Source organism: Gouania willdenowi, chromosome 19 (genome assembly GCF_900634775.1).
Source record: "Gouania willdenowi chromosome 19, fGouWil2.1, whole genome shotgun sequence".
In the NCBI taxonomy this organism is placed as follows: domain Eukaryota; kingdom Metazoa; phylum Chordata; class Actinopteri; order Blenniiformes; family Gobiesocidae; genus Gouania; species Gouania willdenowi.
In genome coordinates, this window is record NC_041062.1 from 2,141,374 (window position 1) to 2,213,462 (window position 72,089).

At 37.9% G+C, this 72,089-nt stretch overlaps 4 protein-coding genes across 4 annotated transcripts in view; 3 read left to right on the forward strand and 1 right to left on the reverse strand.

Moving 5' to 3' along the window:
- med1 (mediator complex subunit 1) overlaps positions 1 to 6,263 on the forward strand; it is an 11,755-nt gene extending 5,492 nt beyond the window's left edge. Inside the window, exons 13-16 of the mRNA XM_028476559.1 lie at positions 521 to 722; positions 794 to 889; positions 1,746 to 1,851; positions 1,932 to 6,263. Of these exons, the coding sequence (XP_028332360.1) occupies positions 521 to 722; positions 794 to 889; positions 1,746 to 1,851; positions 1,932 to 5,721 (4,194 nt within the window). The 3' untranslated portion in view covers positions 5,722 to 6,263. The remainder of the gene's footprint in view (positions 1 to 520; positions 723 to 793; positions 890 to 1,745; positions 1,852 to 1,931) is intronic.
- Positions 6,264 to 20,156: 13,893 nt separating this feature from the next.
- Positions 20,157 to 46,162, forward strand: LOC114481033 (SH3 and cysteine-rich domain-containing protein 2-like). The gene is made up of 11 exons (XM_028475338.1): positions 20,157 to 20,541; positions 34,619 to 34,997; positions 36,333 to 36,427; positions 40,638 to 40,722; positions 40,890 to 41,002; positions 41,138 to 41,186; positions 41,608 to 41,663; positions 41,816 to 41,904; positions 42,779 to 42,830; positions 43,947 to 44,084; positions 44,265 to 46,162. Exons 1-11 carry the CDS (start codon positions 20,449 to 20,451, stop codon positions 44,361 to 44,363), a joined length of 1,248 nt encoding a protein of 415 aa, XP_028331139.1. The 5' UTR covers positions 20,157 to 20,448; the 3' UTR covers positions 44,364 to 46,162.
- A 13,127-nt stretch (positions 46,163 to 59,289) lies between these two features.
- Positions 59,290 to 61,357, reverse strand: LOC114481307 (60S ribosomal protein L19). Its single transcript, XM_028476018.1, has 6 exons — positions 61,226 to 61,357; positions 60,245 to 60,351; positions 60,021 to 60,143; positions 59,770 to 59,890; positions 59,569 to 59,679; positions 59,290 to 59,467 (listed from the first exon to the last, which is right to left on the reverse strand). The coding sequence occupies exons 1-6, from the start codon at positions 61,228 to 61,230 to the stop codon at positions 59,341 to 59,343; spliced, it is 594 nt and encodes a 197-aa protein (XP_028331819.1). The 5' UTR covers positions 61,231 to 61,357; the 3' UTR covers positions 59,290 to 59,340.
- A 1,018-nt stretch (positions 61,358 to 62,375) lies between these two features.
- Positions 62,376 to 72,089, forward strand: part of gpam (glycerol-3-phosphate acyltransferase, mitochondrial) — a 17,782-nt gene continuing 8,068 nt past the window's right edge. The window contains exons 1-11 of the mRNA XM_028476825.1: positions 62,376 to 62,586; positions 65,251 to 65,387; positions 66,041 to 66,160; positions 66,603 to 66,676; positions 67,553 to 67,666; positions 67,869 to 68,018; positions 68,124 to 68,223; positions 68,634 to 68,770; positions 68,885 to 68,984; positions 71,005 to 71,217; positions 72,008 to 72,089. The exon at positions 72,008 to 72,089 is cut by the window's right edge and continues 32 nt beyond it. Coding sequence (XP_028332626.1) covers positions 65,304 to 65,387; positions 66,041 to 66,160; positions 66,603 to 66,676; positions 67,553 to 67,666; positions 67,869 to 68,018; positions 68,124 to 68,223; positions 68,634 to 68,770; positions 68,885 to 68,984; positions 71,005 to 71,217; positions 72,008 to 72,089 — 1,174 coding nt within the window. The 5' untranslated portion in view covers positions 62,376 to 62,586; positions 65,251 to 65,303. The remainder of the gene's footprint in view (positions 62,587 to 65,250; positions 65,388 to 66,040; positions 66,161 to 66,602; positions 66,677 to 67,552; positions 67,667 to 67,868; positions 68,019 to 68,123; positions 68,224 to 68,633; positions 68,771 to 68,884; positions 68,985 to 71,004; positions 71,218 to 72,007) is intronic.

A 72,089-nucleotide genomic window follows, 5' to 3' on the forward strand; every position in this document is an offset into this window, starting at 1 on the left:
GGCCTTAATTGTCATTAAAATGTCTTAAATCAATGTTTCAAAAGTCTTAAATTTTAACACATTGAGTTGGATTTTATGATTGTAATTAGTCTTTTCAAAATAAATGGTAACGTTCGTTTTTTTTTTTTTTAAATGTATAAACAACATGGGAAAATGTAAATTTAATGAAAATTGCCTTTCTAGCAAAGATTCTTCTTAATGTTTTTATTTTACTCTATTTTATTGTCATTTTGTGTATTTTTGTGTGTTTACTTTGGGGGCCACCAGTTGCACGTCTGCACTAGAAAAAATGTATCCTAACCCTGTAATTGATAAACAAGGTAGCACTTTGTTTGTTGCACTAATAGAGCATTTAGTAAAATCTTTCCACAAATTTCTGCTATTGTTTTAAAGTTTTTTACAAATTTAAATTTGGCACCATTTTTTTCTTCATCCTTTTTTCTACGATTTTCAAAGTTCTGACAAAAACATGTTTTATCCCACAGTGAGTGATAAAAGATTACATTTCCTGTCTTCACAGGTGTTGCCAGATCAACAGCATTGTTATTACCTTAATGGCGACGCCCCAGTTCAAGATGGCCGTTCCCTTCAAGGAGTGCTGGTTAACAAGATCCCATTTCGACACCCGGCACAAGTGCCTCTCCTGTTGGACATTATACGGCACCAGGCAGCCTACAACACTCTGATTGGCAGCTGCGTGAAACGGACGTCAGTCAAAGAAGGTAAACGGTCAATTTCTTTTTTGATGTGGTGAATTATGTTCGACAGACAGTTGTGCTTTCCCTTCGTTCAGACAGCGCTGGTCTTCTGCAGTTTGAAGTGTGTCCTCTCACCGACTCCAGTTTCAGCGTCTCGTTTCAGCATCCAGTCAATGAATCTCTAGTCTGTGGTGAGTGCTTAAACATTTATATAAACGGAGAGATTTTTTCCTCTTTTCTAAGGTGTCATATGTTGTTGGCATGAATTCCTGTAGTGAATATATGACATTATAACAAGTGTATTAAAGCAGCTACAAACAGACAGATGATAAAGTAACTATTAGAACATTAAACTGTTGCAGTGGCAATATATGTTAGGGGTAAACTAAACTAAAGTTTGACCATTTTAACTGGGATTTGTATTAAATTGTTGGACCATTCCGATTGTTGCTGAGGATTTTATCCTATTCTTATCCATGTTAAATATCAGTGTACACAATCCCAAGAAGGAATATCTGTACACGTTGCACAATGTAGAAGTCACTTAAATAAGATTTAGCCACAAAACAACCAATTCAAGCGAGTTAATCAAATAAGTTCTGGGATTTTACATACGTAGTCGTTTTGATATAAAGAATGGTAAATGGACTTGATTTTATATAGCGCTTTATCACCACACTGAAGCAGTCTCAAAGCGCTTTACATATCAGCTCATTCACCCATTCACTCTCACATTCAGCCCTTGACGGGTGGCCAGGTGGCATTGACGGGAAGAAACGTATATTGTTGACCACTAGGGGGCACTCAAACACCATTGATTGTTAGGAAGAGGTAAATGTCACTAATTTACTTCATTTTAAGCATTATTGCTTCATTTTGGATAGAATTAAGATTTACAATATATATTTATTTTCTTTAAAGAGATTTGTTAAAAGTGTTAAGGGTGTTATGTAATATGCATATTTGTTTTTATTGATTTTTTTTTTTTAGAAGCTAGTTGAAATATTATTATCCTTAAAACAGTTCCATGTATTTTTCTTCCTGCAGTGGTGATGGAAGTGATCGACTCCCGACAAGTGTCCTGCAAGCTTTATAAAGGACTGTCAGACGCGCTCATCTGTACCGATGACTTCATTACCAAAGTGGTTCAGAGGTGTGATAACTGCATGAATGCGCTATGAAACAGTTTGTGTCTTTTAGGTTTGTTTGTAACACCATTGTTCTCCTTTTTAGATGCATGTCCATCCCTGTAACCATGCGGGCCATCCGTAGGAAGGCAGAAACCATCCAGGCGGACACACCAGCGCTCTCCCTCATAGCCCAGACGGTGGAGATCATGGTGAAGAACAACCTTCCACCTTCTGGTAGTCCTACGTTTACCATGGGGACAGGAGATGGTACAAACCCAATGGGACTTCCTGGTCTTGCTGGGGGCAACACGCCCACTATAGTAGGGCCTCCAGGGGGACCGAATTTTGCAGGACCAATTGCCTCAATGTATGGAATGCCCCGATCTGAGAGGCAAGCCCAGGGAGGAGAATGCTTAACTCCAGGAGGGTTGGCTGCCCAGCAACAGCAGCAAGGGCAAGGCCACTCAGATGACTACAGCAAAGTGACCCAGAACCCCATACTGACAAGTTTGTTACAGATAACTGGAAACGCAGGTTCAAGTCCCAGCCCCCAGAATGCACCACAACCCCACCAAACTCCACCTCAAACATCCTCTCCCGCCAGCAATACCAAGAATCATCCCATGTTGATGAATTTGTTGAAAGACAACCCCACACAGGATTTTGCGGCCCTGTATAGCGCCAGTCCATTAGAGAGGCAGAATTCCTCCTCCGGGTCTCCACGGACAGAGGGAATGGGCGGGACCTGCCCCGGAGGGACCACAAAGGTGAAGAAGAAGCGTCCGCGTGGGAATGAAAAGGGTGGTGTGTTGCCAGGAGCGGCTCCATGTGGTGGAGCTGGGGGAATGCCCATGAAATCACAGCAAGTGTCTTCCATGGCTCCTCACCACCAGCACCACCCGGTCTCCCATGAGGATGATTTTCACCGTGAGCTGCTCTCCATGGATGTGGATGCCTCTCAAAATTCCATCTTTGATGTAAACCTGACCGGTGATGGCTTGGACACACCCCACAGCATCACTCCCGCACCGAGCCAGTGTGGAACACCCCCCTCTGGTCCCAGCATGGCATATTCACAGTCTCATGTCCAGTCCCAGCAGCAGCCTCCCAGTGCTGGGCAACATCGCATGGTTCGACTCTCGAGCTCTGACAGCATCGGGCCTGATATCACTGAAATTCTGTCTGATTTGCCAGAGCAAACTGGTAAAGGCAGCAGTGGGGGTCATGGGCAGCACTTGGGTGGTGGTGGTGGAGAGGATGGAGGTCCCCTGGGTACCCCCATCAGAGACTCCTCCAGCTCAGGCCAGGGCAGTGCCGTGTTTGACTCAGCAGACATCTTCAACGCCAACAGCAATGAGAATCCTTTTCCTGACGCTGCTGATCTGATCGCTGAGGCTGCTGCTACTGCTACTCCAAACAGTGACTCCTCCTCCACAAACTTCTTTTCTGACGCAGCGGATTTTAACCCAGACCTCCTGGCCTCAGGACACGGTTTTTCTCAAAGCTACTTTGATGACAGTTCTCCGAGTGCTGACGGAGATCTGGACCTGGTCAAGGGATTTGGAGGAAGCAGCCAGCAGAACACCCCATCAGGAACACCTCAGAATCCCACTCCTCATGGACAGAGCACCCCAGAGCCCTCGCTCAAGGACCCCTTTGATATGGGGATTGTTTTTGGAGGTAACAGTGGAGGTGGTAAGCCACTTCTGGGCCAAGCTCCTGATTTAGGTGATGCACATGGGGGAGGGTCGCAGAGCCCCATAATGATAGGACTTGGGACTACATGTGGTGATTTTAAAAACATAGAACCCAAAGTTAAACAGCAGGGCCTCATGCGGCCAAAAGATGAGAATGGTGGAAGTGGTGGGACCAGTTCTGGGATGGGGGCCAGTTCCACTGACGCTAAGCAGGTCAAACGAAGCAGAACTCCATCCAGTGAGGGAAAGGCTAAAGAAAAGCCTCCCAAAAGGAAAAAAATGGAGACTGAAGCTAAATCTCCTTCTCACAGCTCCGGTGGTCGACCGTACACGCCCCCTAGTGGCGGTTCAGGCTCTGGGGGAAGCATAGGTGGCTCCAAATCTCCTGGCAGTTCCGGACGCTCACAAACCCCACCCGGAGGTGCAACTCCTCCTATTCCCAAAATCACTATTCAGATCCCAAAAGGAACCATAACAGGCGGGAAAACGTCCTCTCATGGTGGATACACCTCCAGCAGCTCAGCTACAGGAAGTTCAGGAGGATCGGGAGTAACGAGTAGCAGCAAAAGCCACCACTCACACTCGTCGTCTTCTGGAAAGATCAAGTCCAAAGACGGGTCCATGACACAAAGTAGCAGCTCCAAACCAGGAAGTACCGCAGTAGGTGGAGGAACATCCCAGTCCAAAGGGTCTTCTCAAGGGATGGGTGTTGGAAAACCAGGATCATCTCCTATTACCAAGCACGGACTGTCGGGACCTGGAGGAACTGGAGGTGTAGGAAGTGGTAATAAAATCAAGATGCAGGGTGGAAAGCCCCCGGGGTCTCTAATGAACCCTAACATGAAGCCCAATATCTCCCCCTCCCATTCTCGCTCTAGTGGCTCAGGGGACAAACTGTCCTCCCCCATGAAAATACAACAGTCCCAGGTCCCAGGAACCCCTCCCTCATCCAAGGCCAAATCGCCAATGGGCTCAGGAAGTGGAAGCTCTGCTGGATCCAAGTCTTCCTCCGGTGGAGGAATGGGCTCCCAAAAACCTGGAGGTGGGGGCTCGTCTTCTGGTTCTACATCATCCTCCAGCTCCTCATCGTCTGGTTCTATGGGTTTCTCTGGAGGCTCCCAGTCCCAGTATGGCAGTGGTGGAGGAACAGGTGGAAGTAGTGGTGGAAGTGGCAGCGGAGGAGGAAGTGGAGGCGGGGCTGGTCAGAACAATGCTAATAACCCCAACGCCAAAGGGAAGTCCCCCAGTCGGAACAAGAAGCCGTCGCTAACTGCAGTCATAGATAAACTAAAGAGTGTCGGTGGGGGAGGAGTGGGGGAGGATGGCTGTGAAGTGGATCCACCAGGAACTGGAACTGGTTTAGGGGCTCCAGGGACTGGTCCTGGAAATGTTTCAGGTGGATCTTCAAACATGGGTCCTTCCAAACATCCTTCGTCCTCCCAGAGTGGAGAGTATAAGCGAGAGAAATCCGACAAAGACTCAAAGGTCAAAGTGTCCGTGTCGGAGGGCACCAGTGGAGATAAAAAGCTCATGGATCCCAAATCTGGAGGTGGGAACACTCTGGCCAAAATCATCATCAGCAAACCAGACGGAGGCTCCCCCAGCATCAAAGCCAAAGTAACGCTTCAGAAAGCAGGAGACGGATCTGGGGACTCCATGCGCTCTCAGATCTCCAGCCACAAAGCGTCCCCTCTTTTCAGCGGCTCGACACCCAAACACGACCGCTCGTCGCCCAGTCACAGCCGCTCGCCAGGTTACACCCCGCTCAACCACGATAGTGAGAGCGAATCAGGCAGCAGCTCCGTGGCCGAGAAATCCCACCAGAACAGCCCGAGCTCGGACGACGACCAGACAGTGCGCGCCCTCCCTCCTCCGGACTACATGAGCTCCATCCCGCTGAGCTCGGGAGAAAAACACAAGAAACACAAAAAGGAGAAGAAGAAGCAGAAAGAGAGAGAGCGTGAGAGGGACAGAGACAGAGAACGAGAGCGAGACAAAGAGAAGAAGAAGTCCTCCATGTCCATGGGGTCTTTGATGCATCCCATAAAAACAGACAGTTGGTCCAGGTCGCCTATCGCAGCTTCGGACTCATCACTTTCTATGATGAGCGCCGATCGACCCTCGCGGCCCAGTACGATGTACATGGGAAACGAAGACGATGACCTCATGGACTCCGCCCTCACTGGCAACCTTTAGCTTCTCATTTTAACAAAAAGGTTTAGCATTTATTTATTTAACACCAGCCGCAATTTCAAACTGGATACAAGAATATTATCTCCTGAATATGAGAAGTGTATTTTAGCGCAACATTTTATTATAAAAAACATTACGGAGTGGCATGAAAGTTAAAAATGAAGTTCAAAATTCATTGAACATCCACTTTATTTTACTTCACAATGGACACATGCTTTGAACAGAATCATTAGAAAAAAGATTTTTGTTTTAAAATCAAAGGGTTTCTATACAAAGTTTTACCATTTATTACTTCTTCAATCTGTCTTTTAAAAACAAAACCAGACTGTTGTTATACTGTGTTTGGAGAAGTATTTTAAAGCGAGCGCGTTCAGTCAGTGTTCATTTTCCTCGTTTGTCCAGATTCAACAACGTTTCTACATTTTGATACAGAATCAGATACTGTGAGGCTTAGTTTAGCAGAGAAATAGATGGGATTCAAAGAGTTATGATGTATTTTCTTTTCTACTTCTTATGAAGGTTGAAATAAATACTGCATTTCTAAAGGGTTGTTATAATTCTGACATTTCAGAGATACTATTTTCAGTACAACGCCCACAATCCAATAACAAAAGTCCTATGGTGACACTAGATGGCGTCTGTGTTTAACATAACAACACATTCAGAGCTTTAATAGATGCAGGGTTTGCATTGCTGTAGTCATGTTTGGTCCTGGAGTGCTGCTGTCCTGCATGATTTTTGTCACTTAACTCCAAAACCTTAATGCCGACATAGGCAACTGACGGCCCTCGGTCTAATTTTATGCGGCCCCCAAAGTAAATGTACAAAATGATAGAAAAATACACAAAACAAGAGCAAGAGTACATAAAAAAAAATACAAAGAATTACAACATTGGAGGAAAATATAGTGAAAGACAAGATAAAAAACACAGAAACTACTACAAAAATAAACCAAACGACAACAGTTATACACAAATTTACTCCGAAAAATTTACAAAATTACAAAAGTACACAAAGAGACACGAAAAATGACTCCACAAACCCACAGTACTAGCAAACAAGTGAAACGACAACACACAAATACACAATATGACTAAAAAAAACATGTATTTTACAGGAAAAACACACTTAAAAATGCCTCACAACGAGCAAGACAACAACAAACATACACAGAATGACAGAAACACGTTGTTGCCTACTCCTGTTTTATAGCAAGCCTGGTTGAAGAACATCCATGTGATAGCAGTGATATATATATCATTTTGCCTGTAATATCTGCTCCTTTATTGCAGAAAGCTCAGATATGTGGATAATGAACTCTTTAAAATCGAAGGCTTCTCATTTTCTAAGAAAGTCTTAAATAGTGTCATAAATTATTGAAGAAATAAAACACTGGCGTATAATCTTCCATTGGAAAGGATCTGTATAGGAGCATCTAACCCTTTGTGCTGCTTCTCAGTTACATATGGATGCTGAACGTGTCATTTTCACTTAAATCTGAAAGCAGACGCTGAAGGAGGTTGTCTGAATGTTATTGTTGCCTTTACAGTTTCATATTTCCTTCCAAAAATAAGAATTCAATGTCCTCAAAGTACAGCACGGTCTGTTCCTCACATTTCACCTTTTTATTTTACCGACAAGGTTTTTTTTTTCCTTCATGGAGATGTTAATTCTCCACTTATAATCATTTGCAGCTACAGAAGAGGAAAATGTCAACAGGTCTACATTTACATCACATTAGCAGCAGGTGACCTCTAAATCTAAATACCACTTTTAATATTTTACGTCCTAATTAACTGTATTCATTTTAGATTATCAAAGTATTTAAACTGGATGTTTTTTGGCCACCTTTACGTTGACTAAGTGCTGCTGCTGATCATATCTGGGAATATCAAGTTGTTTTTTAGTAGCATGAGTCGTTTTTTTTGTTGTTGATTAAACAATAAATTCATGCTCCCCTTCATATATGTTTTGCGAAATAGCCCTAATTCATGATGCAAGAACATGTTTCACTATTTAGTGCACACTTTTGGCAGGAATTTCCACCTTAGTGTTACCAAGTCATAAACATATTTCTTGATTTTTTGACAGTTTGATTGTCTTATGCCTCAAGGGCTCAGATTTATGGCCTTTGAGGATTTTATTCTGAAAGTCATTCATTTATAAAAGCATAAAAGTGTCCTTTAGAGATGAAAGCTGCTCTACGTTGGAGATCAATCTTGATTAGTCTGAAAATCTGCACATAAAGCATAATAAACTCAATTTAAAATCATGACTAAAGACTCGCTTCAAAACACTGCGTGTATTTACTGTAAAAAGCTGTTAAAACTAGAAAAAGTCCTAATTACAATATTTGGCTTGGATGTATACAGCACACCTATTTTCCATAAATCCAAACTATATTTACACACTACAGCAATTATGAAAAACCTCAGACATGTATATAAAATGACAATATGAATACACAAAAAAAAAAATGCACAAAACTAACCAAAAAACAAACAAGAAGAATAAAAATAAAGTAATTTACAGCACACCAACTAAAATACACAATATTAAAGAAAAGGCAAAATTACATAAAATGACAACAGAAAATTAACAATAAGTTGCACAACACGTAAATAAAACGACAAGGGTACACAAATACATGAAAATCTACAAAATACATAAAATGACAACAGAAACACACAAAATTAACAGTTTTTTTACAGGATGACTAAAAATACACAAAATGACTCCAAACATACAAAATTACAGAAAGTGCATGGAAAAAAACCTGCTAAACTACATAAAAATAACAGAAACACACAAAAAAAACATGACTAAAAATACCAGAAGAATTTAGTTAAAAATGTCAATGTAAAAGGTATTTTCCACAGCAATTATGACTTAATCATTTTCACCTGCTGTAGTGCAACAAACAACAGGTTAGAGAACGGTTCCTTATGAAGGTGGTGACTACAGATCATTTCTGTATTACTTTTTATTTTGCTTTTCATCTTTGAGGAGTGACAAAAATATTGAGTTCATCTTGATGACTTTGCTGGTAAGTGCTGTATATATAGCATTCAAATTACCACCCAGTTAATCCTAGATACAGTAAGTGTTTAAGCTTTTTAGCTGTACTGTCAGACAGATATTGGAGGCAAAAAGGAGTCTGAGAAGAAGAAAAATGGAGTGTGGAAATGATGAAGTATAGGAATAAAGCCACAGGAAATAGGAAGGAGATAAGAGTACGAAGGTTCTGCATCCAGAACTAAAGCTATATGAACATATACTGCAGCACAGGATCCATAGACTAATCTGAGACAGGTTATAATTATTATTATTATTACTATTGGCTTGTTCTTCACTACTTAAAAAACACAATAAGTAACGTGGTATTACCTTAGAAGTTTCAAACAATTCTTTAGAATAAGAAACACATTAAGGGATCAAGTGAGGGAAAAATCTGCATTGTTCATTAAGGGTGTAAGAAAAAATAACTTTGGCGATATATTGCAATATTTTACCACGCAATTATCGTATCGGTCCAAAAAAATGTCTAAATTGTTTTTTTAAAGAAAAAAAAAACAATGTAATTGTGCTGATGTATCAACAACATGTAAACACCCGGTCGCTAGATGTCAGAGGACCGACCACATAAAAGACCTTGTTAGATTACCGCACTCCTCAATAAATAGATATACATATATGTAGTTTATTGTCATTCATACGTGTACACCATAGGCGCATGCAGAATTACATTTTCCACACAAGGCTTGACTATTAGGCTTTAAAAATAAAAGTAAAAAAACACGCATTTAAAACAGTGATAAAGTGCTGCCACAGGATTAGTATTAAATAAACAAGACCTGTATTTGGCAAAAATGACAAACTATCAGGATTTGTTGACAAGTTTGTTCTTTTTACTAATGAAACTGAAAATAATAATGCAGGAAAAACCTTAGATATGACCTTGAGCAAAGGTCATGGTCACACATTGAAAGGAAATGTTGTTCAATGGTACCAGTGGCCAAGTTTTAGGGAGAAAATGATATATATATATATATTTGTGATGTTACCCCTACCGATCTTTTTACTGGTAGGTCGTACAGCTTCGGTCCAATTAAATAAAATACTCCACTTGAGATGAGCTTTTCATAAATGTAAGCACTGACCTTGTGCAATAAATATTGGTAGAGATATGTAAATTTTTTGGTTTTAGACGCAACCTTGACATTTTGGCTCCAAAAAAGGTCGACTGCACATAATTGACATTGTCCCTGAGATGACATACAGTATGTGTCATTAGTGCTGCATTAATAGTTCCACGACAAAGGAGTTACGGAAGAAAAATAATAATAAGAACTCCTACGAGAACCGTATATACAATTATTGCACTGGGTTTGTAATAAGTTATAGATTATTTGTTTTATTGCAGTTTATTTTCATTAAACATACTGGGCACTTTTATAGATGTATGTGATTACTTTTGTTTTTTTTTTTTGTTTTTTTTTAACTATATAACGGAATCTGTTGTTGAAGCAAAATTAAACTATTTTGAAAAATCTAATTTGACTGTTTGATAAACACATCACTTGTATTGGATATTTCTATACTTTAATTACAGTTAGTTACAATTTACTTGTTCTCGCAAGTTTCAAATAAATGGAATAAAGTATATTTAATACCATTTTGTACTTGTTAAGGTGATATTTGTAATTATTTATATTACGATGTATATTGTATTGTTTAGTATCGGGATATATCGTACCAAAACATGTATCGTCTGATTCATGGTACAACCCTATTATGCATGGACCTCTGACCTTTAAATGTGGAGTTTGCATGTTCTCCTCATACATTTAGCATTTGAAATGGTTGTTTAAACATGGCATTGATTCATTCCAGTTTATATTCATTCATTATATTCATTAGGAATCATTCAGCTGTGAGGAGGATGTGATTGTCTTTACTTTGTGAACTATCAGTAAATCACATGACTTTGTGTTTCCTTCCCTCCAGGACCATCTGAAGAATTATTATCTCATACATAATCCCAGTGAGGCGGTGAGTCAGCAAATGGCAGAGCTAAACCCCCGTGTCGAACAAAACCGTGTCGCTCTTGCCAGCAGAGCAGCCCCCCACCCCCCCACCCACCCCCACCCTCTAGTGGTTTTATTTTTTATTCTATCTGTTCCACTGGCTGCTTGGACAAACTGTAGTTTACAACATAAAGACACTTCATCATAGGATTTTAGAAATTCTCTTGAAAATGTTATAGCATACAGTATATCAGACATAGGCAACTGGCGGCACGGGGCCCACATGCGGCCCTCGGTCTAATTTTATGCGGCTCCCAAAGTAAATGTACAGAATGACACAAAACAAAAGCAAGAATACATTAAAAATACTAAGAATTACAACAATGCAGGAAAATATAGTGAAAGAAAAGAGAAAAACACAGAAAACACTCCAAAAACACACAAAATAGAAGAAACACACTCCTCTATGTCAAATGGTTTTCTTTAATGACAGAGATGAATGAGACCTGCAAATACAAACGTGCAGCTAAGCAGGAGCTTATAACTCTTATATAAAGCTAAAGCATGTACAAGAACATAGAGAACAAATATACATGAGCAAACTCACATGAAATAAGTGGAACATGACAACAGTAATGCACAAAGTTACTCAGAGAAATATATAAAATGACAGAAAATGACAGGAGACTTCAGACAGACACTGTGTGTTGCACTGTGGATACAATATGATCTAACATGACTCAGCTGTTCAAAAGTGCAAAGAGTAATGCAGGCATTGTGTATTAAAACATGACAAATTGTACACATGAACACACATTTGATGATATGATGATGAATATAATAATTGCCATAACAGACACAACATGACGCCAAAAAAAAAAACATATTTTACAGGAAAAAAATACACAAAAGGATGCTACAGAAATGCACAAAATGCTTCACAACAAACATACACAGAATGAAAGAAAAACACACAAAATTACTATAAAATCTCTTTGTTCTTTCCTGTATTAATGATCCGATCGCTCATTATTCTAAATGCTGAGTCATGAATATTGATCATGTGACCCTCTGATCAAACAAACACATTTTTTGGCCCTGCTGTGACATATATATATATAGTTCCTTTCCCCCACATACTGTATTTGTCTATTATTAACTTGTTATTGACTCCTCCCCTCACCCTCAAATACAGAAGTAGACAACTATTATCACAGCAGGGCCACAAAAATGTGTTTGTTTGATCAGAGGGTCACATGATCAACATTCATGACTCAGCATTTAGAATAATGAGCGATCTGAGCGTTAATACAGGAAAGAACAAAGAGTTTTTATTGTCATTTTGTGTCTTTTTCTGTCATTCTGTGTATATTTGTTGTTGTCTTGCTCACTGTGAAGCATATTGTGCATTTCTGTAGTACTTTTGTGTATTTTTACTGTAAAATGTTTCTTTTTTTTGGCGTCATATTGTGTCATTTTGCGTTTTTCGAGCAATTTTTGTGTATTTCTGTTGTTGTTTTGGATGTTTGTTAGTACTGTGGGTTTGCAGAGTCATTTTTCTTGTCTTTTTGTATACTTTTGTTGTCAATTTCTGTAATTTTGTATATTTGTCTGAGTAATTTTGTGTATTACTGTTGTCCTTTTGTTAATTTTTGTAGTAGTTTTGTGTGTTTTTGGAGTATTTTCTGTGTTTTTTCTCGTCTTACTGTATTTTCCTGCAATGTTGTATTTCTTTGTATTCTTTAATGTATTCTTGCTTTTGTTTTGTGTATTTATCTGTCATTTTGTACATTTAATTTGGGGGCCACCAGTTGTCTGCTCTATTGAGTCCGTTACACAATAGTTACAAAAGCATAATGTACAAAATGAGCCTAATATTCAGGCCCATAGGCATTAATAATTAAACTGAAGATTCAAATAAATGCCTTCGTCACCTAAAGTGGTTGTAAATACTTAAACACTTAATTAAAGTGCTTAAATATTTATATCATGATTCACCACAAACCTGATGAAAGGCTGCAAAATGTAGAAAAAAAACTTGACACATTAAGGATTCATATTTCACATTGTCATCACACTGGCTGTGTGTAATCTGGCTTCTTCTCAGTGTGAAACTAGAGCAGACATCCACAGACCCACACAGAGGGAAAAGTGGGGCACGTATTCCTCACGGATGGGGCTCACGGTGGAAAAACTCTTCAAAGTGATGAATAAAAAAACAAGGCCGTTTCACACACGAGCAAACGTTTGCTTTGCTACATCATGAAAGAGATTTGTCTCCCGACGAGAATCAGTGGGGTAACGTTTGACCCAGAAACAGCAGCGATCTGAGGATGTTCATCATCACATCAGCCAATGTTAAGTTCTGTCAAAACTCAAACACTCCATTGATGAAGCTTAACCTAAACATTTCTCATTATTACCTGTTTTATTTTCTCCGGATAAATATATTTGATTCTGTTTTAGCAAAGCCTAAAGATACTTTACGTGTATCGATCATAAAAAATAAGCACAACATAATGTAGTCATATTTTACGACCAAAATCGTCTGATATGTTTGACACAACGTGCATCATAAAAGTACACTGTAAAAGCCGGTAAGTAAATTGAACTTAAAAAAAAATAGTTGAAACTGATCGCATCACTTTTTTTAAGTTAAGTTAAGAGAAACCTCTTCTTTTAAGTAATTGTTACATAGCTACAGGTATTTTAAATGACACTAAGTTTGAGTAAAAATGATATGTTAAATACTTATTTTAATAGGCATTCATAATAAAGATAATTAAAGTTTTCTATTTAGCTTTAACACAATTATTTAAAGTGTGGAAACAGTTTTTTTTTTATGTGATGTTAACTTAACTCTTCTTAGTTTAATTAAGTTACACAAACTTTCCCATAATTAGCCTTTTAATAATCCCAAAATTCAGGACACGCACACACGACGAGGCGTCGTTCCAGTTTTACGGCCTCCGTCTGTGGAACAGTCCACGGAGAACCTCAGGGCTGCAGAGAACGTTCATGTTTTTAAGACCCACCTTTTTAAATTATTTATTCATTTTAGAATTATCTTTCATGTTTTTATTGTTATCTTTTATATTGTTTTAAGGGCCTATGTTACGAATCTAGATAATTATATCCCGGATTAATCTCCTTTAGCGGGATTCAACTAACCAAACATTGTCTGTCAGACAGAAGCTGTCCTACAAATCTGGATAACAACAGGCTGAGTTAAGAGTGTTGATTTCAGTCTGGTTAAGCGGCGCGCTCTAGTGACGGAGGAGGATATTACAGCGTCAGACCAATCACACGGAGGAACTGTAGAACGTCACAAATGAGGAATTATTCTTTAAAAATATGAATAATTAAAATATATAATTCAGACCAAGAACAACACTGGTGCTGCAGAAAGTAATTAATGCAGGAATTGACAAGTGTTAATAATATTTTAAATTAGTGAGATTATAAATGGAGAATCTGTGGCTCTGATGCTGCGTTCATACAAATCAGCCTACATCACAAGGTGGAATATATTTATATTTTATATTATCTACAGGACTGAGGCTCTTTGCATCACCACAGAATACATTAATTAATTATCAATTAATTTATTGTTCTGGAAGTGTCCTTTATCAGCCGACATATTTTATTGATTTTACTTTATCAGTCCATCAGATAAAAATCTCTATATTTCCTAACTGATGTCATCGTCAGCTGTCACAACAGATCCACAGAGTGACGTGTTCACACGTCAGCTTTTATTGGACAGCTCACTTTCTAAGAGATTTGATTGGTTAGGAGGCGGGACTTTAGCACTCGCTAAGATCCTAGTCAGAAAAAAACCTACTCACGAGCAGGTTAGTCGTTCAGCCTAAGTTACCATGGTGATAAGTGTATTGTTTTTTATGAAATATGCAACCAAAGATCTAACAAGTTCATTTTGATGCCATCTATAGAGTAGCGAGAGGAAGTAAACACAAAAACCAAGAGAACACATACTGTACATAAAGCTTGACAAAAGAAGCTTTTTGTGCAATTCGTGACTTCATTTTGCTGCACAGACGATGCTGTAACATGCAACTAATTCCCTGTTGGTGCCAAAGAGGAAGAATTCTGCTGAACTGCATCACATGGGAAACTGTAATACTCCACAGCACAACCTGGTTTGTGACTAAAGCCTTTCAGAGCTGGAACAAAACTCTGTAGCCATCCTGCAGTGGGAAAAACTGCTGACATCAGCCTCCTCAAAGACCGCCTGCTGCGAGACGACTTCTTTTTTCTCCTTAATACCAACAGTGAGAGAAGGTTAACGGTGGACTAATTAGAAAATGGGCTGTCTAATGTAGAGGACGCATCAAAACCTTACATAGAGGAAACGCTGATGCTCATTTTAAGAGAGAGGGAAATTAAACAAGTTATGCAACATTTAATTTAATAAAAGGGAGAATAGTGTAATTCAGTTATTTCTAAACCTTGAAACAAATCTTTAACATTGTGACAACCTTTATACAATATAGTGCTTTATAAGCAGTTGACCAATATCTATCTTAGCATTTATACAGGAAAAAACAGAGCCTTTATAGTAATTTTGTATTTTTTTTTTTTCTGTCATTCTATGTATTTTTGTTGTTGTCTTAGTCATTGTGAGGCATTTTGTGCATTTCTGTGGGCGTTTTGTGTATTTTTCCTGTAAATTCTATATTTTTTTTGAGTCATATTGTGTATTTGTGAGTGTCATTTTGCATTGTTTTAGGAATATTTTTTGTGTATTTCTGTTGTGGTTTTGCTTGTTTGTTAGTACTGTGAGTTTGCTGAGTCATTGTTGGTTTTTCTTGACCTTCTGTGATCTTCTGTTCTCATTTCCTGTAATTTTGTGCATTTTTCAGAGTAATTTTTTGTATTACTGTTGTCATTTTGTTAGTTTTCGAAGGAGTATTTTCTGTTTATATTAAAGTTGTGTCAATCTTCAAACGTCTGCCTATGATGAAGTGTTACATGCAATGTTAAGTGTAAGCACACGTGTGCATGCTTGTTGTAGTGGCTCTGTACATTGATTTTATGTGAAAAGTGGCACCATTTTTGCAAATAATGAGTCAAGCATAAAGGTTCCCTATAGAGCTGTCAAGAAAAGGTGATGGTGCCAAACAGCACCTCAGAGCGTTCACCTTGAAGGGCCGTTTTCAATAGAAACTAGTCCTGAAACAGACCAGTTCACTCTAGAACAGGGTTTCTCAAATGGGGGTACGTGTACCCCTAGGGGTACGCAAGGGCACTACTTGAGAGAGAGAGAGTGTAGAAAATTACCAATGAATGCATTAAAAATTTGGGGTTTCATAATGTTTATTTTAGATTAAAATGATAATCATACCAAATATTACCAGCAACTCACAAAACGACAACAAAAACACACAAAATAAAAGAAAAATATACTGAATAAAACAAAAACAAAGAAACAACTCCATACACAAAATTACACCAAAAATGCACGCACTAAGAGAGAAAAATACTTTTACCAGTAACGCACAAAACGACAACAAAAACACACTAAATGAAAGAAAAATACACAAGATTGCTACAAAATACACACCAAAAAAAAAAAAAACATACAAAATGACATAAGAAACGACCACAAAACACCAAAAACACACACACTGAGATAGAATGAATAAAATATTAACAACACATAAAAACACACAAAATAAGAGAAAAATGTACTGAATAATAAAAAGAACATACAAACAATAAAATACACAAAATGATGATAGAAATGATAGAAAAAGGGGGGCTTGAGCGAAAACAGTTTGAGAAACACTGCTCTAGAACATCGTGTTGTGTTTTTTTTTTTTTTTTAATTATTATCTAATAGCATTTTATGGACAATGTCTTTTAACTTGAAGTATTCCTACAGGGATATTTTCCTCCAGTTACTCAGGATTACTTATTTCATCCAGAATCCTTGTTTACATTCGATGTAGGATCAAGTTATTAAAACTAACATGTAAAATGTTTTTATTCTGTAGTAGAAAACGTGTAACTTTATATTTTCACCTCCTCTATCTTAATGTCACATATGACATGTGGATTTGAAAATGATGGATGGATGGTTGGATGAAGCTGTTTGGGTCATTTCCATGCCACATTTGTCCTTGTAACCTCACAAATCATCCAGGGTGGGAATCAAAAATCATTAATATTCATTGTCTTTTGCTTTGTTCTATATTTAGCTTTGTGTGTGTGTGTGTGTGCGTGTGTGTGTGTGCGTGATGACAAGCACAGCACACTGCAAACTAGCCGTCCACACACAACAAACGCACATTTGCAGCATAAATGACGAGGAATTTAACAGTGATGCAGACATAGGTAACTGGTGACCCGGGGGCCACAAGCCTCCAAAGTAAACATACAAAATGGCAGTAAAATACACAAAACAAAAGCAAATAATTATAGCATTGCAGGAAAATATAGTGAGAAAAACATAGAAAATACTACAGTAATAAACAAAATTACTCAGAAAAATATACAAAATTACAGAAAATGACAACAAAAGTACAGAAAATGACAACAAAAGTACACAAAAAGACAAGAAAAACATGAAAAACGACTCTGCAAACCCACAGTACTAACAAACCAGTAAAACGACAACAGAATTACACAAAAATTACTCCAAAAACGCAGAATGACAGCACAAATACATAAAAAAATACTCCAAAAAAACGCAAAATGACAGCACAAATACACAATATGACTTCAAAATACATGTATTTTATAGGGAAAATACATAAAAGGACTACAGAAATGCACAAAATGCCTCAAAACGAGCAAAACAACAACAAACTTACACAGAATGACAGAAAAACACACAAAATTACTATAAAAACTATTTGTTCTTTCCTGTATTAACGCTCGGATCGCACATTATTCTAAATGCTGAGTCATGAATGTTGATCATGTGACCCTCCGATCAAACAAGCACATTTTTGTGGCCCTGCTGTGATAATAGTTGCCTACCTCTGTCTTAAAACATTCAGCTATGGGAAACAACTGGGAGCTGTCCGTGGTGCTGAATCATTGCTGTTTTATCTGTTGATGGTAACTTCTCTCATAAGCCCTCATAAAAGACAGTTAAAAATATATATACAATTATTTATAATGGTACACACTATAACTCGCACATTATACTACACAAATACAGTAAGTAAAGACCACTATCTGCAAACTGCAGACATTTGAATGGCATTGGTCCAATTTCAAAGCACAATGCAATGCAAATGTGTAACTGGTACAGAAAAATAATTATTAGATACAAACATGTTGTATTGAAGCGCACTGCTTGAGCGATGTAGTGAGATATAAAAGGTACGTTTGAACAAAAAAGACAAGAAAAAATGGTAATTTGATGCAGATGGAAGTGGTAAACACTGCAGGATTGTATTTAAATGGGGTAAAATACTGAAGACAATCCCTTACCTCAGTGGTTCTCAAACCTTTTGGGGGCTTGAGTACCCCCTTTATCTTATTTCTGAATCCACGTGTTGTACCCCCTTAATTTGTCTGACTACATTTTACTCAGAATTCCGTGAAAAAATAACAATAGAGCATAATAATGGAACGAATGGGTGATAACACACATGAAAAAGAATCTGAATTTAGTAAATAAGTGGAATGAAACAGTATTTAACGCCTCCTAAATAAATGTATTCCTCCACTTCACCCCTGGTATATTCAGTTCATGTTCCAAACAAGATCATTTCCATCATCGTTATTATGATTATCATTTTATCTAAATAAAAGCAACATAAACCCCCATATTTTTAATGATTTTATTAGTTAATTTTCCACTCTTTCTCTCTCAAGCGGTGCCATCGTGTGCCCCCATAACAGAGGTATGCAACTTTTATCACAGCGGGGCCACAAAAATGTGTTTGATCGGAGGGTCACATGATCAACATTCATGACTCAGCATTTAGAATAATGACCAATCTGAGCGTTAAAAACAGGAAAGAACAGAGGTTTTTTAAAAAAAAAAAAAAAATAGTATTTCTCTCATTCTGTGTATGTTTGTTGTTGTCTTGCTCATTATGAGGCATTTTGTGCATTTCTGTAGTCCTTTTCATGTTTTTTCCTGTAAAATATATGTTTTTTTTTAGTCATTGTGTATTTGCGCTGTCATTTTTGCATTTTTGTGTACTTTTGTTGTCATTTTCTGTAATTTTGTGCATTTTTCTGAGTAATTTTGTGTATTACTGTTTTGTGTGTCTTTGGAGTGTTTTCTGTGTTTTTCTCTTGTCTTTCATTATATTTTCCTGCAATATTTTTCTACAAATCTGTACATTTATTTTAGGGGTCGCATAAAATTAGAACAAGGGCCGCATGTGGCCCCCGGGCCGCCAGTTGCCTATCCTGCCCTAGGGTACACGTACCTCCATTTGAGAAACACTACCTTATCTGATAGTTATTCTCTTCTGTTACTGCAGATTCCTTTATTTTTCTTTAAATGTTAGAATTCTTCAGTCTTTACTTTTTTTGCAACATTTATTTTACCTTTTTTTTTAATTTACCAAAAGAGAAAACGATCTACAAATAGTGGAAGCCATTATTAAACCCTTCTGATATTTGTTAGAATCAATTACTTTACACAGTCCTTAAATTAGCTATTATATAGCTTGAATCAGGGTTGGGGTCAATTACATTTTTCAGTTACAATTACGTTTTGAATTACCCATGTTCAATTACAATTCCATTACGATTACAGTGACCATCATTTTTTCCGAGTACACTTAAATTAAAATGATTTTTTTATCCTCAGAAAGTTAACGTGTCTCTAGTGTTAGTTTTCTGTTAGCATCTCTAATGCTAACTGATCCTAAATCAGTTGTAAAATACACTAAAAACATTTATCTATCATCTAATTTATTTCCAATCTCTTCCTAATCTATGAAAATATAGGTTTTTAATATTTTTGCTGTGGGCGTCTGAGCTTTTTTTGAGTCAGTTTTTAATGATAAAATGTGGTAAAGCTTGACATGAAACATATTTTAATAATTATTAACTACATGTGTGTAGAACTGTACATATAGAACTGTAACAAGGTTCCACAGTTTTGCGTTAAATTATAATTCACCATTTTTATTGAATTTTCATGGCAATTACAATTGCAAAGTCAAATATCTGAACTCAATTACAAATCAATTTCAATTATCATAGTAATAGTTGAAAAAAAAATTACAATTACAGTACAATTATGCCATAATTGTAATTAATGATCAATGATGACACCAACCCTGGTTTGAATCTTGCCCCACCCCCCTTTCCCTTATTTTTTTTTTTTTTTTTCTTTTGTTGACGTCATCATGTGACAGCCAATCCGGTGCAGCGACGGGCTTTGCGACGGTGAAATCAAAGTTGTAAGAGCGCTGAGTGTGTGTGAGTGTGTGTGTGTGTGTGTGTAGGGAGAGACAGAAGCCTGGATATCTTCCTCCTGGAAACATTATTATTATTATCATCATTATGAGTGAATTGTATTGTTAATAAGGAGACTCAGGTGGGGGGAGGGGCTTTTCGTCATGGTTCCCTGATGGATGCTGCAGGTGAAACATGAGACTAGACCGCGCTCCAGACGTTTCTTTTCCCTGTGTCGCTGCGGATTTGTCATTTTGGCTCCGTTTTTCATCTGCTGACTTGATATTTCACCGGCAATTCTTCACACATGATGACGGAAATCAAGGAGAATGAGAATGAACCTAAAAACCGGGACTTCCACCGAGCACAAGCCACCGTGCCCACCCAGCAGGAATCAAAGGTACCGACACACCTGTGTTAATTATCCTCACCTGATATAAACCTGAAGAAAGTTGATCATTATTAATATTATCATCATCATCACTGTTCTTGAATTCTGGCTTAAAAAAAAAAATAATAATAAAAAAACATTTATGCGTCTTTTTGTTATTTTTTTTTTGTTTTGTTTTGCGACTTCCGGTTTAGCCTATTCTCGTGCTCACTGCAGGTGTTGCATCACAACTTTAAGCCGCTTTAACTTGTGCAATTAGCACAGCTCTAAAGTTAGATGGCAGTAAAGATCACATGCTCTGGTGTGTAGGCCATATATCTGTTACTAAAACATATTTTATATTTTATTATATGTGCTTTGTAAATGGAGAAGCAGCTACTGGGGCACTGGTGGTTCCATTGTTTGAAATTATACAGGATAAAACGCTTTTTTTTTTTTTTTTTTGTATATATATATTAGAGCAGAGTGACATAGACAACTGGCGGCTCGGGGCCCACATTCGGCCCTCGGTCTAATTTAATGCGGCCCCCAAAATAAATGTCCAAAATGAAAGAAAAATACACAAAACAAGAGCAAGAATACATGAAAAAAAATACCAAGAATTGCAACATTGCAGGATAATACAGTAAAAGACATGATTAAAAACTCCAATAACACACAACACTACTACAAAATGAACAAAACGACAACATTAATGTACAAAATTACAGAAACTGACAACAAAAGTACACAAAAAGACAAGAAAAACACAAAAAATGACTTTGCAAACCCACAGCACTAACAAACAAGCAAAACGAGAACAGAAATACACAAAAAATACTGCTTAAAAATGCAAAATGACAACACAAATGCACAATATGACTCTAAGAAACATATGTTTTACAGTGAAAATACACAAAAGGACTCACAACGAGCAAGACAACGACAAACATACACAGAATGACATAAAAACACATGTGTACTATAAAAACTATTTGTTCTGTCCTGTATTAATGTTCAGATTGGTCATTATTCTAAATGATGACATGAATGTTGATCATGTGACCCTCTGATCAGACAAATACACTTTTTTGGCCCTGCTGTGATAAAAGGTGCCTACCTCTGTATTAAAGAGGAAACAAAGAGTCTTGATGTTGTTGTTCCCTTCAGGGACATGACAAAGGTTACAGAATGGATTTTATGTTCATAGGTCAGATTAATTCTAAGGTGTTTATTGGTCGCCGCCCTGAGCCTTGTCAATATATTTTAAATATAGCCTGCATTTAATCTACATGTGTTTATTGGTTTTCTTCTTCTTTCGTTAAGTGGGACAACCAAAGCTGTGGTTCCCAAACTGGGGTACGTGAACACCTCTCAAGAGGTACACAGAAACATTTGTCAGTAGGGCTGGGCGATATCTCGAGATTCAAGATATATCGCGATTGATATTTTGGTGTAATAGAAAATTACAATATTGCCTATATTGATGTAGTTTTTTTTCATAGCTAATGTTCTGTTAAAATACTAATTTTAGGAGTTACTGCTTTGTTTACTTCTCAGAATGCATGAGATTAGATGATCACTGAGTCTAAATGTGCCACATTAAAGGACTCACTCACACGTGCTGTCCCTTAGAGGAGAAAAAGATTAAAGTGGCACATATTCTGCAGCTGGTTTGTTAATAAATGTCCCATTGTGTATTTTTGTTATTCTTTTGTGTATTTTTTCTCCTTTTGTGTCTTTTGTTGTTCTTTTTTTGTTCTTTAATGTATTTCTGCTGTCCCATTGTGCATTTTTTGTCCTTGTGTCTGTTTGGGTATTTTGTTGTTCTTTTGTATATTTCTCTATATTTTTTTGTAGGTTTTCTTTGTGTATTTTTGTTGTCCCATTGCGCATTTTTTTCTCCTTGTGTGTAATGTGTTGTCCTATGAAGTATTTGTATTGTTCTTTTGTGTATTTCTCTGTTAATTTGCGTTATTGTTGTAAGTTTGTGTATTTTTTTTGGCTGTAATTTTGTGCATTTACTTTTGGGGCTGTAGTTGCCCATGTTTGTGATACATGCACAGGTTATTATTATTGTTTTTACCATTCTTAAAGCACTGTGATGTTATTTTTAGCCTGTGTGGCATTTTGCGTCGGCAAATTTAACCCAGAATTGTATTTCTGGTAAAACTTTACTTGTATTAAAATAATCAAGATTTATATTGTATATTGTCATTTTCAGAAAAAATATTGAAATATGAATTTTAAATTTTTTAACATTATAGAGATTTTTTTTTTTTTTTTTTTTTTTTTTTACAGACATTTTTCTCATCTATCAATAATAATTTGTGGCACAACTCTTTAAAATGCACCAAAATGTGAAGTTCAAATTCTAAAACAAGCCAAACATCAGAAATAAATGAATAAAAAGACACAGGAAAGAGTTTAGACGAGCCTACAAACACAAATAAATAATGTATAACATGAGCTAAAGAGTACTTGTGATAAGAAATAAAGGCTAAGGGGTACATGGGGCAATAAAATTTGGGAAACACTACTATAAAGACGCTGCTTCAATACATATATATTATTAGTTGAACCCACGGGGTGTCTAAAGTTGCATGAACTTTGAGTTTAGGTTGTGTAAAGTAATAACAAGCATTGTTAAAGGGAAATATTGGTCTGCTGTTGCTTCGCTGCGAGACAATTTCAGGTTTAAATTTTTCTCTTGATGAAGTTGGATGAATACTTTTATTTATCTGTCTAATTAAGTGGACTGGCGTTTCTCAATTGGTGTTTGTGAGAATTTTCTCATTGTTATGGACGAGGGTCGTGGAGGACCTTTAAAGTAGCCATGGACTCCAGATCCCTGTCAGCAGAGTCAAGATGATAACGAATGGATACATGACACACAGTTTAGTTTCTGTTCCAAACTCTATAGAGGGTTTTCACTGCGCGTCATCAACCCAGAAGTCGCCATATTGGAGGCACTCAGCAGGTAAACGAAGCGCACGCACACAAGCAAATCCCGAAATTTGAGAGGAAATGGTGAATAATTGTCGTGTTTTTGGCTGTACCAATCAGTCAGACCGTGAAAAAAAACTCTTAACTCATTTTCTAGTGTGATGATAATAACATAATTCAATATTGACTTAATATAATCACATTTAATGACCTGCTACAGAAGCAACACAGATGTTAAAATGTAGAGCTAAAATGTAGAGCTGTATTTCTCATTGTATTCCAGGTCAAAGGTCTGACCTTTATCTAAAGGATGACCCAGATTGGGTTAAAACCAGGATACGCAATAGACGGAAGACTCTCCGGGTCGTCATTGATCCAACTCGTATAGATCTGCACCACCAATAAACCCTCACTTTATTCGTGACCAAGTCCTTCCCTGTATGTCTTTACATCTGTAACGCATTTTGAGGAGCTTTTCTGTGGTTTCAGACATTTATCCATCACAGTGTTTACCTCTGAATGCCTCCAACATGGCCGCGCATCCAGGTTACTGCCCAGAACGTGACGTTGGTGAAGACCCTCTATAAGCTAATTTTCATTTAAAATGTGTATTGTTTTTAGGCCTGTCGCGATAAAAAATTTTGATGGAGGACATATTGCTTCAGAAAAATAATACGATAATAGTACAATAAAAAAAAGAAACGCTTTTCACTGTATTTCACCAATTATTTGCCACAAGACACGTTCATATAAGTGAAATTAGGTCAAACAACACAATAAATGACTAAAAAAAACAACAATACAATAGATATAGCATGTGTTTGACACAAATTGTATTCAGCAGTGGGGGGTACAAGCTGATTTCATGCATATTTTGGGGGTTCCTGACAAAAAGTTTGAGAGCCACTGCCATGAAACAATTTTGGATTAGTCCACTTCGTTAAAAGGCCTGCGCTGAAAATATAATTAAGTCATATTAATGTGACTTCTTCGTATTACGAAGAAAATAGCAAAAATCTCTCCACTTTTTCTAAGAAAATGTACAGAATAAATATTGAGCCCTAAAATATATCGTTTTGTCCATGAGTTATTGCACGATAAGTCGATGTAGTATTTATTGTGACAGGCCTAATCGTTTCATCTTGTTTTGGTGTTTTTTTGTCTTTTTGGAAAATAGCCGTACGGTACTTTGAAAGAAATGTGAACACTAAAAGTCCTAATTTAGTACATTTTGGCTGAATTAAAAAATCCCTCTCTTCAGTTGCCTTTTACTGCTTTGACCTACATTGACCACGTCTCATTTTATGCTCCTTCAAATTATAGCTCGCCCCACCAACTGTAATTTTTCAGATATACTGTAACTACAGGGATGTGGTACAAGCGTGAAGGGCTTTGTGTTGGTGCTGTTTGACTACAGGCAGCACAATGCATTGTGGGCAGCAAGGTGCTGTATGAATTTATGAGCCAATCGGGCCAGCAGATGTTTGCTGTGTCTAGCTGGGCTTTGGGGTCATAATTCACACAAATTGTGGACCAAACAAAACAGAACTGGGAGGAAACGATCCAGCCAGCTGTGTCGGGCAGGCAGCTTTGTTTGCTAAAGCTGCTGTTGCGACTGTCGCACGTCCAGCAGATGAAGAATTAAGAGGGAAAGAAGGAAGGGGAGGATTTAATGCTTGTTAAAAGTGGGGGATCTTCTTCAGAAGCAGAAGACATCTCCAGCTTCACACGATTCCCTTGTGTCACTCTCCTCAATCTTGTTCCTCCACTGCTCTTATCTCAATGTAAACCCGCCCTCGTCTTCCATCCTTGGCTTGTCTCTGCAGTCCTTCTCACTCCCCTCGCTCACTTCAGCTCTCTGAGTATTTATTACAACACTAAGTGGGCCCTCCAGGATTCTAGTGAGACAGTGACAGTGAGAGAATAATTCTCCTCCTACAGGCAAGGTGATTGCACCAAATATTATTATTCCACTGTAACGACTCGGAGGCTATATCGTTCTTTATGCTTATGCTCATTCTGAGAATACCGTGAAGATGAGTGTTTCTCTCAATCTTACTCTTTTTTTTAATGAAGCTATTGTTAGCATCTGGGGAGTTTAGGCCGGAACAAGGAAACTGAAATGCTAGAGTTCAGGTGATATTTAAACTTTTCTAATAAACTGTGATGAAACACTAAGGACATTCTTAAACAGTACATTATCTGTTACAAAAAACAATTTATTTGTGCTGAGTCAGCAAATCTACCATCAGGGTTCATTGGTGGGGGGCTCAAAGCAGAAACCATTATTCATTCACACCAGTCGCACATCAAGTCATACGAGTGGTGGTAAGCTGTACTGTAGCCACAGCTGTCCTCAGGCTTACTGACAGAAGTGTGGCTGCCATTACTGCCTCTCTGACCACCACCAACGTTAATGCACAATTCATACGCATTCATACGAGGAAATGTGGGTAAAGTGCCATGCCCAAAGACACAACGACTTGGACAGAGCGGGATTTGAACCCCAAACCCTCTGGTTATTGGAGGACCCACTGAGCCACGGTTGCATAGTCAAAGAAGCACTGACGTTATGCGTCTACAATGTGTTTAAATGGCTCATTTTGGAGCATGTTAGACTGAACATACTAAGGGACCTGAAACTTAATTGACCTGAAGTGAATTTCTGCTACAAGCTCTATGAAAAGATCTTATACTAGTGGTTTTGTTTGTTTTTTTTTTTGGTTAAAAGTCCTTTTAGAACAGAATCAATCCTGCCATTTGGTGAGACGTACTCGTTGCCATGTTGTAGGGATGTAACGATTAATGGTAAGGCGGTTAAAAATCATAGGTATCACGATTCACATCGATACTGTGAAAACTGAATCGCAGTACTTTTTTTATCCAGAAGTGTTGTCGGCGGGCGGAATCTGCTAATACTTTCTTTCTGGCCGCCTTCTACTTTTAAACATGTTCATAAATGATTACTTTTAGCACCAAAAAAATACCCCAAAAAATAAAGGAATATTTTTCAGTCATCATTTTTCTACAGCCCCATTTTGTAAAATAAATCGTGAGAGAATCGTATCGTGAATCGTATCGGGAGTTGAGTGAATCGTTACATCTCTACCATGTCGTGTCATAGGACGAGTTGTGACATAATCTGTGACCCGACTACTTGGTGATTCCGGTCGCTAGTGTGGCGCAACCATCACTAAGGCCTCTGATTTTCCTTGATCGAGAAAAACAGAATTTACGTTCTGAAACGGAAAAATCAATTTGACCTGTTTCTTTTTTTCCATCTCTTTAAAATCGGGCCTCAACATTTCACGAAAATGCCTCGCATGCATGTTTTGGACATTATCACGCTGTGACCAACACGATGTTCCGATGACTCAAGTCCACATTTTCTCAAAAACTTCGGCCACCTTGTGCAAGCCGTCGTCGTGGAATCACCACGGAGTCCAGTCACAGATTGCGTCACAACATCTCGTGTGACGAAATGGCAAGTTTAATTAATTCCTGGCTGCTCTAAAAGTACTTTAAAGAAAATAACCCGACACAACTTCTGTGATCTTTTGAAAAGCTGCCATGTGATCCGTGCATTATATCTAACTACATGACAAGCAGAGAAGGAGCAGCTCTACTTTGAGCTTCTCCCCAAAGGCTGAACAGCTCACTTTGTCATGCAGGGTCAGTCCAGCATTCTAATATTCTTTTCATCTTTCTTAGTGGCGTGTTGCAACCAACTTGAATAGGTGCATGTCACCATGTTTTATTTCATTACTTTCTTCTCTTATTCTCTAAGACAATATTCCAATTTATTAATTTTTTTACCTATTGTGAGGCTTTAAGGTTTCCTCACAAGTGATGGGGGGGAGGAAATATGTAATATGTTTGTGCTTGGCCTGCTAATGAGATCTACTTACCCTGTTGACATGTGCAAGACACAGTGTGCACAGAAAACTGATGAAGGATCAGATGAAACGGTAAAACAGTAAATTAGTAAGAGTGACAGAAAATAATGCAAAAGGAGCCGAACATCATTGTCGTCTCCGCTGCCAAGTCATCAGCTCATAAATCATCTCTCCTCACCTTGTCATTGCTGTGATTGGACATCCAGCGTTTTCTTTGATTAATGATGATCCCATTGAAATATCGCTTTCTATTGAGTTCATAGGCTGCTGATCCTGCACTCCAATATGCTGCGGATTCTTCTGGGAATATGACAAGACGGTGTGGAGGAGAATGATGCTTTACTGTCCAAGTGCTGAGTTTGTTTCTTTAAAGCTCTCAAGTCCTTGAAGTCTTGATGAAAACACAAGAAAAAACATCTTTATGATGTACTATTTTGTCCAAATAGCAAGTTTACCCAAGAAATTCTCATTTGTTAGATAACAGTATACTAAAATGTTTTCAACTTGTGTTGATAAGAATTCAGCAGGGTGAAAAATTGGAAACTTTATATCCTCTCATAAAGAGGATGTTGGAAAGTTTAGACTAAAACTTAAGAGATTAGAGGTCTCCCAACGCTGAGCCATTTTCATGTGCATGAGTTTATACATTTCTGTAGATGATATTTGTTTCACTAAACAACCCCCAAATTAAACATAAATGTAGCTTGTTGTTGGTTAAATGTTGTATCTTATTCTTAATTGTGACATTATTGCATTTAAAAAAAAAAAAAGGAAAAATTAAAAGGGCATAAAATATGGAATAAACTCTTGCCTATTGTTGCAGAATATTCAGTCTTTGTGGCGATCACCTGGTGCACATGACAAATGACATAAGCTCCTCAAGCAGTTAAGCCTTTTAAATGGCTGAATTTGGATTTGCAAGCTTCTTTTGCTGCACGCTTGAGTATGCAGCTTTATTGCTGGTGGGGAATGCTTGCATGCATCTAAAGACACATTTTGTATGCGCGCACAGCTGTAGCTACATGCCACCCTAATGGGAGGATAATGAAATTCAGCTAAATCTTTTTTAATTTGTCCACCGAGGAGGTTATGCTTTTGCTGGCATTTTTTAAATCTTTGACTGTGAGCGGTCTAATTTAAAAACTAATGGACAGATCGTGATGAATTTCTTTAGGAAATATACAAAATGAGATGAGTAACAAGTAGTTAGATTTTTTTTTTTTTTTTTTTTGGATTAATCCAGATTGATATCCCGAATTTGGATACGTTTTTAAAATCGAAAACTCCTTGTGTTCAGCTATTTGTGCAGGTTCTACACCACCTCCTGCTGGTGACTTTGTACATTACATGCTGCAGTCATAAGTTTTGTTTCGCTTTCTATTAGGGATGTCCCAATACAACTTTTACATATCCGATCCAATACTGACATTGCAGCCTTTAGTGCTGGCCGATACCGATATTGATCTGATTTTACATGCATTTTAACCGTCAACATAATATCTACAGTATTCTACAATTGAATAAAAAAAAAATTATTATATCGGTTATGATATCGGAGATTTTAGATGCAGTCTGATAAAATCCGATATTCATTTTCTGGTTTTCGGACCGATATCAGATATCAATATTGGATCGCGACACCCCTACTTTCTATTTGAGTATAGAACAGCACAGCCAAAAGCTTGAAAGTCTTTAAAGTGTGAATGATCCTGGTATCATGATCTGAATCATTGATCAAGATAACTATCAATATCTGGCAACGAGGATATTTGACGCTTTGCTGAGGTTTGCGCTCTCTGAGCGCAGTTTTATGAAATATTTTTTTATATGGAATTTGTCATCACTAGCTTGTGCCAGTTTAATAATCTCCTTTTTGGAGGCTTTTGTGCTGATGATTGCAAAATGTAGTAAAGAAATGACAATAGGACCATAAAATAATTTCAGTCCGTCTCATTTATTATTTGTTTGTCATCCTCCTTTGGGGCAATAACAAGGATTTAGGGCGATTGAAAAGTTACTGTTCGGCACATACTGTACAATGATGGGCAGTGTACAGAGACATGACCAAATGTGTTTGTGAAAAGAGTAAAACTCGTAAATAGAAGATCCCATGCTCAATCAGCTACACTATATTTAAGCTAATGTACTTCTACTAAACAAGGTTCACATGCTGCAATAAAGATGTCATTTATTTTTTTTAAAGGACATCAACACTTCAGTTAAAGAACTAACTTTATTCAGTTTGATTGTGAACAATACAAGAAACCTGATTCATCTTTAAAATTAAATTAAATATACATATTGTCATGTAAACTATCAATGATAACTGTGAGGAAAAACTACAAACCATGGTCGTGTTGGATAGCAGCCTATCAAAGCATTTTGGTTCATAACATTTTTGAGCCTGCAGCTGTTTTATAATTAGTTAGACAAAAGCTCTTTATAGAAATGGAAAGATAAAAGCTCCAAACAAAAATGGTAAATGACCTCAAACGAGAGCCTTTCATAGTTTTGAGATTGCATGACATAAAGTGCAGTCTTTGAGTGTTTGCACTCAGATTGACCTAAACTGATTCTGTTCCAACAGTAAGGCACGATCAATGTTTTTATCACTTCTTGCAATGCTTTTAACACCGTTCACTGTTATCCTGCAGCTTACTCAAACTGCTTACTTTATGATTTGCCCATCATCGTAAGAAAGCTTTACATGCCAAAGTCAGAGTTTAGCGTTAACATATTTAGAGATTAGTTCTTAAGTATATACTTGTATTATATTTAACTTTCTATTACCTAATTACTGTTTAATCAAGTTAAATTAAATGATAATTCCCAGGTAATGCAGGATGGCTTTTTGTCTCACAGGCATGTTCGGTCTGAGCACCCACCTCTCCTCCTAATCATTAATTTATCCAACCATTCCCAACAACAGCCTATTTATAGAAAGCCCCACCAAACATCACTCTGCTCATTTTAAAACAGCCAAAGACCAAGCGTGGCACATGCAGGCTGACGGAGTAGGTGGTGCATTTCACTGTAGCATTGTCCCATTTTCAGCCTTTACTACATCTGTCTTTATTGTTTCCTTCCTCTGTACTTTGACTCTTCCGTCTTCTTCTCTTCTGTTATCCACAAACATTGTGTGCTCTAGTATTCTACTCTTTTATTATAGTCAGCGTTGTGGTAGGTCTCCAGTCTCTGATCCACAAATAGACTTAAAAACCTTGCAGAGACACAGGAGTGCCACTAAGAAGCCTGGGGCTTTGCATTTATTAGAACCCAGTTTGCTGAATGCAGCGTGTGGGGATAAAACCAGTGCTTCTTCACTTCCTGGTGATGAGAGGACATCAAATTAAATGCAAAGGTCTCTTTTTAGACGACATGCTCGATGATTTAAGGGGCTTCATTGTCTTCTTTATTGAAAAGGGTGTCACTCTTTATCAGCAGGGGTTGCTGGTATTACCACAGAAACAGAGGCTTCACCTGCTATTGAAAGTCTTCTAAATGTCGGTTGGTAACAAATATAGGTTAGAGTTTTTGTGAAAGAGACATAACGCAGCACAGCACTTTTATGGCAGACACTGAGAGGCACTAAAAGTGGAAGGTGTGGGCAGCTTTAGTTATTATACCTGGTGGAGTTAAGCCTATTTTTTTTTTTACTGCCTTCACTTTTCTGGGAAAATTGCCACTAAAGTATACTGTAACTTGCAAGATATGCTTTTCTCCCTAAAGAATAAAATCTAATCTGTAAAGCTTTTGTTGTAACATGACACCTGAGAACAATGAAGAGTAAAACGTGTTTCCTGAAATAGGAGCTCAATCATGACATAGTTGATTGTTTTATGGTTGCGTTCACACCGAATGCGACTTCGACGGCTATAGTTGCTTAAATTGCCTGTGATGAGAAGTGAGGGCGTAGTCGCACATTTCATCAGTGAAAGGGAGAAACTCACTACTGACGGAATGTTGCGACACAGCGGCGCTCTAATGCTGCGTTCACGCCGAACGCGTTTCGGGCGTCAAAATTGTGCCTCACTCCCGTAGTTGGACGCTTGTGCTCATTGAATACAGACGCTTGTCACCAGCATTGAAGACACTCTGGACGCGCGTCCAAACAACTTGGGATGAGATTACGTTTAGGGGAGGGGCTTCTCTGTTGCCAGTGTTGTTCATACAATAGATGATATTGTGGCGATCAGTTGCGTTCATAATTCACCCAGTGCCTGTGAAGTGGTGGGAAACGTAGTTGTGTTGAGAAGGCGGTGTTTCCGGTCGGATGTATTCTGGTGTGACTCAGAGAAATGTGGTTGAATGGAGAATAAAGTCTGGAGTTCTGTTTCTGGATTCACCAGACCTGTGCTCGGACTAAAGTCGCTTTCAGCGCTTCTTCCGTCTCTCCCGTGGCCAGTTTGATGACTTGAAGGGCGCATAAAGTAGCGTCACCATAGTCACTTCAGTCGCATTTGGTGTGATTAATTGAGCCAGTTTTAGCTATCACCGATTAATCGACATTAGTCAACAGCCGGTTAGTTGGCATCTAATTGTAATTGATGTATTAACTTTTGATTCTGTGGCTCTGTGCTGTCCTACATTTTTCTTTTTGGATTAATCCATGTTTACTGTTTAAGATTTGAGCAACTTTATTTTTTTATTTAAAAAAAAAAAAATTCTAATTGGATTCTGGAAATTTAGTTTGGACAAGTTTGCCTTTTCTTATTTATCATTGGCTTTACAGTCCATACGAAAAAAAAAAAGTTCTGATCACATGACTTGCGAGCGGAGCAGTGCAAAGCATGCACATGTTTTGCATCTTTGTCTTGAATCAATATTTGGGTATTAGTTTGTGTTAATGTACAGTATACATCCTGAGTGTATAAATGTTCTTATTTCATATATTATTGACTATACATCGGATATCAGCTTTTTAAAAACTCTCAATATTGGCATCGGTCCTAAAAATCCCATGTTGGGCACCACAACATTAGTCAGCCAGCCACCTCCAAAATTCAAATGCACGAATAACTCTGCGTTTATTACAATTCCCTTTAACATAAGTTTGTGATGTTTTTATTTAATCTATTTAAAAGCTTTAAGCGATTATAAATAAATTAATTCTCATTGTGCCAGTTTGCTGAAGACTCTATTTCTTCCTAAAAACAAGGCATTTACCGCAGAGAAGATTAATACAGTCCGACAAGTTAAAAAACCTAATAGAGAAGAACATTCATTACTGAATGGGCCACCGTCCGAGCCAAGAAAAAGCCATTAAAGAAAGCCTGGACTCAGCTCCCTGTAGGAAACATTTACCAGAGAAGCTCACTAATGGGTCAACAGAGGAGTGTTGTCATCACTCAGACTAATTGGCATCTGTGAATCTGTAGTTTAAAGAAGGAAAGAGAAACCTGGTCAATGCTAGTATCGATCCAGCTTCCTGCAATGGAGTGCAGAATGTGATTTGATGCCTTCAGAGATGAAAAAAAAGCAGCGGAAGGAATAGGATGTGACTATGGTTTGGCATTAGAGAAAAAATCTTAGATTAGGTTTAAAAATGTGTTAGACTTTGAAGTTTGAGGTTTAGCAGGTGGTCAAACTGTTGTCCTTAGTTGCGTGTTTGGGAGTGGGCTTATGAGGAGGACTTGATACATCCTTCCACTCATTTTTCCAGCCATTCTTTTGATGCGAGAGTTCACAGCATTTCTTTTTTTCCCTCATGAATTGGCGTCTCTTCCCTTCTAAGACACCATAATTGTTTGTCATTATCACTTCCTTTTTATTGTGGCTCAGAGCACTGGATGGAAGTGGAGACGATGTCCACTTTGCTCCACTGACTGCACCCGATGCAAAGCTACAGCCCCTGATCCCGCTCAATAAAACCAATCACACTTGAACTTTAAAGTTGCATTGACCTCAGTGGATTCACATGGGACATGAAAAATGCAACATAAGGGAAAAAAAGGTGGAAATAATGCAGGTGGAAGATCGGGTGTCAATGAGGCAGGGCAAGGATGGTCAGAGGTGGCCGAAGGTTTTTAATAAACTGTCCTTTACAAAGGCTACTTATACGGTGCCAAAAAACATGCTCTAGTGATTATACCAGGAAACTAACTCCATTAGTCTAAATCAAGATACAAATCTACATTTTTTTTAAAACATTTTTTATCTTGTCTCATTTAACTTCAATCCAAACAATGTTTCCTTTGATTTAATGGTTTTCTAACCTTGCCTGCAAGATGGATTCTCCGGGTGTGACGAGGGCAGAAGCGCCGAAGCAAAATTGGCGCATGCGCAGTTGCGGGGAGAGGAACTACCTGGGCTACCGTTATTAGCATAGCTCTCAATCAAAATAGAAAGACGTCGACGAAGGAGGATGGTTAACGTGCCCTTAACTCGCATACAAAAACGGCAAAAGTCACTCAACGACATAATGACCACAGCATAACTATCCCAAAAAAAAGTTTTCACCAGCGGAGCCTTGTTGTAGCAGCGTCTCTGCGGCGCATGCCTATGACGACGACATCATTCGTTATCGTGTGATTGGCTAAAACAAATCATGGTGGACAGGTGCTTCGCCCAATCAGCTTCAAGCATTCTGTTCATGTCCCTCCCTGGTTCCGAAAGGAACTCGATTTAGAGGGAGGGCTACACATCAATCTGGCTCTTGCCAGGTTGATGGTTTTCCACCATTGACCAAAAACCAAGTGTTCCTGTTTTATGGATTATCTTCCATTGAGATATCCTCTAAACCTGTACATCCAATGTGTCATGGGTCAAAGGGTGCTCGAGCCCATCTCAGATGACTCTAATGTTACGTTCACACTGCAAGCCCAAATGCTCGGATCCGATTTTGTGTTTGTCCGTTCACATTATACCATTGAAAATGTGACTTGTATCAGACTCTAGTGTGAACAGTTTGCAAACTGACTCGCATGTGCATTGTCGTGTTTGTCTCAAGGTTTTTGTGCAGTGGAACTGGAGAATGAATGAGCAGGTGTAGAGGAGGACGAGGAAAAAGATACTTTTAAACACAGACCATTTATGATACCCCCACTTGAGAAAGACTGGTTTAGGGGATGGTCTGGGTTAGAATGCACTCAGAAATCCATTGAACTGTGCTGTACTGAGAAGTAGTGAAAGGAGCAACACCTAAAACACATATTTTAAAGTAAAATAAGCTACAAAAAATATGTATATCTTGATATAGGCATTATTGTAATTTTTTATAAATTCCCTGCTGTAAAAATTCCCAATGTCTCGTCTTTCTGTTACAGCTGCAGCGGCTGAAGCGCTCCTTGTCTTTCAAATCGGTCATTCGCAGCAAGAGTATGGACAACTTCTTTCTGCGCAACAACGGTGAATCTCGTCACACCTCAGCCATCATCACGGTGCGATCACCGCCACTACCCTCACCTCCGCCACTCTCAGATTCTTCCCATGCCGACGAGCGCGCTCCCTCTCTGACCTCATCCATCAGTCCCAACTCGTCGTTATCATCACAGTCTCCATCCATCTGTCCCTCGCCATGTCTGACCTCCAAGACTCAACCAAAGGCCCCGGCCCGGCCAACGCAGCCGTTCAAGACCCACTGTTTCCAGGAGCACGTCTTCCGTCGGCCGGCTAGCTGCCAGCGATGTAAACACATGATCCAAGGTAGGCGGACTTCTGCAAGCATTAGAGTTTACCTTTTTTTTTAAAGAAAATTGATGAATGTTTGGGTAATTCTATTGCTTTATTTGGGGAAACTAACTAACTATGATGTCTGTTAACACCTTGTCTTGGCTCAATTATAACGGTACTTAAAGAGTAACTAAACCCCAAAACCACTTGTTTTTGCTGAATACAAATAAATTTGGGTATGAAGTAGTGCTGTTAATTGATCCTCAACATTTTAGTCAAAGTATTCAATTCAATTATTTATGTATTTAGTTGATTAATGTCTGAGTGACTGCCCTCTGTGGGTTGAAACCCTGATATTACACTAGATTTTTGCTATTGGCTGAGAAAAAGATCATGTGACGTTTTGGGACCATCTTACGTCACAAACAAGCACAGTTAGCCACACCTCTTTTATAAATACTTTCACCTGTGAACTCTACAACCTGTGGTGCGTAGGTTGGATTGAGAGAACAGTGGATAGAGGTACACTGTATTGAGTAATGAGTAGCTAGTTAGCATAGCATAGATTGTTCATTTGAGATTTTATAGTATAGAGTAGGCGTGTCTTAACTGCTACAGGAGCCCTGCCCATTTATTTGAATTTCCCTCCTAGTGGCAGGTCAGGAGAAAGCAGGGGTTTAGTTTCTCTTTGTGTCTGTAAATCTGCAGCTTTAAGAAACCCCACAGTCCTTGAAAATAAATTATGAAGATTTACAAAGGTTATTTGAGATTTCTGCACTTATTTAGTAAAATGATGATTATTTGGTTGATCCTATAGTGCCCACTGTTGCGTAAAGAAACAGATGTTTTATATTTTCCATAACTTTTGGGTAAAACTTCGAAATTTGCAATTCCACTATTGTTTTTCCCCAAATGAAATCAACTGAGCACTGAGATTACCTAGACAAACTGACACAAAATATTCACACTTGATGCACTTTTTGTAAAAGTTAATAAGCAGTTACTGGGAAACCTGTAGTTCTTGTCAATTTTTGAATACTGTATATCATTTTGTGGTATACACAATTGTATTTTAATTAATTTTACGTCAGTATGTTAATGATGTACCCATGCATCGCCTTAATTATCTGGTGCCAAATGACATTTGTTTGATTAAGGAAGAAAACTGAAGTGTTGTTTAAATTAATGCTGGTCTTGACATCTAGGAAGAATAGATGCACCAAAGGGATTAGAAGACTCTAATTCAGCTTTCCTCATACCTCCTATGGCCTTGGCCTTTGCCTGCAGCCGACACCACAAAATGGCATCAATCTTTATGTTTTTCGAGATATCCTTGAGTTGAACTGGTGTTTTTGGCCTTTGCTGCAGGAAACTCCAGGCAGGCGTTGCGTTGTAAAGCCTGTAAGCTGGCAGCCCACCTCTGGTGCTCCTCTGAGCTCTCCCAGCAGCCGTGTACTGGCAAGGTAAGAAGATCTCAGGCCCTGGTTTTACTGCACACCACTAACACTTGTGCCACAGTTTCACCTGAAGTGTTATAAATATGACTGGATTTGAAATTTTACCATTTAAAAACCTTCAACTGATAAACAGATTATATTTGGTTTGACTGAGTTAGAAACGTTACTTTTAAAGTTACATATTTTTGTGAAGTTTTGAGTGTGGACAACTCATCTCTACTGGTGTACATTATTTTAGTTTGGTGGCTGTCGTCAGCTCAGCTAATTATAGCCTAAAAAATGATTGTTGAATTGGTAATTACATTGTTATTGCCCGTGTAATTGTTTCTAAATTTTACCGGAAGCTCCTCTCCTTTCTCCAGCACAGGGATGAGCACAGAATACATTGTGTCAGCAGAATTACACAGCATCTGGAAGCTGTAATTGCCTCAGTCCTTCACCCGGGTTATGTACTTAGCCTCTTAGACTCTGGCTTGTTAAAAGACAATAAATTATTTCTGTACAGCAAAGGGAAAGAGGTTTGGGTTTTAATTGAATCCTAGATTGACCGCGACTTTGCAAAGCAGGCGGAAATTGTGTGAAAGGAGAGCATTGGATTAAATCTCCCAACCTTAAATGCCACTGCTGAGGACGACAATGGTAAAGTCAACAATTTTACACATACTCTACAGCCCCCCCCCCGTTTTCCTCTCCAGTGTCTGTGCCCCAAGTTTCTTTCCTTCCCAGTTAACACACTGCTGGATAATCAATATCTCTGTGTACCAGCTGGTCGGGTTAATTCAGTGTGAAATCCTGTGTGTTTGAGGCACACACAATACCTTGAGGATATGACACGACGGACTCGGGCCAAGCCTTTGGCAGTGTCCTTTTCCGTTGGTGCACACTCATCAAAAGCAAAGATTGAGCCTTTAACTGAAACTGGATGGTGTGCAAGGCCACATTTCCATAGTGCATCATTTAATGTGTGAAAACAAATTGTTTGTGAAATGTTACTTAGCAGTTCATTAGAGCCATGTTGTTGTCCAGGCCTGAATGTGTATTTCATGTGGGAAAGTGTGGCATTTTTAATGGAAATGCCAGTTTCAGCCCTGTGAGCACCTGAAGCTTGTGGAAAAAAGTCAGACCTTAGAGAGGGGGGTGGAGGGGTGATCTTAGTGTAATTAATGTGCTGTTAATCAGTGCAATTAGTTATTTGAGGTGATTTAGTGCAGCCAAGTACATCGAGCACAGCGAATTGCAAGATATTTTCCTTCATAAACGCATGAAAAAATGTTAAACATTAGTTTTTTCAAATATTTAATTAAATGTGTTGGACTAGTTCAGTGGTTAAGTACCCCCGTTCTTTTATTTCTGAATCACTTTTGTTCAGCTACAACATTTTGCTCAGAATGCTATTTAAAAAAACTATAGAACCTAATAGGGGTGTTGAAAAAAATCAATTTGGCGATATTACATTGCGCGATTCTCTGATCGATTCAAAATGCATCCATATCAATTATTCATTTATTTTTTTAACCTTTATTTAACCAGGAAAGTCTTTTCCACTGCAGGAGACATTGTAACTACACACAGAAGTGTGCATGTTGACCAGCTTGTGTTTTATTTTATTTTTTTCAATAAAATCTGAAAAGAAAATGCTAACTTTCTGCATTTATTTGTTGTTCTAGGCATATACAGTACCTCAGTTATGTTGCACTAAGGTCAAAGTTGATTTCAAAGCCACAGGCAGATTGTATGTTATTTTTTTATTTTAACTTGTTAGCACATGGCATGTTAAAGCCAATGTTTTGAGTGTAAAATATCCCAATAAAATATATTTCATACATAATACATAATTCTCAAGAAGATGTACACATTTACAGATATTTGTTTCTTAAGTCATATATATAAAAAAAAACAAAATTGCAATAATCTCCTTATACTTTAATAACAGGATTTATAGTATCGTGACGTATGAATCGTATCGCCAGATGCCAGGCAGTACACACCCCTACAACCTAATGATGGATGGAATGAGTAACACACATTTTAGAGAATCTAACTTTTTAAAAAAAAAAAATTTCAAAAGGGGAATGAAACAATATTTCGTGCCCCAACACATTGTACTGTAATATCTGTTCATAAGAGCATTTACAACTTAACAACTCTATTGTAAATTAACTGCAGCGCTTTAATTGGATCCACTTTATTTCATACTGACGGCACTGGAAACTGGAGCTTTCGATATTGTCACTTACTGCCTTTTTAAAATTGATTCATCGTGGTAACTAACAGCGGATAGATGCATTTGGCTGATGATTTGCATTGTTCTACGTGTCAATGAGTTGGAAGCGAGTATTCTGCAAAACTGTCTACTGCCAAAGATGCACTTTGATCACAGCTGCTCTTTGTAAAATGATCTGTGATGAGTCACATACAGTAGCTAAACATATCTCTCTCGTTCTAAATTAAGAAACCTAGCCAAACTTTTACACTGCCATGTCTGCAGTGGCTGGTCTTGACAAAGAGAATAATTTAGTTAGATCTGTTCTCAGAGTCAGAAAAATGTTTCATAATCATAAGCTTGCTCCGCATTGCTGCTTCCTGCAGCGTTAAAAGAGAAATTCATCCCACTTTGTGTTTTGGAAATCAAAACTGTCCTTTTTTGTGTGCATCTAAATAAGTTTGCATACAGAGTAATCTAACGTGTTATTTGGGCTCTGTGCTGCTCAAACCGCCTCCTCGTGTCCATCAGGTAGTCAGAGGTCGACCCATTACCACCACGTTTCTGTTTCTGTCAAAAGGTTATCAGAATAATTCTAAACTGCAGTCTCTCTCATTCATCATCAACATGTCTTCTCCTTCTTCAGGCCATTAAACCAAAGGGCTTGGAAAGAAAATGTCAACAGCAATCTCTTTTAGTGTTGAATTAGACAGTGGGGGGTTGGCTTGGTTTCTCATTTATAACATTGTCTCCTAGTGGTTGGTTTTTAAACTGAATTTATTTCAGCTTTTTCTTGAGTTTTGCAAAAACAAATAAAAACAAAAATTACTTTGATCACCAGGATTATTTTAATATAATCTTTGAAGGGATCAATTAAGGATGTTTCAGTAACTTAAATTCAAGGCATTAAAGAGTAACTGAACCCCTGCTTTCTGCTGACCTGCCACTAGGAGGAAAATTAAAAAAATGCCTTGATTATGGGTGTTTCTGGTGTAACAGTAAGACACGCCCACTCAGGGAGCATACACCGCTGTGTGCAGAGACAGACGGTAAAGCACACAATGATGTCTGCACACACACACACACACGCGCACGCACACACACACACACACACACACACACACACAGTGAGTTCATAAGCTGAGATGTCACTACAACCACAGACACAATCACGACGTGAAGCTCACACACAGCCCTGCTTTCCTACCACCTCACGCACATAGCGATAAGACGTACACACACTCAAAGACAGACGGGAATACACACATAGCATAGATGTGTGTGTGAACACACACATAGCTTGATAAACCTTCTGATTAAACCAGAATCTGATCTTTATCGAAGCACAGAGTTAAAAACATCACCGCGACAGCGGCCGTTTCACACGGAACACAGTGGACTTCCTCATTAAAACTGTCAATTAATGCTCACTGAGGGTTGTGATTGGAGGAAACCCTCCTCCCTCCTCTCAGCATTTATAAGAGGGGCGGGGCCAACAGTGAAAGTGATGACGCAGGGGAATCTATAGAATACTTTTCAGCCAATAGCAAAATATTATTGTAATAGCAGCGTTCAACCCTTAGAGGCCAGTATATCTGACATTTTACAACTAAACACGCAAAATTAAAATACTTTTACTAAAATGTGAAGAGTGGGACTAGGATTAATAAACAACACTACATTATTTATTTAGTACTTACTGTATTTCTGTACATTCTGATTTCTTTTAGTATATTCTCTATATTTTGTACTTCTGTATTTATACATTATTTCAACTCTGTGTGCTGCTATTTTTTCTGTAATGCTGCTGGAAATATAATTTCCCTGACGGGGCCTTCCCAAGGGATTAATTAAAGTGTATCTAATCTAAAAAGTGGGTTTGGGGTTTAGTTACTCTTTAAGTTTGGATATAATGTTTTGATTTGTGTTTTTGGCTTTTCTTCATCAATTTTGCCTCTAACTTCCTTCACATTTTTTTTTTTTTTTTTGCATGTCTCTCCTATAACATGTCAGACGGGAGCCTTTAAGAGAAACTTCAGTTCTCCTCTGCTAATCAGTGAACCTTTAAGTATCGTCAGAGAGACGCCTGCTGCTCAGGGTGAGTTATGAAAGCACCGACTCGTTTATTTTTGCAGCAAACTGCTTTAAATTTACAATTACTAATCGCCATTTCTGTCTTTGACTGTGCAGTCGTGTGTGTGTGTGTGTAGCATCAGCTCTGAAATGATACACATGTTGGCTTTCTTCTTGTCGGCTTCCATGCAGAAGCTGATAATAGCATTGTTGACCCTGTGTACGAGGCGCTGCGCTATGGGAAGTCACTGGCTCAGTTGAGTCGTTCCAGCTTTGGCAGCATCTCAGAATCACCCTGTCATGAGGTACACACACACACACACACACACACACACACATACACACATACACTTGGCAAATCCTGTCATCTGCATAAAGTCCTGTTGACATTAATCATGCCAAGAATATTATTGTTAACTGCTACACTGTCTTGATCCCAGGATAAAGTGGAAAACCAGCCAATAGCTGAAGAGGAGCAGATTCCAGGGAGTAAGTCTTATCATTTTCTTTTCAAACTGCTCAGATCAGTCTGTCATACTGTAAAATTGGGTTCAACAGTTGAATATCAACAACTGTGTATAGAGAAAAATACAAATATTTTTTTATGTACAGCTTTGGGATGGCAGTGAATCCATTTAGAATTTCAGGATTTGTGTGTATGTATTCATGGATGTTTATATTTATATACAGTATATTTACTTGTCTCTGAAGTCCCAGGAGAAAGGATTATCTGTTTACACTGCTGCAACTTACAGTAAATGACCTTCATTTCTGGCTCATCTTTGATTTGTTTTACGGAAACACAACAGCTCCCTGACTGGCACCCCCGGCTGTTTTCTCACTGGACCATTTTGTCCTCTTTGTATCGTCTTACACTCTTTTATCCGTCTCTCAATGTGCTTTTCTGCAGTGCTTACTCCTCCCGAAAGTGAAAAAGCTGATTCAGAAGACCGAGTAAGTCTGAAGGTGTGTAGTCAGCATTGCTTTCCTCTTTCAGCCTTTGTGTCTATAAAAACAAACATTCTCTATATTATATTCTCTCTCATCTTCACACTTTGACATGAGTAAACACAAACGGCAACTTCTAACACTCAAATCTGAATTTTTTGTTCCATCAGACACCCAAGCGGGTAGAGGTTCATTCCATTCACACCTACGTGGCCCTTTACAAGTTTCTGCCTCAGGAGAAGAACGACCTGGAGCTTCAGTGAGTGGGTTCTTCTTTGTTCACGTGCACTTGCTTTTGTTATAGCGAAAAGGAAAAAACTATCAGAAATTCATTTACAATGGAATGCAATCTGTGTTGGGTTTACGTTTTACTACTTTGGGTAAAGAACTGGAGAGACCAAGCAGCTGTCTGCAGTGTGTGACTGGAAGAAAGGGCTTTAGCTTGCTCAGAGGTGCTGGAAATGGCTGTGTGTGGTACGACGCCCACCACTCTTCTGGAGGATACATCTGTGCCAGACAACAGCACAGGAGGCGTCTCTTCACGTGCACAAAGCCATGCACTCTGAACTCACAGGGACACAAAAACAACATTTCAAATTCTGTTAGAAGGAGAATAATGAAATAATAATAACACGGATAGGTGATGGAAAGCTATGCCGTGATGAATGCATTTTTGTCAATAATTTTCACACCAAATACGATATGAAGCATTTGAGCAAATGGTCATTTATTTTGTTTCTTGATTCATGGACAAATAACAGGAACATGTGTTTTGTATAAAGCTGGATTAGTAGTTGTTGGAAGGCTTTCATTAATTAGTAATCAATATGATAGTTTTTAATCTTGATTCAAGTTAAAAATGATAAATAAATAAATGCTACGGCTTGATTGGTGCTCTTGTTTTATCATTTAAAGTTTAAACTTTTAACTGATGAACAAATGAGCATCACTTTTCCATATTTTATTCCTTTAACTCGACCCTGACATTCATAAAGTGCTAGATAGAAGCTTATGTGTTGGAACCCCCCAGATTATCAAGGAATTGCTTTGGATTTAATCTGATGAGTCTAAAAAGTCCCTAAAATGCTTTTATCAAGCTTTTTCTCAACCATCTGTTTTTTTTTTTTCTGCAGGCCTGGTGACAAAGTTCAAGTCACAGACGACTCCAACGAGGAGTGGTGGAAGGTGGGCTTTATTTATTTAATTTTTTTATGCATAGAAGTGCTTTCTGTGCAGTTAATATTTCAAAAGTATCATTTTTTTCTCTTTCTGTGCCAAAGCAAATCTGAATAAAACATCACCTGTATTAAAAACTCCAGGTTGTTTTGAATAAATGATGCAGTAAAACACTGACAGTAGAAATGTACTTTCATTCAAAGATGTTTGAACGAGCATGCTGTTAGCATAAAGATGAGGAAGACAGATTGCAGTCAGTGTTTAATGAGACGTCTGATGAGTTTAACCTTCACCAAAAAGAGGACAAACCAACCCGTACATAAACAAAGAAGTTCAGAACCGTCCTCAGGGGTCTGCTTGGACAGATTTCTGGTGCTCTAACCATGATTTACATTTTTAACAGAAGATTCTTTGACCCAATAAGCAGATATATTTCTCATCTAGCGGTGTAACTGCTAACCTTCAAACACCCCTTTGTAGGTAGGTAACTTTATTTGTCTTTGCACATATTACAGAGCAACAAAATTACATTTCAGTTTCATCCAGTCCAAGAAACTAGAAAAGACAATCACATATAACATGGAAGGACAGGAGCGGGAGAACTGTGGGGCCGCCACATGGGCGGCGCCCCGTGTGTCTTAGATGAGAAGTGGAAAACAGGAGATATGAAGAGGAGGAAAAAAGACAGGTCCCAAACTACTGTATGCTCCTTTAGTGAGGGCACAGAAGCGCCAAAAAAAAAACAACACAATTACAACAAAATTCAAGTGGAGGGAAGGATTGCAGCCAGCCGCTGAGGGTCGGGCATACAGCCCCATACAGGCACATCGCCTCGCCCCTCCTGCTGCCACTACGTGGGAGGGAGGGGGGGCTGGGGGCGGCGTTTATTTTATATAAACAGCCGAAATAAGCAAAAGTCTTACTTGTGTTCAGTCAGCACTCCCAGGTTTTCTGTGCTGGGAGTCTTTCAGGAAGATTTGAGGGCTGAAAATGCAATAAAGCTGATAAGTTACTAACCCCAAAATAATCCCTTCAAATAAAAATCTTTGAATGTGATATTTGTCTGTTTTAATCCATCAATCTCTGAATGGAAACTATAGATGTGCATCTGTGTGCGTTGACCAGGGGAAAAGCAGAGACAAGGTGGGATATTTCCCAGCCAACTTTGTGCAGCGGATCCGTCCTGGAGAGCGGCTGTGGAAGGTCACTACTGGTTTCCAGGGCGACAGAGACAAAGGCCAGATGACTGTAAAAGAGGCCCAGGTGACTGCCACGATATCCCATACAAGTTTATCCTCTGACACGCGCAGTGGGATTTGAAATCTATATGCAAATGAATGCAGAAAAGTTCTGGATGACAGAGGACAGAAAGTTTTTATGCACTTTTTTTTGTCACTTTGTGCTCTGTATCTCACCTTTTCTCCACTGGGGCTCTTCCTGCAGATCTGCGTGGGCAAGGACGAGGAGGCGGACGGTTTCCTGCGGCTAAGCAGTGGGAAAAAACGAGGCCTGGTCCCTGTGAAGTGTGTGCTGCAGATTTGAGGGTCGCTCGGCCGTGAGTTTGACACAGGAATTATCAGGACTGTTCAGATACCAACTTTTTCTGACCACCATCCCAAAGCTCCACCCCCTCTGACGAAGAATCGCAGTGAGTTACCATCTCAGGTGGACGAGCACCCATACTTGGCTTTTTACTGCAGAGTCGACATGAAAAGCAGCGCAGGAGGTTTCAGGACTACTTTTGATATAGCAACTCTCTGACTGTGTGGTGTTCAACATGCCCTCAAGTGAAATGTAGCATTACAAGGAAGCACACGTATGTGCTGGAAGTCTGGCTACCTCATTAGCCATCTCCATCAGCCACACGGAAATAAAATAGTCCAGTTTAAAATGATGTCAAGCCAAGAGAACATTGTGAGCAAACTGTCCTCATGTCATTGTGTAGAGAAAACCAGACGTAGGAGACTGTGGAAGGATCGTGTTAGTTTATGCTAGTTGCTCGTGCACTCACTGTTTGATTGGCTTTGTTTTACCAGTTCAAAAGGAATCAAGTGAGGATTAAAACCAAAATGGTGAGTTCATGCAGCCTGCGACCCCGTTTTGTGATGTAAGGATACATATTTGTCAACCCTGTCCTGGGTTTGAATTTCCAAAACATGTGATATTTGCTTAGCTACATGCTAACGAAATGACGTGCAAACACGGTACAAGGGAAGGGGAGTTCCTTTGCTTCTATGATTGCCTTGCACTTGTGCTCTTTACAGCTGCAGTGTGACGAACGCTTTCGTTACACCTAGGGAGTCTAAGTAACGCTCTTCAATCGCACGCTACACACACACACACACACACAAGATTTTAGATGTCCCCATGTTTTCTGTAGCTCTAAATCCACCGTGAGGCTCTGCTTTGTGTCCATGTATCCTGAGCTTTGCCTGCCAGCGTACTGTCCTGCTGTTTCCACTGTCACGTACACTTCGACACAAGAATGGACAAAGGACTGTTCTCACAAACTGAGTTTAGCGTGAACTATTTTGGAAAACTATATCATGAAAAGTTCAATATGAAAATTCTTTATGTATGTCAGAGAGAATGTGGTGAGAAGAGCCTTTCATTCTAAATATGCAGTATTTACTGTAGTGAATCAGCGGCATCTGCTCGATTGCAATAACTGTACTTGCAAATATGATAGTGTCTATAAATAATCTTCTAATGACTGTATGTTTTGGATCTGAGTAGCTCTCTGACCATTTGCAGCTATTAACGTGCAAACCAATGGCATTAAAGGGTACCTGCAAGTAATTTGAGGTGCAAGCTTTACCAAAAGATCATGTTAGATACAGTACAATCATCTGTTTAAAAGTTCTTGTAGATTAGAGCGATCCGCGTCTCGTATGTAGATAGTGCGGCTGACTGCACATTTTTTTTCTGTTACACACACGACTAGTACAGGTACCCTTTAATGTTACATAAAACCAACAATATTTCACTATTCCTTGATCCACTTACAGTATGTATGCATCTCTTTACACGGGTAACACCTCACAGAGTCAGTACAGATGTTTTTAAACTACTATGCACAAAAAGTTCTAGTCACTCACTTTGTTGTATGCAACTGGAATCTAGTCCATACACACACACACACACACACACACACATACATATACATTTATTACTGTGTTTAATTGAAGATTAAACCATGTGCAGCTTTGACAGTGTATTAAAGGGATTCTCCACTGTTTTTACAAATATGGCCTAAAATCTTTGAAATGTCCTTATTAGTAGATCTGTCTAACAAAACGCATTATTTTGCACCATATTCGTTTTTATTAACTTTTAAAAAATGGGACTAGTTTACAGTTTGAGAGCCTGTGCGCCGCCATTTTGAAATGTCATTGATGACGCCAACCGCCCCTTTTAGTCCATTGAGTTCTATAGGAGGTGAAGCATTCAGGATCATTTATCAGCTTTTTCAGTCAAAATAACAACTTGTGCTGCTTTGGGTTGATCTAAAAATCAGTTAAAGTAAATAAAAAAGTTGAAAGTTTACATCGAAGAAGAGAAAAAGAGCTCTGTGCACGTAAATACAGACAACCAGGATCCGCTGCTGCTCATTAATGCCGACCCAGGTAGAATCTGTCTGATGTAAAGAACCGTCGTTCTTGTCAGAAATGGTTGAATGTTTGATAGTTTCATTATCTGGATTATTTGCTCTTCTTCCTTTTTTCATGTCGTCTACGAAACAGCAGAGTTGGAACTGTCGCCCCCTGTGGTCACAGATTTTTTTTCAGCTCACAGATTTTTTTTAAAAAGAGATTTAGATCGACTTTTTTTTTTTTTTAGCTTTTTCTGATTTTTAGATCAACCCAAAGCAGCACAAGTTGTTATTTAGACTGAAAAGCTGATCCTGAATGCTTCACCTCCTATAGAACATCAATGGACTAAAAGGGGAGATTGGCGTCATCAATGATGTCCATTTCAAAATGGCGGCGCACAGGGTCTAAAACGGTAAACGAGTCACATTTTTTAAAAGTTAATAAAAACGAATATGGTGCAAAATAATGTGTTTTGTTAGACATAGATCTACTAATAAGGACATGTCAAAGGTTTTAGGCCACATTTGTTAAAACAGTGGAGGATCACTTTAACATCACCGACTAGAACTAATACTGACTCAGGATCAGTTCAACCAGGTGAAACCTTCATGCACAGGTAAACACACACACACACACACGCGCTCTAACACACTCTGTCAGTGATCTCTTCATCTCTCAATAAAGTTAAATTATCTCCTAATCTGTGACTTTATGTGTTGTTTACCTACAAGTCTCCTGTCATTGGTTTGGTTTCTCGTGATAAAGTTCCTGTTAGTGACATCATCAAACACTTTCAGTGTCTCTTTTTCCTACAGCCACTAAGTAACAAAGGCACTAATGACTTTGGAATTCTTGCACTGGTATTTGCAATAATGCATCTTTGGACAGGTCACTCACCAGTCTGTCACAGGCCTTAAGTGGGGGAAATTTGTATTGAAATTAGAGTTGGCTCTGTGTATTACTGTGACCTCTAACTGATTGCTTGGTATCCACCTAGGGACAGATAATCACACACACACACACACACACACAGTCACTTCCATGTAAGGACAAGGAAGGCAACCGTGTCATCCTTATTCATGACAATTTCATTGAATTTTCAATTCCAAAGAAATTCGGTTTAATCAGTGCTTATGAATATGTTTGCTTCTGGTTTTCACTTCACTAACTCCAAATATGTTTCCATTTTAAGTGTGAATTAGGGCTAGGCGATGTATCGATATTGAAGATATATTGAGTTTTCTATTTTGGCGATACAGAAAATTATAACATTGACTATTGATATACAGGTACGTATTCTTTATAGCTTATTTTGTATCAAAATACTTGTTTTAGGAGTTGTTGATTTCACTACTTCTGAGAACAACATGAAAAGCACAGTTAAAGGGATTTCTGAGTGCGTTCTAACCCAGACTTTCATCTATGCAAGCTACACTACAGAACTCACTCACACGTGCTGTCCCTTAGAGGAGAAAAAGGCACATCTTGTGCAGCTGTTTAATAAATGTGCCTGTGTGTCATTTTGCATCAGCAAATTTAACCCAGAATTGTTTTTCTGGTCAGACTTAATTTGAATTAAAAATATCAAGGTTTATATCGTCATTTTGAGAAAATATATCGAGACATGAGTTTGAGTCCATATTGCCCAGCCCTAGTGTGAATATATTTAGCTAATCTTGGTTGATTATTGTCTTCTTTCCTGTTGAAGTAAACTAAATGAGTTTATGCAGTTTAAGGATACCACAGGAGGATCCTTCTGTTAAAAACTAACATACATGTATGTAACACAAAAAGAGCGTTTCACTTTTCACCTTTTCCCTGACCAATCCAAAACCAATTTTGATTAAAAGTTTAAATGTTGTTTCTCAATGATCAAATCATCCAGCAATTTCACAGGTTTGCTAATATCATAAATTATATTTAACCAGAAAACGTCGGCTGTCACGGCCTCGACTTTCAAGCTCACTAACGTCTCATAATGACCGCGCTGACTGAAAGGGCTGCTCGCTCCTAATGACTGTGAATAATCAGATTTTCTACTAATAAAATCAAACTGCGGCAGAGAAACTGGTGCTAGATCATAAAGTGACTCTGGCTAAAGAGAGGCGTTGCATATCTGTGCTCGTGTGGTGCATTTCTCAACATGACCCAGTTCTGTTATTAAACCTGATCAAAAGTGTTTTTTTTTTTTTTTTTTTTGTTTCATAAGACAGTGAGACAGAAGTTCAAGTCTCTGCCTCCACATAAAGGATGTCTTTTTAATGTTCTGTCTTTTTTTGGACTCTAACTTTGCCCTCCAGACTTTCTTTAGTTTGAGAACAAATTATTTTTTGACCCTTTGTAACACAATAGTACAGTATACCATATTAGCGTTGATCTTTTGTTTCAACATTTCTTCTATGCACATCTACAGTTCGATCCACGACCACTCAACCCTTTAGAACACATTTTTCAAACTCAAGGCCCGGGGGCTAAATCTGGCCATTTAGAGCATCCTGTTTGGCCTGCAAGAAGGAGAACGTAAAGAAAAACATGAATTATTGTGTAAATGTCCAAATAATCCAGTTGTAGTTATCTCAAATTCACCAATTTAATCAAACTTGACAATATTTTTAGGGGCTTGCATTTTTCCTTTGTTTATATCACATGAATGCAACCATTTTTAATTGCAAATTTCACAAACAATTCCACAAAATTCCTCTAAATTCCACAAACACTGGAGAAAAAAAAAATCAATATTTTTTTAAGTAAATTGAACTGATATTGAAAACTAGGGCACAATGATGTTAAAATTGTTCTTATTTTCACGCCTATCATCTGCGGCCCACTTCAGATCAAACTCGTCCGTATTCGGTCCCTGAAAAAGAGTTTGACATAATTATTCACTTACATTATGATGACATTAAACTGTGTGGAACAAATCAGTGTCTTAAAAAAAATATTTTAACCAGAAAGCTCAATTAAAATCAAGTTAGTTGGTAAATATTCAAAAATATTGACGTTCGAAAAATAAAAAATTTTTATCAGATTTTTTAATATGAGAACCAATATTTCAAAAACAAATAGAAATAAAAACATAGGACACTTTTTTGGATCAGGCGAACATTTGGGTCCTGAACCTCTAGTTGAAAACATCTGTTAAAGTGTAATCCTGAGTGTATAATTGCTGATTTTTAAACTAAAATCACCTCTCATTCTTTGATGTTCACACTCATTACTTTGTATCCTTTGAGGCTGAGCCGCAGCAGCTGAACAATCACCTCTGCAGAGCAGAAAGACGTTCACACAAAGCAGGAAATCTGCAACAATGGGACTTTTTAAGGACAATGTATACTCAAAACAGCATGTGGACATTTTTCTTTAGCAGAAAACACTGTCAGAGGAAGAATATAAAGCTTAATCTACAGACCTTTGCCACAGACAGTCTGCCACCATGCAAACACAGTGCTGCAGAATGATGTATGTAAAGAGGAGATAACTCAGGTCTAAGCTGTGCTCTGCTCACTCCCTGCTGCTCACAAAGATGCTGAAAGGAGAAAATAATGATGAGATTTTCCTCTGAGTAAAACAATGAGCCTGTGGGTGGATTTTATGTTAGAGATCAGCTTTGTAAAATGTAATAACAGCGATGTAAAGACTACTGATGTATCCTACTCAAGCAGAAGTTACTTGATTGAAATAGTACTCAAAGTATAAATGACTAGTTACTTTCACCCCCCACGTTTATTTTTGCTAAAAAAATCTTGGTATGGTTCCCTTGCATACAGTAAACATCTCATGTAGAAATGAAATCTTGCACAATTGAAACTTAATTTATTTTCCACAAAGGCATCTGTATAAAATAAAAGGTTTGTCAAATTTTAAAAATATCTTTAAAAATAAAATAACACCTATTAATTTTCTGACTATAAGTATAGATAGTGACATTTTGGTGTCGGAATGTAACAAATGACTGATTTAGAAATATACCCATAAAAACAACTCAATTACAGTAACATGAGTATACTTGTGGTCCATTAGTAGTTGCAGCGTGACTGGAAGACATGTGCATGAAGTTCATACATCATATTTTCCTAATAACTACAAACTGTGTGTCAGATACTGTATGTAGTGTGTTTCGCTACTTTATTTTTAACCTGCATGGTGCAAATGACAGACATTCCATCATAGAGGCAACACACTGAGAAACCATAACGGTCACGTGGAGCATTAGCAGTAGTTCTATCTAGAAGGTTTGGGTTCCTCACACAGCGTAACTCATTCTGCAGAGCACAGCATACATCAGGGATTAATGTGTGTTGCTGCATTAAGACATCAAAATCTGTAGGTTGTGCTAGATTCAGCAAAGTCAAAGGAATAAAAAAAGACTGAACATAGAATCTACATTTATAGTCAGATACTTTTGTCACTTCACAGAGATCTGAAGAGCTGCAGTAAACCAGAGGCTCAGAAGTCCCTTGGGAAATTTCAGAGCTTTGTTGTGTCCATCTGTTTTTTTTACATATTCTGAATTCCTCAAACTGTGTTCTCATCCTTGTTCCCACGGTAGAGCTTTCTAGACCCGAATTCTGCACATGAGGTCATTTACTAACAGGTAAACTTGAAGGTGTGCATATTATTTGTGCGTACTCGAGCAAAATACAGCAAGCAAAGTAAAGTCTTTGAAATCAAGCTTCTACCCCCTCAGGTTACAGCAGTGTTTACATCCCACAGAGCCCATGCTTAAATATAAATATAAAGCAGGTACACAGAGGCAGCATGTTTAATGCATGGTCTCATCTCCTGCCACTAACGATATACTTCCTCAAGTCTTGAGATGCTTCTTCCAAAAAATTATGTCTGATACTTTTTTTTTTTTTTTCTTTAGTCCAAAGATAGAGATGGTACACGTTGCTGATGGCTTTAAATCTGATGGAAAGTCAATGCATTTCCTCCGAGGTGGAACAGGACAAAGGCCTGCGAGGCGACACATGAATGTAGGCTTTGAAGCGTGTCGCACTGGGGGAATGGTAGATGCCCTTCATTTGCCTCCACATAGAGTCAGTACTTCAGAGAAAGCCTTGGGGGAATCGCACATTTCGTCCTAAACATAAGGAAATACAATGAAAAGGATTTTATTCATGACGTGGGTTCTCACTGTTGTTTTTCACAGTGCAGAATTGTTTTAGAACGGTTTTAAGGATGCATGAGTGTAAACTAGTATTTTTGGCATATATGTGGTGTGTGCGTGTGTGTGCGCGTGTGTGTGCGTGCGTCCAGGTCAATGTCTCACAAAGTAGCGATAGTATATTTAGTTTTTATCTTTGCATTATTGGCAAAACGTACATAAAAAGCTTTCAGAGATTACATTTGCAATGAGACAGCAGTGCTTCATGTTGGGTGTGGGATACATATGTATGTGTATATACGTATATATGCATATGTGTGTATCCATAAAATGAAGAGTCCGTCCTTAAGACTGCTCTACTGTAAAGTGTCTTGAGATACCATTGGTTATGATTTGGCGCTATACAAATAAAGATTGATTGATTGATTGATTGCTTCTGAGTTTTAACTGGGATCCTATTTGTGGAATTTTCATGTTCTCACCATATTAAAGTTGCTTTTGGTCAAGATTTTACTCCAAAAAACTTTCCTAACTCTTTATTTGAAGTTTTATACATAAGGCTGACATTTCCTGTCATTAACATGAATAAGGTGTCATGAATGCTGTCATTATGTGCTGTTCGCTAAATGATGACACCTTTGGAGCTATGTTGGCATTTTTTGGGTTAGAATCAGAATCAACTTTATTTGTCATTGTCATTACAGAGCAACAGAGCAATGAAATTTCATTTCAGTTTCATCCTGACCGAGAAACATGAAAAGACAATGACATATAACACATATAACATGGGAGGACAGGAGCGGAAGAACTGTGGGTCGCCACAAGGGCGGCGCCCCGTATTTAGATGAAAAGTGGGAGAACAACAGGAGGAGAGGTGAGGGGAAAAGGCAGGTTCTAAACTGAGTTCTCTATTGGGGAGGACAGTATAAAACTAGCGTACATGCACCAAAACAAAACACATTCACAACAGAAACTCGAGGGGGCAGAAAGTGGGCCAGGGGACTCCAAATCAAAAATCGGGCTCTGAGCGTCGATGCGTACACATCCATAGATTATACCTACCAAATTTCAGCCTGATCCGTTTAAGAATAAAATAGTAGCGATTTTAACTAGTGTACACAACAAGAAGAAGAAGATGATGGAGAAGAGCAAAGGATTGCCAGCCGCTGGGGGGCATGTGCGTGCAGCCACTTGTGAGCACTTCACCCGCCTCCCCTATAGCTTACAGAGAGGAACAGAGGGTCAACAAAGGCATTGAGATATAATCCCTTTGCTCCATTCTGATATAGTCAGATGACGTGACAACCTTGAATAGATCTGGTTCAGAAACAAAGTTCCAGGTGGGGGAGGGGGTAACGGAGCGTCTTTCTGCACAACAACATCCTGGTGGATAGATGAGACGGCCTTGATGGCTGGCTTTGGGAGCCAATGATGATAAGCAATTTGTTTTTGATTCAGGCTAGCTCAATTTTGATAGCCTTGAGTCGCGGTCTCCAGCAGTGATCCAGTAAAGTGGCCTTTAACTAGCAAGCCAAGTTGGATTCAATTTTGTGTAAACGTTTCAAAGCAGCCTCCTGCTTGCTTCTGAGATCATCCATCACCGACTGGCAGACTTCCCAACACAGCTGCCAACGTAACACAGGCGTTGTGATAGGGTAACCAAGGACACTTCTGTATGTAACTTCTATTTCATTTCAAAGGCTAAAAACATTGCATAGCTGAAGCCGTTCACATGACAAAGTTGGGTTTGGTAATTAGAGACTTTGCCATTTGTAAAGTGTTCATCAAAAAAGATGTGATGTAAAATATCAGCTTTTAAATCACCGTCCGTACCTGCTTTCTGCTTCCACCTCATTCCATCACAGGATTTAACCACGCTGCACTTTAGCCCCACATTATTTAATTAGGGATGGCCACTTTCCCTCCTTGTTGCTCCCTCAGTCTTCAGCCTCTGGGCTGTGATCAAGCTTTGATGTGCTTGTCGGCTCCTTGACTTGCATGAAAGATTAAATATATGAAAGTCAAGAGTCTGTCTGCCAGACTCTTGACTCTAAAACTAGTGTGTTTCATTATTTACTGCTTGATTTGTTCAATTTCTCTCAATCAACGTAATGAAAGGGAGTCGTTTGTGTTTGTTAGTAATTACCAGTTTATTGAGTGTTTATCTCGCTACGAGGGGTACACCACGTATACTGTACCTCAAAATGGTTCCTCTCTTTGATAATGGTTTCTTATTACTGTTGGAATTTATTTCCACGGTTTTGTTCTGCAACATAATACTGATCTTTCACATGTATCTTGTTTTACATTTCTGATTGACTTTGTATTGAATGAACAACTGTGGTAATTGGGGTTCCCTCAGAGACTTGGTAATGGAGGTGCAGGGTTGCAGCTACTGTATATGTGAGCTTATACTGTACCTCACCTTTGTCTTCCTAAATCTAACATGCAATGGGCCCTGTTTTTTTCATTTTTGTTTTACATTTATTATAATGTAAAGAAGATTATTTAAATGCTTGAAGCAGGGCATCGGGGTTCATTCCAATTAGTAGGAACTTCACCAAAACACTTTTCTCTGCTTACATGTGTGTCATTTACACATTTTACATTGTACGTTTTTACAGCGTTGGTTCATCAATTTATTCCCACAATGCTCCTTATCATGATGTCACCCGAGGCACATTTTAAGGGTTAACACCCTGACAGAAAGAAGCACAAGGAAAGGAAAGTCTTCTTTAAAATTCCCATTGTTTCGTTGTTAGCAGACAGCAAATCATCGATGATATTTATATGTTTTTAAGTCTTCATCTGTGTTAAAAACAACAACCCATAAATGAACCAATGTGAACAATTTAATTCCTTTTAGTGTTATCTAACCAAACACAGAATAAATTAATTGACTCTCACACACATCATGAGGAATGTGGGAAAATGAATCATCTCGTCGTTTAGCATTTTAATCTGTTATTGATGAATGACTTTCTGAGTCATTTATTGTCAAATGAGGCTTTTAGTCAAACATTGCTAATAACATCAGTGATTTTTCTTCTTTTTTTAAATTTGATTTGTTTGGTTAAGCTCTGTCTGCTCCTAAACGGTGGTTGCACTTTCCAAACCAAAACCCACAAAACTTTAGGGCTGAAAATAAAATGTTAATGGAGACGTGATGGGAACAGTCTGATATAAACAAGTTCTGATGAACTAGAAATTAGGGGGTGCCCCCCCACTTTTCAAAAAGGTCTCTGAGAGGCTCTTGACATCCGCTCATAGAATATCCACAACAAATTACAGCCCGATTCATCGAGCATTAACGGAGTAGTCATTTGAAATTGGCCCCCGTGGCACATACGGAGTAATGGGCCCCATTTATATATTGGTATGTGTCAATGATTCGTTACCACCAACTGTCGTAATATTTGACTTGTAAATAAATGAGGAATCGACTTTTGTTTTTTTGTTTTTTTTCTTGGGCTCCGAGCGTCGATGCGTACACATCCATAGATTATAGCTACCAAATTTCAGCCCGATCCTTTCACCAATAACAGAGGAGTAATAGTTTTAACTAGTGTACACAAGAAGAAGAAGAAGAACAAAGTGAGGGCGTTTTCAGTCAATCACCACCTTCTTAAATGTAAATCTAAAGTTGTACGTACAAGCTTCTTTTCTTGATTTATTAAAGTCAACCTGAAAGCTGCTACTTTTAATCAAAGAGCCAGGAAACTGAAGGAGATGAGCTGGTTCACTCTGCCCTTATTAGCATCGTGGCACAGTCCTGGTACGTTGTGTACTGCAGGTCTCTGGATCACAGGATCATTAGTGATGTCCTTCTGTGTGCTAGGACAACACAGCTCAGCGTCTCTGGGGGGTTTTCCTGATTGTACCGAGTGAATTTGAAGCACAAAGGGATGTTTTAGGACGAAGGGGAGATTTCTGACAGCACCCTTCATCGCTGTTAATTCCTCGCTCACTCATCCGACATGAATGGGGAAATTAACTCTTGATTCCTTCTAGTGACGATACATCTTCTCATCCATAACCCAAAGCAATTAGGTAATAGAGTGACCGGAACATGTGAGAAAGGAAGGAAATAAAAATAACAGTGGGAGCGATAAGAAGGATTGATGGAGAGAGATGAGATTAGTGTGTGATTTTAAGTTAACGTGTAATGTTGACAACTGTTCCTCAGGAAATCCACTTTGATCTCTTGACATGTTTCAAATGACAACTGCCAGTCTTCGTCAGAGGTGTCTGCTGATCGCTTTGATGTTTCCTTTCATGTTTTGTAACACTTTACTTGAAGTTTTACACATGGCTGACATTACGCTGTCGTTATTATGACATGACACTTGTCATTAGTATGAAGAAGGTGCCATTAAGTGTTGTTTCTTACCCTAACCCCTAACCCCAACCTTAACCCTAACCCCACTTGATCCCTCCACCTAACCCAAAAAATGCCAACATAGCTCTAAAGGTATCGTAATTCAGCGAAAAGTGTCATAATTCAGCAAATTACACTTAATGACAGCCTTCATGACGCCTTATTCACGCTAATGACAGCGTAATATTAGCCTTATATGTATAAAACTTCAAGGAAAATATTACCGATATTTCCTTGACTTCCACATAATAATTCAGATAACTATTCCTTAGGAAATTTGTTTTCTGAATAAATTAAACCTTAACACATTATTTAAAAAAGAAGACAAAAAAAAAAAAAAAATCTTGCTCGAATTATGACTTTATGTGCATTTTCAAATGGGTCGACTCTTTTGACATCTGGTAGAAATAAGCATTTAATATTAATAGTAATAGTTTGTATATGCGATTAAAGAAAAAAGGATGAACAAGCAGTTAATTGGGCACAGAGAAGAAGCACAGGATAACTTATTTAGCTGTGAGGTAACTGTTTTTCTACTCAAAATAATCTCAGTTAAATTACTTTCATCCCCTCAATTCAATTGCTAAAGTGCTCCTGAATTCATGAGTGTGCTCCATTTGTTTTGCCAGTGTTGAAGGCCAGCTGTAATAAAACGCAGGGCTTCGTTTCAGCTCATATTCTCCCCTCCTTATCTAATCCCATAAGACTCACGCTTCAGGAACTAGGAGTGCCTCTTGGTAATGAAGAAATGCATTAATGGGGCTGCAGAAGGGCCTCGCTCTACAATGGCTGTTTTCCCCTTCACTAACTCCCGTGCCATCATTCTGCAGACCTTACATTTATTTATATACCAATGCTTTTGTCTCAGCAGGTCCAATCGGTGACGACTGCAGTTAAAATGTATTTTTAGTGACAGTGGGGCTCGTGGGGCTCGTGTGTGTTTAAATGATGTGTGGATATGAGGCTAAACAGATGCAGTATGCTGAGAATTAGAGCACTCGTTTTAACTACTACTACACAAGGTCTTTGGCATTTTAAATGAAGGATGTTTTGAAGCTGCTCTGGGTTATTGTTGTTCATGCATGACAGAGATTACAACATATACAGTATATATTTGGTGAATGGGAAGTCTCTGAGGAATGTAAGTTAGATTAATTTAAAAAATATAGATCTTCTCATATCCTGGCAGATTGAACTTCATTCATGTTATACAAATTCTCACTATATAAAGTGTCGTCAGATGTATTATATAGTAACTCTGCAAACGTGCACCCTCATTTAAAAAAGATAAAAATCAGCCTTAAAATGATTGCAATTCTTTAAATGTATCAGGATATAAATAAAGTCCATGCATAGGGATGGGCGATATAGATCAAAAGGCGTATCTCAATATTTTTTCTCCAAATGGCGATATACAATATAAACCTTGATATTTTTAAGTCAAAGTCTTTCCAGTAAGAAAATTCTGGGTTAAATTTGCTGATGCAAAATGCCACACAGGCACATTTATTAAAAAACAGCTGCACGGTATGTGCCACTTTTGGCTTTTTATTTTATAAGGGACAGCACGTGTGTGTGAGTTCTGTAGTGTGGCTTGAGGGGAAGGTGCTTTTAATGCTCTTCTGAGAAATAGAGAAAGCCGTGACTCCTAAAACTAGTATTCAAAGACAAAATAAGCTATAAATTAGAAATATATCAATAATGGCGATATTGTAATTTTCTTTATCACTAAAATAGAAATCTACATTAATCTTGAATCTCGATATCCATGCATTCAGCTTTTTTCTTTTTTTTTTATCTCTACACTTTGTTAGACTACTTTTGAAGGGTAGACTTGGGCTGTGAGACTTAATATAAAATGTAAACTATGCACTATTTAAACTATAATACAGAGACTTGAGTCACATAAGAGAATCCATGGATTAGAAGATGTTAAAATGTGTCACAGAATTAACTTAATCACTGTACCAACCATCCCACAGTCCAGTATTGATTCACTGCTAAGTAATAATGCTTCACTTATAGATATTTTTAACGAGTATCCGTTTATAAAGATGTAATACTGAAATGTTCTATGAAGCTCTAAGAATTGGACATCCGCTCCTTCTGAAATGACTGATAATTGATCTCAGGTGTTACTGTACAACACTTGTGTGGTTTGTTTTTTCCATCCATCCATCCATCTTCTCCCGCTTAGCCGTTTCCGGGTCGCGGGGGTAGCATCCTCAGTAGGGAGGCCCAGACTTCCCTCTCCCCGGCCACTTCCTCCAGCTCTTCCGGGGGTGTTTTTTGTAAAAGTTAAACAAATGTTGATCACGTACTGTATAAAGATGTGCTGCTGTCTCTCTGTAGTTCTCGTCATCTTTGCTTCTCCTGATTCATGCATAATAAATACAGTGTAGTGTCCAAATGGAATGAATGAACGAACCAGTAATTGATTGTCTCAATCTGTTGGACCTCAGTCAGCTGGGGATTGGCTGTAGCGCCAAGTACCACGCTGACACGCTGCCAACTCAAGTTCAAGTACAAAAGGCAAGTAATAAGAATTCTGCAGAGAAAACACAGAAATGTTAAACCAAGGCAGGATATTTTGTTGGTTAACTGATAATTAGAGGCTGCACATCATTTCATTTGGGATAAACAAAACTAATCTTAGTAAAGTCCATGTTTCCCTCATCACTTTAGTTCTTGACTCAGCAGACTTTTTAAAATATGAAAGGCTTTTCATAAGGAACACATGTCCAAAAAAGAATAAGGGAGCTCATTAAATATGCAAGTTTAAAGTTTGACTCAGCAATACATGGCCGTCCTTATTTATGGGGGGCTTTTAAGTGGTTTATAAAAAATGCAGCTCAGAGAAAACAAATGTGTTAGACTTAATGCACAGAACTGTTAAAAGCGTAGCTGCTGAGCGATCAGTACTGTACATTAAATGCATAAGACGAGTTTAGGCCAATGTGCTCTAAGACTATTTAATTTATTAAAAACAAATCCATTGACCTTTGTTAGAATGTATGACTGTTAAAACCAGAACTAACAACTGCACTCTAGTTTAGTTGATTATTAAACATCTAGTCTGGGTCTCTGCTGCCATCTGTTGGACAATGTGATGCAGTGGTTGGTAAATCGTCTGCAAACCTTTTCTAAAGAGAAAAATCACATTTAACTTTCAGTTTATTAAAGCAAGATAATTTATCTTTAAAGAAGTATCAAATATATCAGTTTTAGGGCTGCAAAACACAATTGGAGAAAAAGAAAAGCTGATGTATTGGTTGAATGTATGTTATACATGATCATTTGAGGATGAGCAGTTATTGTAATAAATGTACAGCCTTTGAAAATGTGTGAAGAGTGGAAAAAAATGAAATAAAATTAAAAAAAAAAGCAATATTTTTTTTACGTTCCGAATTTAATTACGTCAAAAACAAAACAAATTCCAATTTATTTCTTGGAAGCTTCTTCCTCCTTGGACAGCAACTTTATCATCTCCTCTTTTTTGGCCTGAAGACGTTCTTCTCTGCGTTTGCGAGCCTCCTTTGTCTTTGAACGACGAGCCTCAGCCTGGTCACTGGATGTGCAAAGAAAGGTAGATTTTATTTATTTTTTTAACGTTACTATGTATGATAAAAACAGATGGATGAAAAATATAAAAATTTAAATGAAACTTACGCGAGGAGCTTCTTGCGAGCCTTATCTGCCTTCAGTTTATGGATGTGCTCCATCAGAATGCGCTTGTTTTTGAACACATTACCTTTAGCTCTCAAGTAAAGACTGTGGTACCTGAAGACAAAATAAGACAACATTTTAATGTTTGCATTTACTTAAGCTTTAAAACTTCCCTAATTAAAAACAAGTGAAATTAATTCTTACATGTGCCTGTCAATTTTCTTGGAGTCCCTGTAGCGGCGAAGCAGACGACGCAGGATTCTCATCCGACGCATCCAGATCAACTTCTCTGGCATACGAGCGTTGGCTGTTCCCTTTCTCTTACCTGAAAAGGAAGTCCATCTAACGGTTAACTAAAATCTACACATGTACTGTAACTACATGTAAACTGCTTTCTTTCATTCTTATCAGGAACAATTCATTTAAATGCATTAAAACTAAAATCCACTCTTTACCATAGCCCATGTGACGACCCTTGCGACGTGCCAGCGTGTTTTTGCGGCAGCGCGCACGAGAATGCACAGTCACGGGCTTCCTGATGATCAACCCATCTTTCACCAGTTTTCTAATCTGCTGACCTGCATCAGACAAATTAAATTCACAACAAGAACACGTCAGCATTAATGCATCATGCTAAATCGGATGTTAAGTGCGTTAAAGCAACAGGGAAACGACTCACGTGAGTTTGCGTTGGCAATCTCGTTTGTTTCATTTGGGTCCAGCCACACCTTCTTCTTTCCACAGCGCAAGACGCTGGACGCCAAGCGCTTCTGCAGCCTGAGCATGCTGATTGGACAGAAATGAGATGATCTCAGCGCAACATACACATAATCCTCAGAATTACCCTGTCATGCAATCCAGAGTATGTCCCACTTTAGTTCTTTTTACTTTCCACATTTAACAAACTCCCTAGTTTGGTGACAAAGACCAACTTTTGTTTTGTTCTCACCAGGTCACCATCAGTTTGGCCCTTATAACAACACAGTACCAAAAGTAATGTCCTGACCTGATAACTGCATAAGTAAACTATTAAAAAAGCATAATTGCAATGGCAACCTCATTCTCATTATTTCTAAATCACTGTTTATCAAGTATTATTGCTGAAATTTGATATTACTAATATTTAGATTATTTAATTTTCATTGATTTTAACATAAATGACCAGACTTTCTCCCAAAATTATCCATATTATTTATGTATCTATCCAGACATCAATTATACCACTCCCTAATAAACCTTTTATAACACAATGCTGTGGTCTTTTTCACGTGGAATAAATAAAGCTATCACTTAATTCACGTTATGTTGGACCTTTATTTTGTAAATGACGCATTAAATGACGTAATGGCAACTAAAACTAAAATAAATTAAACAACTAAGGGGAAAAGTAATGAGTTTACTGGGACCTTCGTCTGGTTAGTCTGCAAAAAGTAAGTTATTTCACCATGTTGTTGTCCAAGTTAGCTTAGCTACTTTAGCATACCACCAGATATCACATGCTAACACAGGCCGCATCTCTGCTACCATAGAAGCTAACTACTTTAATATACGTCAAATAGACACAGCCTTCCTCCAACAATATTAAAGTGTGAAAACGTACGGATTAAATCGCTCAGTTTTATTCAAACGTGCACAATTGTTTACCAAACAGCAGACTTACCTCATGGTTGCCGCTAGCTTGGTAAACGAAGGAAGTCTGCCGTCAAAGACCGTACCATTAGTTAACTATAGGGCGAGAAAACTGGTAAAACACAAATATTGCAAACTTTACCATTTTAATAGGAGGCAGGTGCGTTAACATAGAAATAACTATCAAAATTTGAAAAAACATAAAACAAGTATGCTTTTTACAATGCCTTATTTTGTTTTATTTTAAGCCCCACACTTTATTAATGGTACGGTCTGGCATGGATTACATTATAATTAAAATCTTAAAATGGATTAATTTAACGCACGGGAAAAGTAGCTGTGAAATATTAACTATTTAAATGACAATTTATAATACTCTTAAAAACACAATTAAAATGCGCTTTACAGATGTAGTAGCCTGATAAGTAAACAAAAAAAAAATGAAAAAACAAAACAAAACAAAAAAAAAAAAAAAAACTACAAAAGCTAAATTGTTATTGCTCCTAAAATCCTTCATAGACGTAAAAATCTATCTTTATGTCAGTAAAAAGAGGAAAAGATTACATGCTGCAATTTGGTTTATTTATTATGAATAATAAATGCAAAGAAAAAGTAAATTATACTGTCTTTGTTTTTGCCTTTGCAGTCTTTATTGAAAATTAAGTGAAAAATAATGATAAACCAAATTATAACAAACATAATGACAGCAAATGATTTTTTTGCATTAAAAAAATTGATTTAAATGACATAAAATGTTTCGATGATAGTAGGCCAGTTCTTTAAATTTTTGTCTTTATCATTCAATAAAATTAAATAAAACACGTTTTCAATCAAAAGAAAAATCACTTTAATAAAAAAAATCTTTTCAATCAAAAAAAAGTGTTCAAATGCATTATTTGGGTCTCTTTTTTTTGCATTTGAACACTTTTTTCTTCTATCAAAATGTTTATTTTTGATTGAAGTTATTTTTCTTTTGATTGAAAAGGTTTTTTTTTTCTTTTAAGTTCTTTAAATTACTTGTTTTGGTGAACTTCAAAGAGTTAAAATTAAGCTTTTGTTTTTAAAATAATCAGAAGTAAAGAGATCTTATTCGCGGAACAAGCTGCATTGGAGTCATGTGTTCTGCGCTTTAGCTCGGTGCTGCCCTCCACTGGCCACTGTTAGCATTGCAGTGCCGGCATTTGGTGTTGCAGCTAAAACAACAGAGCAGTGAGACCTTCAGCCTCCTGTCACACATCCAGTCCGAGCTGGAGCCCCGTCGCCTCACAGCACAGGAGGCTTTTGTGTCCCTAAACCGGGCTCTGAATTCACCAACGGCTGCCTGTTTTGTTTTGTTTTTTAATCGACAGACATGATTTTCAGGACATGAAGCAGCGTAATATGAAGGTTACGGTAAGCATGATATATCTGTAGCCCTGCTAACGAGCTAAAAGATGACGCTAGCATAGCATTCCTAGCTGCACTATTTGATAAAACCATTATTAAAGTGGTTCGGCTTCGCCATGGTAACAGTAGGCGCGTGTCAGCTAGTTTAAACCAGCGCCTCGTTTCTCTGACAGCTACAATGACATTGCTTTGAATAGCGGTCTGCTTTCTACTGCTAGGTCTGACCTAGTAAATCATCATTCTGGATCTAAATGATGGCAAATGAAAGCATCATTTGTTTATAAAACTATATATTTCGTGAGGTTAAATGGACACCATTGTTGTAATGTAATGTGCCCCATGATGACACGCTGCACACGCTGGCAAACAGGGTTAAATATTTAATTAAACATTTAAACATTGCATGGCCATTAAACATGAAATCTAATCTCGTTGGTTTGTTTAGCCATTTTTACAGTGAGATTACATTTGAAGTCAAACTATGCCCAGGGCTAGCAGACAGCTAGGGTACCCAGTTAGTGCTATTGTTGTCTGCTCGGCTAGTTATCCGCACTGCCCATCTGTCACAAAGACTTCTCCTGTTTGACCTCATTATTGAAGACGGTTTAAAACCAAAAGCGTGTGAGACGAGATTAACCCGATGTGTACAGGATGAGAAGTGTAAAGTGTAAAATACGCTGCTTATCCCAATTGGCTTGCTAGTTTAATTCAATCAATATTTTCAAGGGGAATTTGGCTTAACAGAGCATTATTATTAGTGTTGGGCATCGCCAGGTACCTCGCGATACGATATATCGCGATATTTTGCCCTACGATGGCGATATTGTCGCGATTCGGCGATAATCAATATATTGCGAGAAATTTTATCCACGATATGTCACAATATCTGTGTCACTGAAGAAATTCAGAATGTATCTACTGCACTGAATCCATTTCACAGGAATTACAAGATGTTGTCAATCAACTTCACTTGAATGACAGCAAAGTAACACACACACACACACGCACACACACACACACACAGTGTAAATTTGTAAATATCCACTTCTCACCTATTGTCTTATTGTACTGTGTATGTACTTAACTGCAATATTTCTGTATCATGTTGATATTTTCATATATTTAAAAAAAAAAAAAAATCAATATTTGGCGCTAGTGAATTGATAACATCGCAAGACGAAACCTCACTATATATTCTTGTATCGCTATTTTGACACACCTCTAATTATTATTATGATTATGGCAGCATTATTTTGAAAACATGCACCAACAAATACAAAGCATAGTCAAACTAAGCCAGGTTTTCCAAAAACCTGGCTATTAATTAATAATATTCATTTGAATATTCACAAATAAGGTTGTTTGTGAATTACTTGTTATTTTTGTAATAATAATAATAATAATAATAATAAAATATCAACACCATTCTTTTTTTTTGTTTATTTGTTGTTTTTTAGGTAAATGCCTCCCACCTATGGAACCTCATTCCCTCCAGTAAAAAAATAAAATATAATAATAATAATTATATTCCAAAATCTTAAGTCATAATTATGGGATAGTATCTCATAATAATCACTTATATTTATTATTATTTTTTACTTTTCCTAGTTTTTTTAGGGGGGGGGTTAGTGGTGGGAATGGGCTTCCATACCCACCTTATTCCTGACTTCTTTGTATGTTTTTTCTTTTTTTTTTTTTAGTTAAATCAAAAGAACCGACTCATTAAATGGTTTCATTGAAGATTCGTTAAAACTCAGGGAATTTAAAAGAAAAAGTTTGCTTTTACAAAAAGATAACTTTTACATCAAACAACAACCGATAAGTGATTAATCGCGGGTTTTTTTTTTTATTCTTAAATTTCCAAAACATAAATGTCCTAATCTGTTTTAATTCTTTAATTAAGAAGCTTTTTTTTTTTTTGCCTCCAACAAATCTCGGTCATTGACCCTTTTAGAAACACTGCTTCTCCCCATCTGTGTGCACAGCACCTACCCCGACTGCCATGCTGCCAAAAAACGTTTCAAAGTACTTTCATTCATTGCAATTCAATACAATTCAGTTAGAAAGACTTTTATTTTACTCTAGAGGACATTCAGTCTCTTCTCTAGCTCACACTTGTTGATCACAGCCGATGAAGATGGAATGTTTGCAGTGAGTAACTTCATTCACTAAGTCAACTTTTAACCATGTTTTCCCAAACAATTTACTCATTCTTTCCTAAATTATTTTAAATCTGTCTTGATTGTCATTAGTCAGATCAGTTCCTGCATCACTTACCCCAAACAATTGTCATTCAATATGATCAGTTGTGTTAAAGCAGAAAGGTACCAACATGCTGTTGTTTATTTAGTAAAATGTTAAAGTTTTTGTACAACACTCGCTTATATTTATTATTGTGAAACTGTCAAGGTCAATGATGCTTACATTTATGAAAAGGCATTAAATACTGTTTGATTCCTCTTATTTACAAAATGAGATTTTTCAAAATGTGTGTTAACACTCATTCATTCCGTCATTATGCTCTATAGATGTATTTTCATAGAATTCTGACCAAAATGATGTGCCAAACAAGGTTGAGAACCACTGGTTTACAAAATGAACATTTCCAGGAATAATGGCTGTGCTCAGATCGTTTACATTCTGACTTTTCAATATTTTGTTCTGTGGCAGCTTGTCAGCTAGTGCTGTGTGATCTGGAGGTAGAGGAAAGAACCTCAGAGACAATGGAGGTGTCAGATGGTCTGTTGCTGCAGGTCAACAATGGAGAGCAGTGGTCAAACCGCTGGAAACATCCTAATGAAGACTTGGTAAGTCAATAATCTGTGAAGGAATTACTTCTCTTTATGTGCACAAGTTATGAGGCCGAACAATACATTGTGTGAGGTTTTTAGGCCGGGCTACCGGACTCAAAACGCCCTCATTTTGTTCTTCTTTTTCTTGTTTTTGTTGTTGTTGTGTTCACTAGTTAAAATCACTGCTCCTCTATTATTCGTGAACGGATCGGGCTGAAATTTGGTAGCTATAATCTTTGGACGTGTACGCATCGACGCTCTGAGCCCAGTTTTTGATTTATGGCCCCAAAAGAAGAAAAAAAACAAAAGTTGATTTCTCATTTTTTTGTGAGTCAAATATTACGACAGTTGGTGGTACTAAATCATTGACACATACCAATATACAGTATAAATGGGGTCCATTACCCCGTATGTGTCACAAGGAGGCCCCAGTTTTAAAATGACTACTCCTCCATTAATGCTTGTTGAATCAGGCTGTCTAGATGTCTAGAGCCTCTCGGAGACCTTTTTTACTCGGTGGAACCGAGTCATTTGACTGAATTCTCGAGTACGTGGTACGTGATATTCGGCGCGGAGACGTTCAGCGGGCCTGGCCGCAGTTCATCTGAACTTGTTTCTTCAGTTTAACTCACTTCTGTGTTTGACGTTGTTTGACGTTGCGTTCCCAGGACCGCAGCACCAGCCCCTCAGTGCTGCGCTGTGTCACCAGCACGTGGAAGGAGGGCCTGCTCAACAGAAAACGTCCCTTTGTGGGCCGTTGTTGTCACTCCTGTACACCACAGAGCTGGGTAACTTTACACTACAGCACATGAACTCTACCTGTACCATTCATTCAGTTAAACTGAATAGTTTGTGTTAATGGTAATGCTGTTAATAGAAAGAAAACAGTCGAGGAGCTGCTCCTCGACTGTGTATACAAAAGAAATCATGGTTGGAATTTTTCTATGTGAAAACAGGGCAGAACTTTTTCATCACGCTTCTTGAAAAACTGGTCTATCCTCCAGAGTGATTCATTTTTTAAATAAGTTTGCAATTGTAGTGACTGAAAAAAACAAAACAAAAAAGAAACATGTTTTTCTTGTGCATATTTTTTTGGATCTCTCTCTTAAGGCTGTTGAAGCTAATTAGTTCCATGGGACTGATTATGTGTAAGTGAGCAAAAAGTGGTTTGGATGCATGGTTACTTACTTCTGTATTAATGTGATTCCTCTATTTTTGTCATCATCTCAGGAGAGACTGTTTAACACCAGTATTCCATCTTTGGGACTGCGTAATGTCATCTACATTAATGAGACCCATACAAGGTAAATAATAAATGTTCTCTTTTCTGTATCTTTGTTCAGAACTTAATGTTAGATTAAACCTTGAGGTATTTATTTATTAACCTATTTTACATCTGATGATCTTTACACTCTAACGTTAGAGGCTCAGACTTCTCATGTATGCTGTTGTTATTACAATTCAAGCTAGCGTCATACTTGTTAACAACCTATAAATAATATATCCAGTGAAGGCAAAAGCAGCGATCTTTGGAAGCGTAGACGGATAAATAATTTAAAGGGTTTGTCAGACGACTCCAAACTCGCAGCAGAAAACAAAACAAGATGCAACATATCAACACAAATCAGCTTTTAAATTAGTTTTAATTTCTTAGCTGCAGGGGGTGTAATTAAAACTTCATGACAGAGACAAAATAGTGTAGTTAGGTTTGGTGTTTTAGTGTAGGGAGGAAAATTACACGTAAAATTCCACGGGAAATTAAGCTCAAGAATTTTGTGAGTATCAAAAATAAAAATAAACTTTTCAAGGCAATTATTAATTGGAATTTGGGAGTAATTTTCAATAACTGATGATAAAATTTCTGATAATGCCAAAATGTGTTTTCCATACTCTATTCAATATCTCTAATAAGAGCCAACTTAAATTCTGAAAATTTTCTTTCTTTATAATTCTTGGAATTTTGCAACCATAGTGAAAATGTTATGCTTTTTAACTGTATTATTATTTTTTAATTGAATTATGAATGGATGCTAATATTTAAAATATTTAATTTCAATTCAAAACTACCATAAAAAATGATTATTTCTGAATAATCTCAAGATTGCTGAGTTTAAGTTCCTGTGGGAATTTACTGTACATTCTTTTTTAACATGTGATTGCTGTTTTGTATGCTCATTTAGACAGCGGGGCTGGTTGGCACGCAGGCTGAGTTATGTGCTGTTTGTCATGGAGAGAGACGTCCATAAGGACATGTTCACCAGAAATGTGGTGGACAATGTGCTCAACAACAGCAGGTATGCAACAAAACTCATTTATTTAGCATCAGGTAAAAGTTTAACACATGTCAAACACTAATGTGTGGCTTTTGTTCAGTCACTGTGTCAATATGTCATCTAAAACATCTACAATATGTGAAAAATGTCCATAATTACCATAATGTTTTGAAAAAAACTTTTTTTTTTTTCTATGCGTGCATTTTGGATTTGTTGCTTTCAGGGTGGAGACTGCGATTGTGGATGTTGCCACTGATACGGTTGCTGATGGGAGACAACCTGGCAAGGAGCAAAAAGCTGTGACAAAAGTGAAACAAAAAGCCAGGGCTTTCCTCCAGGAGATGGTGGCCAACGTCTCACCAGCCTTCATTAGGTATTGTTGAGCCTCATGGAGCAGCATTTAATGCTTGGAGTGCACTGGAAAGACTTTTATTGTGTTATATTTTGATTTGAACACATTGGTTCTCTTGTTTTTCAGACTGACAGGATGGGTGCTGCTTCGACTTTTTAACGGTTTCTTCTGGAGCATCCAGATCCACAAAGGACAGCTGGAAATGGTGAAGAAAGCTGCTACTGAGGTTAGAGAACCTGTGCTACACAACTTTCAACAGGGTTGGGATCAATTATAATTGTAATCACGTAATTAATTACAATTATGACATAATTGTAACTGGAAAAATCTGTTGCTGTTGTAATCATAATTGAATTGGCTTACACATATGTAAATCACACTTAATACAATATTTTAAATATTAAGTATTTGACGTTCAGAGGGAAAATAACAGTTGTACCGTAATTGGAAAATATGTAATTGAGTTGTAACTGAACATGGATGAGTTAAGGGGTAATTGTAATTTAAGATGTAATTGAGCATTGGTCTGTTGTGATTCCTTTAAACAAATGGAATGAAAACACGGTTTTCCTCACTTTTTTCATGTTAAAATGGATTTTAGATTTTAATAAATCCTTCTGCGTTTTCTCCTTTTAGCAAAATGTGCCCATGGTTTTCCTCCCAGTTCACAAATCTCACATCGACTACTTGCTCATCACGCTGATTCTCTTCTGTCACAACATCAAAGCGCCGCACATCGCTGCTGGAAACAACCTTAGCATCCCCATCCTCAGGTGATTTCACTGGTCTGGAGATCAGCACTGCATTGGGAAAATGCTGAAACAATTCTAATGACTTGTTGAGGAGAATGAAAAATTCATTGTTGAATCTACTGTTTGTGTTTGCAGCACCCTAATCCGTAAGCTTGGGGGGTTCTTTATCCGACGGAAAATGGAGGAGGCTGGAGATGGGAAGAGAGACGTTTTGTACAGATCCTTGTTGCATGCAGTAAGTCTGACGTTTTAATATAAGAGTGCTGGGTTGTTTAAGAAGTTAAGATTTCAAATTTGTCTTAAAGGTCCGTATCATGCTATTTTTCACTCATGTCCATTTGTTCTACATAATATTTGAGGTTTATTTTCCCAAACTCGCCTGTTTTCCAGAGTTTCAGCCCTCTGAAAAGTCACTTTAATGACACTTCTAAAAACAGGCTGTTTTGGGGCCTTTATGCATATGCATGAGTGGGCGTGTCTGTAGACAGAGACTCCACACAACAGCTGATCGCTATAGCGATTTTCTTTTGCTGTTCACAAACTCTTGTTATTGTTTCCTGCCAAAAAACTGCACATTACAGTAAAACGCATGGATTTTTAAGAGTCAGACAAATGCTGCTGCACGGTGTGTGTTTATCACATCAGCAGTGGAGTCAGTCAGCTGCTTCAAACACTCACCGGAGCTGCTATGTCACTTTCTTGTCATCCTCACCACTACTTATTACAGAAATAGTCCATTCAAGGTGATAGTCCACTGTCTGGTCCAACCGCTGCGTTGCATTGGGTCACAAACACGTGGGATCATCTGTAAAGGTGATACGAGGCAATATAACGGTTACTAAAAATGAAACTGATTGTAACTGCTCTGGGTGCTACTCCGTTGCTGTCCACTGCTTCTTTGGGAGGGGTTAAAGGCAGAGAACACATAACTGCATAAATGCTTAGCCACATAACTCACATTTTTTAAACTGTACCTGTATGTGTTCAGAAAGTTGTTCTCATAAATCCCATGATAGGGATTATCTCATACACAAATGTCGATGGTAGAAATTACCGCTTCGAGTTGTTTTTTTAATCCATCATCAAACAATTGGTTTGTTTAAAAATAGTGACGTGAACTTAAGAAAAATTTCTCGCATTGTATTGTGGGATTTGGAGTCACGTAGAGGTATGCAAAGATGAACTTGAATGGCTGCACTTCTCTCTCACAGTCTGAGGTCTATTTCAAGACAAATACCTTTGTTTCAAGCTGTCTGCAGGACAGAAGACAGCTGCTCTCTACTCAGCCGTAGAGCTGTGAGCGGGCCTCAAAAGTTTGGCCTGAGCCCGACACAATAAGCAGATATTTTTAGGCATAAACCTGTTACAGCCTGAAACTATTCAAATCTGTGCATGCACGCAGCTCAAGAATGAGTCAAGAAAGAATTGTTTATACATTTAACATCATTTTTTCATTTTCTAGAGGCCAGCCTTCGATTCCATTCAAGACCTCAGCATCCATGTTTTCACGCAGGGTTCCCGTGGATCCTTAAAGTCTGAAAAGGCATTAAATTAATTCATCTAAAAATAATTTTTCAGAAGTCATAAACTTTAACACATAAGTATAATTTTATGATTGTAATTAGTCTCACATTTCAAAATATGTATAACCAACATGGGAAAATTGCCTTTCCAACAAAGATTTTTCTTAATTGTTCTTAATTTTTGTTGTTGTTTCATAGATTTCTGGCTATTTTTGTCGTTATCTTGAGTTTTTGGAGTGATTTTGATTATTTTAGTCTGTTTTATTGGTCATTTTGTGTATTTTTGTGTGTTTACTTTGGGGGCTTACAGTTACACTAGAAAAAAAATGACCCTAACCCTATGTAATTGATGAATTTAATTTGACTAAAGCTGTATGAACCCTGTCACGTTGAGGCCGTATGAAATAAAAAAAATTAAGACTGAAGTAGACTCAGCCCGTCGAGTCAAGTCAAGTTTGAGCAAAAATCGTACTACTAAGCAGGCTCTAGCATGTGCATGTGCACTGCTTTTTACCTTGCCTTAGGCTAAATTTTACCGACTTTACTTTCACCTTGTAAAATGACCAACTCTGCGTAGTCAAAAATCTAAATGAGAAGCAGGTTTCACCCACTGAAAATATGACCTTCATGCACAAAATTTGCTTGTGTTATTTGACCCACAGTTGCACTTTCTCTACCCCTTAATTTGCTTTCTCTCATTTTTTAAAACCCTCCTCATCAATCTTCCTGCAGTACACAGAGGAGTTGTTGCGGCAGCAGCAGTTTTTAGAGGTCTACTTGGAGGGGACACGTTCACGCAGCGGAAAGCCGTCTCCAGCACGTGCAGGCATGCTGTCCATCGTGGTCGACACGCTGTTACTGGGGTCCATCAAAGACGTACTGGTGGTGCCCATTGGCATCTCATACGACCGCATCATTGAAGGAAACTACAATAGTGAACAGCTGGTAAGCTCTGAGATGATGCTGTTATTTTTAGGGGTTTTCTGACAAATGTTTTTATTTTGGTGCAGATCAGGGTTACAGATATTATGTAATTATAATTGTACTGAAAGAATCTGTTGCTGTTTTAATCACAATCCAGTTGTAATTGAGTTTAGATAGTTTAATTTGTAATTGTAATTAGCATGGAAAATCTACAAAAAAAACAATCTATTAAACGCAAAACTGGTGAACCATGCTACAATTATTAAAATATGTTTCATATCAACATTTTTTTTGTTTTTTTAAAAAATAAAATGAAATCCAAGGGTATACTGACACATAAAAAGCTCAGACGCCCGCACCAAAAATATTTAAACCAATATTTTCATTGATTAGAAAGTCAAACAAGGAAACCAAAAGATGAAAAACAAATTGGATGATAGATGACATTTTTAAGTATATTTTACAGCTCATTTCAGACTTGGGTCCTAACTGACCTGTTATCATAAGAGATGCTAACACAAGAGGAGATTAAGTTGTGATTCAATGAATTTGAACTTTAAGTAATTGAGAATGTAATTGTAATTTACTTTCAGGGGAAAAATAATATTTGTAATTGGGAAAAAATGCTGATCACCGTCATAATTTAATTGTAATTGAAGACTTAATTGTAATTGACCCCAACTCTTGGTACAGGTAGAAAATGTATTCATGCCAGGTTAAGAAAGAAAATGATTTAATACCATAAATAGGAATATTTATATTAGTTATTTCAGTGTGGATTAGGTGCATCTCATCTAATATGTTCTTGAAGGGAAAGCCCAAGAAGAATGAGAGCTTGTGGGGAATCGCCTGTGGAGTGTTCAGGATGCTGAGGAAGAACTACGGCTGTGTGC

Excerpts from the sequence above, each read along its gene's own strand:
- LOC114481307 (XM_028476018.1), bottom strand. Across the intron at positions 59,891-60,020 it reads GGGTCGTCACATGGGCTATG|GTAAGAGAAAGGGAACAGCC; the intron begins GTAAAGAGTGGA and ends CTTCCTTTTCAG. Across the intron at positions 59,680-59,769 it reads AAGAAAATTGACAGGCACAT|GTACCACAGTCTTTACTTGA; the intron begins GTAAGAATTAAT and ends TTTTGTCTTCAG.
- LOC114481033 (XM_028475338.1), top strand. The coding sequence starts at position 20,449 with ATGATGACGGAAATCAAGGAGAATGAGAATGAACCTAAAAACCGGGAC. Across the intron at positions 40,723-40,889 it reads AGAGACGCCTGCTGCTCAGG|AAGCTGATAATAGCATTGTT; the intron begins GTGAGTTATGAA and ends GCTTCCATGCAG. Across the intron at positions 41,664-41,815 it reads AAGACCGAGTAAGTCTGAAG|ACACCCAAGCGGGTAGAGGT; the intron begins GTGTGTAGTCAG and ends TTGTTCCATCAG.